At 39.1% G+C, this 72,089-nt stretch overlaps 1 protein-coding gene and 1 long non-coding RNA gene across 3 annotated transcripts; one reads left to right on the forward strand and one right to left on the reverse strand.

Moving 5' to 3' along the window:
• Window positions 1–19,059: 19,059 nt before the first annotated feature.
• On the forward strand, window positions 19,060–56,464 carry baiap3 (BAI1 associated protein 3). Its single transcript, XM_047150582.2, has 33 exons — window positions 19,060–19,205; window positions 26,328–26,415; window positions 28,575–28,652; window positions 28,961–29,068; window positions 32,209–32,268; window positions 34,519–34,585; window positions 35,733–35,946; window positions 36,154–36,198; window positions 36,353–36,430; window positions 36,525–36,630; window positions 36,837–36,944; window positions 38,546–38,638; window positions 38,737–38,840; window positions 39,034–39,151; window positions 39,333–39,457; window positions 40,058–40,148; window positions 40,241–40,297; window positions 41,807–41,904; window positions 42,205–42,256; window positions 42,346–42,497; window positions 42,814–42,937; window positions 43,245–43,388; window positions 43,491–43,586; window positions 43,856–44,071; window positions 45,522–45,590; window positions 45,688–45,767; window positions 45,969–46,077; window positions 50,569–50,640; window positions 50,721–50,804; window positions 51,089–51,209; window positions 51,439–51,562; window positions 51,652–51,857; window positions 52,751–56,464. The coding sequence occupies exons 1-33, from the start codon at window positions 19,066–19,068 to the stop codon at window positions 52,852–52,854; spliced, it is 3,531 nt and encodes a 1,176-aa protein (XP_047006538.1). The 5' UTR covers window positions 19,060–19,065; the 3' UTR covers window positions 52,855–56,464.
• Window positions 56,465–62,469: 6,005 nt separating this feature from the next.
• Window positions 62,470–68,287, reverse strand: LOC128629096 (uncharacterized). Of its 2 annotated transcripts, XR_008393406.1 has the most exons (3): window positions 68,014–68,196; window positions 66,211–67,863; window positions 62,470–64,009 (listed from the first exon to the last, which is right to left on the reverse strand). It is a non-coding gene; the product is annotated as an uncharacterized LOC128629096 (long non-coding RNA). The 2 variants fall into 2 exon arrangements; XR_008393405.1 differs by lacking the exon at window positions 62,470–64,009 and having other exon boundaries at window positions 66,162–67,863; window positions 68,014–68,287.
• Between the last annotated feature and the right edge of the window lie 3,802 nt (window positions 68,288–72,089).

Here is a 72,089-nt window from a genome sequence, read left to right on the forward strand (position 1 = left end):
GAAGGGTTACAAAGCTATTTTAAAGGCTCTGGGATGCCAAAGAACCACAGTGAGAGCCATTATCTCCAAATAGAAAACCTTGACACAGTAGTGTTTCTTCACAGAAGTGTCTGACCTTCCAAAATTCCTCCAAGAGCACAGCAACGACTCATCCAGGAAGTCACAAAAGACAAGGACAACATCAAAGGACCTACAGGCCTCTCTTGCATTAATAAAGGTCACTGTTCATGACTCCACTATCAGAAAGACACTGGGCAAAAATGGCATCCATGGAAGAGTGGCGAGGTGAAAACCATTGATAACCCAGAATAACACACCTTGATTAGATTTGATTCAATTCGATTTTATTTGTATAGCAATTTTTGCAATAGTCATTGTCTCAAAGCAGCTTTACAGAAACATATAAACACGGTATACCGATATAAAACGTGCGAATTCATCCCAGTTGAGCAAGCCGGTGCCAAGGAAAAACTCCCTAAAATGTTAAGAGGAAGAAACCTTAGAGGAACCAGACTCGGAAGGGAACCCATCCTCATCTGGGTAACAACAGATAGTGTGGAAAAAGTTCATTATGGTTTTATATGAAGTCTGTTTGGCCTTAGAAGCAGCCGTAGTCCCAGAAATCTGGAATTGGAGTACATGTTCCTCACACCTTTTGGGAATGTTCTGTGGACTGATGAGTGGAAAGTGGAAGTGTTTGGAAGACAAGGGTCATGTTACATCTGGCGTAATCCAAACAAAATTCCACAAAAAGATCATCATACCTATGGTCAAGCATGGTGGTGGTAGTGTGATGGTGTGGGGATGCTCTGCTGCTTCAGGGCCTGGGCAACATTGAGGGAAACATTAATTCTGCTCTCTACCAGAAAATCCTAAAGGAGAATGTCCGGTCTTCGTTCTGTAAATTGAAACTCAAACGCAACTGGACTCTGCCATAAGAAAATGATCCAAAGCATAGGAGTACGTCCTAGTCCTAGAAGTAAGTGAAAGACTGATCTCCAGTTATCAGAAGTGTTTGGTTGCAGTTATTGCTGCTAAAGGTGGCACAGATTTTAAGTTTAAGGGGGTAAGTAGTTTTTCACCCAGGTGATAGGTGTTTGATCACTCTTTTTGCTTCAATAAATAAATAACCATATTATGTTTTTCAGGTTCCCTTTGTTTTATTTTGTGTTTCCTTTGAAGATAAAATTATTTAGTAAGGGAAAGAAAAGACAAGATGGAATTACTAAATCGAACACTACCAGTTTACCATTTTCACCATTTGCTAGTTTGCGTAATAAATGAAGATGATCATAAGACACACAGCAATTTATACACTTATCCATGGTTATGCAAGGAAATATTTATATTTAAATAAAGAGCTTGTAAATGTCTGATGCAGTGTCCTATTTAAAAGAATTCACAGAGCCTTAAGCTCGAGGGGCTAGCTGATTGCTGTCTTTAAACAGCAGGTTAAACAAAATTAAGGCACAATGCAAATTACAGGTCTGCAATGCAAATTAAATCATTAGTGCTGCCACAATTGCCCTGCACGCTGGAGTGATACAGCTTATTTTAATCCTCTGGGCCTGAGAAGAAAAAAGAAAAGAAAAGAAAGTTGATGTGATTCTGCCTTTCTAAATGTCTCTTTCCTTAGGGGCTTCCATTACATTTAGCCTCCCATTTAGCACATGAATGGAAATTGCATTTCGGTTTTATTATGCTGCTCATGATAAAGCAAATTAGCCAAGTTTCATCAAAGAACAATCATACAGTCTTGAACGTCATGGATATTGCTGACAGGACCCCAGCATGCTGTGGGAAAAGGTGGTGCCATGGTTTTGTGTTTTCCATGAAGTTTTATAGCAATAAAATGTAAACAATGAACATAAATGAAGAAATCCAAATGTTCTGCTCATTGTTCCCTTTCCTTACAATCTGGATGGTAACTAGAACAACATTTATTTTAAAGATGCCATGAGGCAGCCAGTTCATGCATCTCACACCAGCTGGGTGGGTAAATGATGTGCCCATGGAAACGAAGCAGAGAGCCATTACAAGCCTTTTTTCCTGATCAAAATAACAGCCAGAGTCCTTCTGTAGTCGCTCCCCAAACTGCAAAAGCATCGCCAATGCTGACCAAATGATGTGTGCCAATTATGAGATGTTTCGACCATGTATTCCATATGCAAGAGCATCATTACAACCCAAACAAGGCTCACAGCTTACATAACAACTCATGAATCCATAAGACACAACATTCTCTCGCAATATGTGCTAAAAATTAAAAAGAAAGCAGACCTGATGCTCCAATCCAATCCTCAAATATGGGCATAATTAATAAAAATATCATCAAAGTCAATTTCGTCAGACGAATACTTAACGGTTCGCTTCTTTTTGACGCCATCCTTACATATGAATGCTGCAGGGGTTGTCAGTAAAGAGATCTTAAAACAGATATTGCCATTTGATCTTTTCAACCAAGCTCTGCAGATTTGAATATGAAAACAGCAGAAAGGCTCACTTGTGGGATGTGAAGTTTAGAGAGCCTCTTATGAGCCACCCGATGCATGACAACATCATCTATTTACAAAGGGATTTCAGAGAAAACGAATACATTTACCATGGCAAAGGATGGATGAAAGCCGGCGTTACCAGTCTAATAACTTTCCTTTATTCGTAATGTTAGCATTTTGCTATTGTATTAACGTGTTCCAAAAGCTTTGTGCTGTATGTCCAAGGCTGTAAGGAATAAAATATGTGCGCTGTTACAGGAAAATAATCAACATTTAGGTGGTGTGAAGCATGTCCGGAAATGTTTTATTCCACTTACACCACAGAAAATTGCCAACGATGACAATTTTGTAGCGACACATCATGCTTTTTAACCGTTCAGTTACATTTAATGTTGTGGAACATTAGTTCCTGTTATCACTTACGCTATAGCACCTATAAACCTTCATTCCCTGACCAGCCTTTCTTTTTTTTCTCCCTCTTGAATTTAACAAGACAAGAAATATGCAAGTTTTTATGTTAACAAACTGGAAACTTCTCTGTCTGGAAGACTCTGCTGATGTTGATGACACAGGTAGATGTTGATCTGCTATGGCATTACTGCCTGCCGCACCTTCTCTTACTAACTGTTACAATGCAGTGACAACAGCGATTCCTCCCATAAGTGTTAAACGCACGTCTCCAAAAATCTTTGTTAAACAGCAACACTAACACCTCAAAATCTATTTATTTGTAGGCTACCGCTGTGTTCGACTAGATGTTGTAACTCATAATTTCCAACCTCCTACTAGGAAAAAACTAAGAAAATGCTCCAACGGCTCCCAAGAATTCCTACTCAGGAACTTGGGACGGTCTCCTAAACTCTGAGTTCATTGCTCTAACATTGGTCTCCTAAACTCTGAGTTCAGCAAGTGATGTCAAATGAACATGGCTGCTCACATCACTAACAGTAAACAGAGCAGCATTTCTCAAATGACTGTACATACAACTATTTCCTTTAGATCAATCAACATTCAGACATATCCTTCCATCCATCCATTTTCTGTACCCCTTATCCTACACAGGGTCATGCGGAGCCTGGAACCAATCCCAGGGAACTTGGGGCACAAGTCGGGGTGCCAACCCATCGCAGGGCACAATCACACACACCTTCACACACTACAGACCATTTGGAAACCAATCAGCCTACAGCGAATGTCTTTGGACTGGGGGAGGAAATCGGAGTACCCGAAGGAAACCCCAGAAGTATGGGGGGAACATGCAAGCTCAATGTATACAGGGCGGAGGCAGGATTCGAACCCCCAAACCCGGAGATGTGAGGGAAGAATACTAACCACTAAGCAACCATTTTGAGGAGGTAAACATACATTACTCATCACAGTTAGCTGGCTAGTTTGTTTCTAACATAAGTTGAACACGAATGCGTCCATCTTTTTTTTTTTCCCTCTCTTTAGATTAAATGCTCTGTCAAAGCCAGATCTTCTGACAAATCAGATTCAAGAATTCAGCATCACTTTGGTATAATTTTCATTAACTGATGAAAATGTGATATAACCCTGTGAGATGGCCAGTGGCATTAGACATATTCACAATAAAAGTTTGGTCCCCTGTGCCTGTGGATTCCCTAGCAGTTTTGACTGGCAATTTGGCAACTGCTTGTCTTTGGTTTAACGCCTGTGTATTGGCTAATTTCAGAGATGTGAGGAACCTCACTCTAGCAACCATGTAATTAATGTGTCTGAGTCTATTTATAGCAGCAAGATAGCGAGAGAGGTACTGCAGATGGGTGGGTGGTTACACATGGTGGTCATAATGGTCTGAGGATTGATACGCTTATGGATGTGATGCCATTTTATTTTTATTTTCCCAGGAAGCAGGTGGATGATACATCTAAATAGGCATCTTGAAACATTATGTGAAAAAAACAACATTCATCTTATTTCCAATTTCACCTACCTGACAACTCACGAGTGAATTGCTCCCTTCCGCTACCAATCTCCACATATATCTCACAATATGGTTTCACTTAGGTGCTATATCTAGATGGATGTGTGGAGATATTTTGAGTGATGTCTTCATGATGTCTTTCGCTTTCACTCATGACATGTATGGTGAAGATTCTGTGCCAGATAGAAAAGCAATCACACCGGAGAGGGGGAGGGGTTATGGAGGGGGGCACACATGGTGTTGCTATTCATTTGTGACATAAGAGCAATGTGCCACACTGAAAAGAATCAAAACCTTCACTGCATTGCTTTTTCCATCACTTGATATAATCAGTGAAAAACAATCACAGGGGGTTGATTTTTTTTAAAGAATTAAATGCTGACTTCGTGTGAGAAGGGAATATAATACACTGAGTGGATACACTGTAATACACTGAGAGTAATACACTGAATTGCATTTCATCAGTGTGTTGTAGTCATGCCACACTGAAATGCAATCACTGCCCAATCACAGCCCTACGCATAAGAGCACAGAGGGGGAGGGGCACAGCAGCAGTAACAAACTAATGAGATTAAAAAGAAAAAAACAAACAAACAGAAAGGACCTATTATTCAGACCCACGATTAAAGCACTCCAAATTGAGTTCAGCCTCACCCTGTTTGCTTTGATTATGTCTCTAGAACTTGACTGGAGTCCACTTTCAATTCAATTGATTGTACATTATTTAGAAAGGCACACACTTGTGTGTATAATGTCTCACAATTCACAGCGTATTTCAGACCAAAAACCAAGCCATGAAGTCCAAGGAACGCCAGTAATTCCAAATGAGGATATAAAATTCTATTCTCCATATCTAAAGCATTGAGGAGCATAGTGGGCTCCATCACTGACAAATAGAATAAGTGTGAAACCACCAGGACTCTTCCTAGGGCTGGCTAAACTCAGTAACCAGGCTGGAAGGGTCTTGGACAGGGAAGTGACCAAGAACCCACCTGGCCACTCTAACAAAGCTTCAGAAGTAACCATCTCAGAAATACTCCATAAATCAGGCTTTTTTGGAAGGCTAGATGGAAGCAATTCCTCATAAAATGATTATAGCAGGCACTTAAAGGACTCTGAGAGCTTGAGGAAATGATTCCCAATCGGATGAGACAAAAAATAACTTTTTGATTTGAACTCCAACTGTTACATCTGGTGAAAACGAGGTAATACCACCCCAACGGTGAAGCATTGTTGTGGCAGCATCATGCTGTGGAAGTGTTTCTCAATGGCTGGGAAAGGGAGACTGGTTAAAATTGAGGGAAAGATGAATGCAAACATATACAGACAGGTCCTTGAAGAAAACCTGCTTCAGAATGCACACAATCACAGACTGGGGTGACGGTTTAACTTTCAGCACAATAACAACCTGAAGCATACAGCCGAGACAGTCTCCGAATGTCCTTGAGTGGCTTGGTTCATTTTCCCTGCCTGTACTCGTGGCCTTATTCTTTGATCACTACCCACTACCCACAGCTCGTGAGTGTAGGTGAGAATAAAGCTGAAGTGAAGAGGTGAAGCTCCTGCTCCGCCACCACAGATTCATACAAAAACATCGCTTCTGCTATCATTTGGCAATTTTACACTCTAGGCTGTAGGGATGGCTATGGTGACCATGACTAAATATGCATTTACACCGTAGCCATTGAAACCAAAGTCGCTAAGCACAAAGTATGTAAAAAAAATCCATTGGAGGACCCAAAACAATCCACCTCGCACCTCTGTCCAAGAGAGAATTAACTTCTTGAGACAGACCAGCAATTGATTATCCACAAGACCCGAAACTCCAAAAAAAAGAGGAGGCTGGAGGTCAAAACAGCAGTTTGTATCCCTTAACATTAAGATCCATCTTGTAGAACCCACTTTTCTATGACTATACCTATTTAGTAGAAACTTTAATTAATGCATAAACTCCTGTTATAAAGTTTGTTTGTTAGAACTGAAAGGAATTTGTCACGCATGTACTAAATTAGCTGGCATTAAATGAGCACTGTTAAACATTGTTTTGCTTCTGTGTTTGTGCTCTGGATCAGTTTACACTGAATTTATGCAAACACTTTAATGCTTTCTTAATATAATACAAAAAAAAAATGGAACAAGATAGTACAAGAGGTTATATTTATGTGTTGGTTCATACACCACAGGCCATATTAGACTGTTTCCTCATCTTGAAGAATTTGAAAATCATCCAATGAACAAAACAGAATCCAGGTTACCACTGTGGGAAAACACGTGTTAAGCGCACATATACTAAACAGTATATACTGTAGCTACACCAATGAAGGTGAAGTGAAAAAACATCTTGTTACAATGGCTCCTGTCAAGGGATGGGATATATTACTTATTATAAATATTATATATTAAGTTGATGTGTTGGAAGGAGGAAAAATCGGCAAGCGTAAGGATCTGAGCGACTTTGGCAAGGGCCAAATTGTGATGACAAGATGACTGGGTCAGAATATCTCTAAAACGGCAGGTCTTGTGGGGTGTTCCTGGTATGCAGTGGTTCTTACCTACCAAAAGTGGCCAGGGAAGGACAACCGGTGAACTGGTGACAGACTCATGGGTGCTCAAGGTTCATTTGATGCACGTTGGGAGAGAAGGCTAGCCCATCTGGTCCGGTCCCACAGAAGAGCTACTGTAGCACAAATTCCTGAAAACGTTAATGTTGGTTATGATAAAAATGTGTCAAAACACACAGTGCATCACAGCTTGCTGCGTATGGGGCTACATAGCCACTGACTGGTCAGAGTTCCAATGCTGACCCCTGTCCACCTCCTACAATGGGCATGTGAGCATCAGAACTGGACCATGGAGCAATAGAAGAAGGTGGCCTGGTCTGATGAATCATGTTTTCTTTTACATCATGTGCATGGCCAGGTGTATGTTCGTCGCTTACCTGGGGAAGAGATGGCACCAAGATGCACTATGAGAAGAAGGCAAACCGGCGGAGGCTTTTGCTTGAGGACCACAGGAAGAGCACTACGTTGGGTAAGCTACACTATATGGCCAAAAGTATGTGGTTCTTCCACAAACTTGAAAGCACACAGTTATCTAGAATGTCTTTGTATGCTGTAATTTCCTTCATTAGAGCTAAGAGGTCTGAACCTCTCCAGCGTGACAATGCTCCTGTGCACAAAGCATTCTCCATGAAGACATAGTGGAGCGGAAGAACTCGAGTGTCCTGCGGGATGAATTTGAGTGTTGACTGGGAACTCTGACATCGGTGCATTGGGTACTGACTAATCAGCACAACATCCACGCACTTTCTAAAATAGAGAAGAAAGCCTTCCTAGAAGATCGGAGGTTTATTATAACAGCAAAGGGAAAACTAAATCTGTAGTTTTTGGACAGGGCACATGTTGGTGTAATGGTCAGGTGTCCACATACTTTTGCTTAGCCATATCGTGTAGTTATGGCCAGTCAGATGAGCACAATAAAGCACAGCGTTGAGAAAATGTGTGTGCAGAACGTGTCAGTACGCACGCACGCACGCACGCACACATTTAATCTGGCCTGAGCGCAGAACCGACGTCCCCACAGCAACAGACCAAATCATACCAAGTCTGGCTGCACTTCCCTTGACCATATATGGATCCGCGGCGACTTGGTGAGACTGGGAAGAGACAAAGCTGCCTCGGGGAATGAAGCGTTTTTCGTCGAATAAAGGCAAATTAACCCTTTGGCTTCGGTGAGCGTCTCGTCTCGTACCCCCCAAACCACCACCCCATTTCCTTCCCCCAAACCACCACCCCAATTCCCCATCATCATCATCATCATCATCATCTTAAAGCAGCGTCGCCAGCTAGTGGCGCACATTTCCCCTGCGCGTAGAAAAGTGCGCGCACACCAGCACCGCACAGCACTGCGTGAGCCGCGCACAGGTGAGCGCCTTTTCCATCTTTACGCATCTACTGCCAGCTCTCAGCCGCTCATTCCGACTCACATCAGCTCTAAACCCAAGTTTAACCGTGAGTTAAGATGACTCGTGACGGATTAATCTGTATAGTGCGCTGTTTTTCAATTCAAACTGATCTTTCTCCTCACACTGTTTACAGATGCTGTGCGCTGCGTCTTACTGTGAATCGCGTCCTGTTCCTCTCGCGCGCTTTTAACTATGGATAGATCTTTTCTCTACTGTTTTTGGTGTTGTTGTTCTCGCTGTGGTTTGAAATGGGTTTTCCTTCCCATTTCCATTGCATCACCTGTAGCTGTGTTCCAGCAGATATTTAGTGCAGGAGGAGAGCTGACCAAGGGCGAGGTTTACTTCTTGTATTAGTGGGATTCAGCAAATGATGCAGACTTTTGTCTTTTCAGTAGTCTAGTAATGGATTACACTAAGAACTAGTTTTTCTTTTTCTTTTCAAGTTTGTCTCATTGTTGGGTTTTTATCTTGTGTATAAATAACATGAGTGCTGAGCTGTACGCAGCAGTGGTGATGACCAACAGAAGAGAAAAGAAGTCTTGCTCTATTTCTGGCTGTTAAAAGTAAATAAACATCCATTCGTAAATGAAAGCACTGAATGTCAGAACATGAAGTGAGTGACATAAAAATGTTTTTTTTTTAAAGAAAAAAAAAGAAAAAAGATACATGCACCTTTGTTCATTTTTAGTTCATAATATGGGTACAAAATATTCTGTTTCTGTTCTATACAAGAAAGGGAGTGGAACAAAACTACAGAACAGATATGGGGGAAAAACAAAAAAATCTTAAATGAAGGTAAAAAAAACAACACTTTTCTGGGATTTTTTAAAATTTTCTTTCTTTGCTCTTGAATGAAGTAAGATGGTGTTCTGCCAATATTTCCCTTGTATTTACTTATGTGTTTATTTATTTATTTATTTTTATTTAATTTTATAATCAAGCTGTCAAAGGCTGCTTCTAGATAAATGACAAGTGGCTAAAAAATCATTGATATCCTTGCATGAATAACAGTTCCCAAAACGACACGGCCGTTTTTGCTCTAAAGGTTTGCTTCTAACATTAAGCCGACAGTCAGTTCCAGAATAATTGGCACCTTTCAAGACACGACTGTGAAATGAACATATAAAATGAACGTTACGCACAATTAAAACAATCAATTAACTTCTACATCTTAAAAAAAACTTCTGAAATTCTAGTAACTTGACCGCTCTATAGTTACCTTCAACTTTTTCCCTAGGGTATAATATAAGGTTGCATAGAGATTATTACATGAAATAATCCTTTGCCATCAATCAATTCATCCAATGATCAAACAAAAGAGCTTTCAGAATATAAAGAGACAGACCTGCATAAAGCAATGGATATGAAAGACACACAAGTACATCGATCATGTCAATCATAACCATGCTAAAAGTCTTACAGCTGTGGGTCTGTTGAAAACGTTCCAGGAGCCGGATGCAATGAGGAGGAGGCTGAGTGAACAGCACAAAGATCGAGTTTGATTCTAAGGCTTGTAAGTTCAAAATGAGATGTTAGGCAGGAAGCTGCTTGAATGAAACTTTTCCTGAGAGCATCTCGCAAAAAGCAGCATCCGAACATCAAGCGCCATTATAATTTCAACTGGAATCATGTGCTGTGGTCAGGTGAGACCACTGTTATTTTTAGTGGAAATTTTTGCTGGAAATGTCTACATACAGTACAAACAAGCACCTCTTACAATGTTACTGTAAACTACAGGCTAATGGTGGATCGTTCATGTTTTGGAGCTGGTGATCCACAAGCTTTTTTTAATGGAACGTTGATGGTGTCATATATGCTGCTAAGTACCAAGATATTTTTGGCCAAGACTTGGCTGCCTCTGCCGGAAGGTTAACACTCGACAAACCCCAAACTGTAATCCCAACCATACATCCAAAGCAACCCGTTTGGACTCACACATGCTTGTGGAAAAATAATGAGCGTTTTGTAGTGTGTTCTAAACTGAAGAAGGCAATCAGCATCAATGCACCAATGCTCAATTTTATTTTATTTTTCAAAGTAGTAATACTTGACAGACAGAAGATCAGTACTATTGTTCTATCTAAATGGAACGTCAACAAATATTAATTGTAGGGGTGCAATTCATTTTAAAAAAGCACTGCTCAAAAAACATGTGTGATTGAAAAAAAAATATTATGGTGTAATAAAATTATACAGCATGAAAGAAACATGAGGCTTTTTTTTACTGTATATGAGAGCATGTGAATAATTCTGGATGTGTGTTTTTTTTCTTTTATCCATAGTTTACTAGAAAACCCAACTACAGCACAAAATACCTTTGGAGTACAGACAGGTCTTTAAAACAAACCTCATAAAATATAGTTTGTAGACTACTAATGCTGTGAAAAAAAATTCTGTGACATAAACGATCATGTAGACATGTAACATTTCACTTTTTTTTTTTTCATTAGCAATATTTTTCCAAAGTTTGGGGCTTATGCACATGCATTTTAGTAACTGACTGTTAGAAAAGGGGCGTTAGAGAATGTGCAGGAGGGTTTGTTGCGAAGCCATCCGTATTTCTACATGCGATTATCCAGTCTACATAAGACTATGGGTGTGTCTCAACCAGCTCCCTAGTTCAGTATGTGGTGAAACACGAGTTTGGGCACTGGTAAGGACCCTGGCTCACTACACATTGGGACACTGATAACAGTATATCCGGCGACACGACTATGTGGTCGCATTGTAAAACATAACCAAAAAATTAAAAACGTAAAAATATGTACGTTTTACATGTCATATAAATTTGTTAGCTTAATCACACGTATTCCTGTCATAATATGTCAAGCAGGATCGTAGGGAGCTAGTGGATTAAAAAAAAAATCATTAAACACTTAAAAGTCGTTCGACTCAAACAAATCGTATATAGAACGTCGATTAAAGTTCAGAATCGCTAACGTGAGTAATCATTTGAGAGCCACAACGACGATAACAAGTTGTACACAAAGTTGCCTGAGAGTTCGCCCACCATTTTTTTCAAGCTGAGAGGCTTCAGAAAACATGATGTCGTTTCTAGTAAGGATACATAGTGAGCATGGATGCTCCCTGGGTTTTGTGGTGCATCGTGGGATTTTTTTTGAGAGACAGCACCTAAAATGGCCGACTCCCTGATCAGTATCCTGAACTACTGCACTCGGGAGCTGGTTGAGACGTACTCTATGTCTGAATCTATAACCCACTGAACTAACTAGTTCAACAAGCATACTGTAGGTTACGAGAGGTGTGATAGGATGAGTTGCATATTCTCTTTTGTAGCCTAATACAATGTTTAGGTTTATCATTTTAGCACATTTTCTGCTACATTCATGTAGTTTTGTGCTAAACACATAACTGTACATAATAAATATACGTTTAATTTAATTAAATTTCTATATTTGTTGTTTGTTTATTGTTTTGTGATTCCACATTAAAAAGTGAACACAGTACAGGAATCTTTGAACCTCTGAAACTAAATACTCAGCTCTAGAATGTTCTCTTGTTTTCCGAGGTCTCAAGATTCCAATTTTACGCCAAGACTGACAGGTTTAACGGAAAAATCATAGAAAATGCTGTCAAGCATCGGTGAGATTCGTGATGTGTGTCAGGATATTTAATTTTTTTTTTTTAAGTCTGTGTGGATGGATGTTCAGGAGCCAGTTTCCCACAAGACACTGATTGAGTGGAGAATTACAGCAAACCACATGGGGAATATGTGGGAGAATATTTAGTGGAGAGGTGAACTGGTTCTACACGGCTGAAGAAAAGTGAGTGGGTGATAGTCTGAAACGCTTCAGACTGTGTCTGACTGTACTGGAAAGTGAATGCTGGGCAGACTCCCTCAAACCCAGCTCTGACATGTTAAATGTATTACTGAGAAATATGTCACAGAAACTAAACAGAGCTGTGCTAATGTGCTTCAAGTCTCTGTTTGATTCACTCAACGTTCACTCTGTGGCTTCTAGAGTACAGCATATAGTGAAAGAAATCAAAACAGAACAAATCAGTGACAATCTGTCTATACATGCTGACATCAAAAGTTGTGATTATATTGTTTAGGAATCACATGTTTAATTTGTTTTACATACGTTTCTCCAAACAGACACGATGGCTTAGTTTGCATGTTCTCCCCGTGCTTTGGGGGTTTTCTCCAAAGTATTCTGGTTTCCTCCCCCAGTCCAAAGACATGGATTATAGGCTGATTGGCATTTCCAAATTGTCTGCATTGTGTATGTGTGTGCAGTTGTGCCCTGTGATAGGTTAGCACCCTGTCCAGGTGCCAGGTCCAAATGCCCCAAGTTCAATGGGGTAGGCTCCAGGCTCCCCCACCACCCTGTGTAGAATAAGTGGCATGGAAGATGGATAGATGGATAAATTACTCCAGTGTGTGTCTTTCAAAAAAAAGGTACTTCGAGGTACTTCTGGTGTAAGTCCATTTGATGTTGTTCCAGAACTGTACAGACTTTTATAGATGTTTTTGGTAAAATATAATCTAATTCCTGTTTCCAGGAAGTAAACCCTCTTTACTTACTCTGGTGAAGTTTTCTCTTGATTGTTGACTTTGACACAGATACGCCTCCCTCCTGGTGGGTGTTCTTGATCTGGCCAACGGTTGTGAAAGGGTTTTTTTTTCAACAGGGAAACAATTTTTCTATCATCCACCACGGTCTTTTTTCCATGGTCTTCCAGGCCTTTTGGTGGTCCTGAGCTCACCGGTGTTGTTCTTTCTTTTTAAGAATGTACCAAATAGTTGATTTGGCCACAATTCATGTTTGTGACCAAAACTCTGATTGGTTTGTTTTGATTTTTCAGCCTAATGATGGCTTGCTTCACTGGCAGTGAAAGCTCTTTGGAATTCATATTGAGAGTTAACAAACTCATTTTAAATGCAAATGCCACACTTGAAATCCACTCTATACGTTTTATCTGCTTACTTACACACATCTGGGCATGGAACAGCTGAGGAGTAATGATGCTACAAACTTAGCTACATATTTTAGTAGTGTGGAAGTAGCTGAGCTATATACATAATAATGTAGCTTATAATGTAGCAAATAGTGCAATGTAATAAGCTACTTGTTCACGGATAACATTACACTACATATATAGAAGATGCATTCTACTAGCGGTAAAAACAAGACCATCAAACATCCATGACCATATTTATCAACCTTTATGAGTATAATAAATTTATGCAGTATAGGATGCATGCTTACTTGTAACCTATGCAAACCAGAAATGAAAATATTGTCGACATACAAAACTTTAAGCACCAATTTAAGGACAAATAAAGTTGTAGAGCTTGTTATCTGTATTGTATTTGGTGTTGATTACCTACCTGGTTAAGTTTAGCCAGTGATTATGAGTGATAGTGTTAGGTGTGGAATATTTTCTGTTGAATTAATGCGATGAAGCAGTAAATGTCCAAAATGGGTAACTGTTTGCTGATGACAAGTAGCTGTTTAATTCATTATTAGAGCGTGTCCATTAACCAGCCTGTACAGGATTTCTTTTTCAGGAGTTTTTTTGTGATTGTTCTGGCCAAAAATGCGCATGGTGATGATGTCACATGACGCATCTTAACCCAAATCTGCGGAAAATCTGAGGTCATTTTGAAAAATTGCTAGATCCTCCTAATATTGCAGAGTTTGCTTAGTTTTGTGTTCATTTCGGCGATTGCAGAAAGTCCTGGAGGGAATGACTAACATTAGCTAGATATTTCCAGAAATGAAGTGAACCAAGTGTCACACTTCCCCCAGCTCTGCATTTCACTGTCATACTTCAAAATAGTCCTTTAATCAGAGAATGATGCTCACTAATTTTGACATGAGTCTGATCACTTCTGTTCGGAATTTGTCAATGACATATTTCAGAAAAGCCATTGCAGTAAGCAACTTTAAAGCCATAATCCCGCCAGTAACATAGTTCATTGCATAATTTGTTATCTTGTTGGCACTATGGATGAGTAAAATTCTACTCAGCAGAGGTAGACAATAGCAGTTGACAGTCGTTCTGGGCTTAAGTCACTTACAAAAGCTGTACTGCTTCCATCTCACCACAGCTGCAGGCATGAACCACTGAAAATGCAAGTTCCACTAGCTGTCTATTTCTATCCAAATCAATTACACTGCACTCTCAAATGCCATTCTAATTTGTTACACTACAAATGTGTGTCAAGCTACCCTTCAGCATTTTCTTCCTCACGACTGTAATGGAAGTAAATTTTAACACCTACTACCAGTATTCTTACTTTCTGTTCTCTCATGCTTAGACTGACAGGTCTCGCTTTGTAGATCGATCTCCATTGCAAAGTGTGAGTGGTATCATGGCTGACATTAGGCTTGATCGTGGTCGGAGATAGTCTCTTAGGAAATGGCCAGCAAGGATTTAACAGCAGACCAAATCCAAAACGCTCTTTCGGAACGTTTATCAAAGCCCGGGGGATTATAGTCCTTATCTGCTTATTGATCTTAATGCTTAGTGCTGTGTTTCCTATTGCCTGCACTACATGCCTGACAGAGACAAAAGTATAACAAACTTGCATTAATATTTGCAAAAATATTTTTCCAGGTCCTGATTCCAGATCAATGTACAATGTGTTGAATAGCATAGGAGCCAAAACTGGAGGGACATGGTGGGAGGTTGACACATTTGCTTCGCACCTCTGTTGTTGGGGGCTCGAATCCCACCTCCAGCCTGTGTGCACAGAGTTTGCATGTTCTCCCCGTACTTCAGGGGTTTCCTCCGGGTACTCCGGTATCCTCCATGTTTTGTAGGCTGATTGTCATTTCAGAATTGTCCATAGTGTGTAAATGTGTGTGTGATTGTGCCCTGCGATGGGTTTGCACCCCGTCCAGGGTGTCTCCCGCCTTGTGCCGTGAGTTCCCTGGTATAAGCTCCAGGCTCCCCCGTGACCCTGTGTAGGATAAGCAATATGGAAAATGGATGGATGGAGGAACCAAAACTAGATAAGTTAAATATGGCTTGATCTTTACCATATATTTATATAAGTGTAAGAGACATACTATCCATCATCCAACCTTTCTCTTGTAATCTGACAATTGCATGCTAATGGGTATGTTTATTAAGCGCCACTCGGGTTTCAAAACAGATGGTGGCACTGACTCATTCTTGCACACAATGGTGTCATCAGGGGGAGCAACAATACAGACTGGCCCCTCACCCTTAGCAAAGTGTGTCAGGCCTTCGCGCACTTCTAAGAGCTTTTGTGTGGTCTGATTAAGGTGTTGTGCTTTCAAGACTCGATTTGATTAGGTTATCTGGTGAGTGGCTTGAAGGTTAAAATGTTTGCACGTACCATTTGGTTATGGCTTGGGCTAAATCACCACCCCACTGCTGACCTTTTTGTGCCACTGTTTAGTGGCTCAGAATTAAAAAGGCGTGTGACATTTGGGCTGTTTTCCAAATTTTGGAAGCACTGGCTTGACTTCACCCTTGCTGTTTATCCTGACAGCCTTAAGATAGAGAGAGGAGAATTTTCATTCAAAGCAATCAGGGCTAAATGGAGAGAAGGCACACATCTTCACCCTAAATACAACTCCATCCACATACAATATTTATGCTTAGGTCTGCATGACTTTATTAATGCACAATATCTGTGATCATGCCAGGATTAGACAGTGCACTGGTTTTCATGAACAGCACGTCGATCAGCACTTTTGCATCTTCAAAGACAAATGGCAAATCAAAGAGACTTGTGGTGTGAAAGGTTTCCTTCTTTAGATGTCATATCATGTCAGGAAGAATTCGCTTCAGACTATAAACACACAAGACTGAAGAAATATATGCTGCTGACTCCAGCTTGTCAGCCCAATGAGGGGATTATGCAGCAGCCTTGGCTGATTTTATTTGACAGAGACCAGTAGGTTAATCCGTATGAATGATCAACATGGCAGGAGGTGGTGGGTTTTTCCGATGAGAATGACTGCGTCTGTCTTGCCAATCCATGCCACATATCAATTTGAGTACTTTGAAGGAAGATTTAGAAGTATAGTGCTAAACCAAAAAATAGCAGCCTTGCTGACGTGGTTGATAAGGAGGACTTTTCAGAAATTCTGTCAAGCTTCAAAAAGACAAACAGTCCCGAATACCAGTCAAGAGGCAATGTTTCTCCTTTTCAGGCATAACTAGCTTGGAAATATTGATATAATAGCACAAAGTCTGTTCTTTGTGGATTCCTGTGTACCTGTGTCTGGCTCAGCCGTTACCATAGAGACCCCTCCATCCCTAGCAGATGAAGCTGGGGCTGTCTGGCTGCCTCCCATAGAAGATACTCTGTTAAGCAACACTGTCATCCACATGGACCAGGAGTGTATGTGTGTGCATGGGCAAAGGCTGTTGACGCCAATGTTTGTGCTTTTGGTTTGTGCCAGCACTCCCCTGGCAGTTGGTGCCATGTGTTGGGTGGCACGGCAGCTTTTACGGGGGCTGACGGCTGAGACAGAATGACACCCGGTCTGGACTGGGCAATGCCTAATTGAAACCGGTTTGCCTTGGAGGCAGCTGCTTACAGTTCCTTTGCTAATTGCCACCGGTGACAACTATGGTCTCAAAACTATAGGCTCCACCTAGATATAAGATTCCCATGCATTGCATGCCTTTCTCGTTATCTCTCACTCTCTCTCTCTCTCTGCCTTTTTTGAGAGAGAGAGAGAGAAGAGAGAAAATAGCTATTAGGTGAGAGAAATCTGTGCAGCTCACTCCGGGAACCTGACCTTTCTTAATGCACGTCCAGTTCTATTAGGGTGATGGGGAGTGTTGTTGCCTTTGGTCTTTGTCTTGCTGGGTTAATGGCATTGAGGCTTGGAGCTTCACATTTGCTTAAACGCTCCACTCCTGTTCCTGCTCTGGAACTAAAACGTGGGGCAGGCAGACTTTCAGGGCTTAAAAAAAATAATGTATTAAGTTAACCTGCTCAAGATTTATACATATCAATACAGCAGGCAAATTGTGTGGAAACTGAAGGTCAGAATGAACTCCCGGATAAATAGTGGCATTTCTGAGGTCTGTCTAGAATGAACAAATTAAAGTTGACATCACTTCCGGTCAGCCATGAGGAACACGGGGAAAATGTCAGGCTTGTACAGCTGTACAAAGTTGAATTGATTACTAAAAACCTCCTGATCTTGAGTAGATCTTAAATAGACATTCAGGGGTAATATACACCTCAGAAAAATACACCGCCTTAAATTTGATAAGGAAAATCAAATTAATACTGGGCCAGATTCTGGTTGGTGTTGAAATGACTGAATTGAATGACATAAATGCTGCATATTTGTCAGGTGCAGATTCATTCCTCAGATCTCCTGAATCTCCTTCCAGCGACAATCCTGCCATGGTCAAAGTCATGAGATCACATTTTCCTCCCTGATGTATGATGTGAACGTTACACGAAGCTCTTGACCTACACCTACGTCATATATGAGTCCATGCAAAAATTTACAAGTTGTACATATCTAGTAGACTGCTTTTATTTTCCGTATAGTGGCCTAAAAACCTTGACTCGGTTCCATTTGTTCCCCCCCGATTTAACAGACGTGTCAATCTGCCTATGAAGCTGCAGAATGGAATCTAAATGCTCTTTTGTGCTATCACTTTTGTGCGTTTTCTGTTTCCTCTTACGCAGTCTTCATGTAGATGATGGAGCATGAGTAGGCTTCAGCGCTCCTCCCCGTAACCTTTAGAGGTTTAACAGAAGAGAACATTTGCTGTCAATTCTCTGAAAGGGGTGTTTGTGTGTCTATTAGAGATGTCTCAGTTCATCAAAACCCTTCGCATTGTAATTGTCATCTTCCTCTTTTCTCGATTTCTTTGAAGCATTTGTTTCACTGCTCTTTTTTTTGTATGTGTGTTCTTTCTTGTCTCTGTTGCCTTGCCCTGTCACAGACTGGAGGAGGCATTGCTCTTCACAGCGATCACACACTGTAGGTGAAGGAAAAATGACTACATGCAGAAAAAAAAGATCTTTGTTTATCACTCAGGTAGTACCCTAGTACCCAGCATCTTGATATCATTGATATCATTTGTACTCTAAAGTGTGTTTCAAGTGTACATTCTCAAAAGCTAATTGAAAGTGCAACGGTGGTCCTTATATACTTAAAATTTTTAAATGTACACTACATTCACACACTACAGGCACAAATGGTGTACTTTATTAGGGTTGATACGGAAAGGTGCACGTATACATATACACAGGAACTGCGATACACACAGTGTGGCGAAGTCGTACTCCATCTTTCTGCATTTGGAAACGGTTGGTCAGAATTCTGCAAGCATAATGGAGGTGGTGCGTAATTGCTGCCTTTTGATCTTACACCACTGATCACTCGCTGTGGCACAGACAAATGTGCCTGGCACACACATGTCAATTAACACTACACAGGATCTTTTCGAGTTGTGCACAGAATGCATGCAGAACTGGATGCCGGCTGTGATTACAGTAATTATTCATTATGCTCTCTGCATGCGCAGGCAAAGGTTGGTCAGCGAGGTGGACACTGGGTTAATTGCTTTTGTTTCCCTCCAATTTGGAGAAAGAAATGCAAACGCAATGCAGCAGAAAGAGATACTGCTCATACTGTACTGACTCAAACTCCGTCTCTGTCGCAGGTGGTGAACGAGCAATGTCGACGCTGCTGGAGCTAAAGAGCAGTGTGCTGAGGCAGGTGCAGAGGAGCCAGTCCCTGAGGAGCAGGAGGGAGCCTCCGCCTGCCGCAGCGAGCCCGCCGACACACCCACGTAAACCTGACAAGGTCGCCTTCGGGTGAGCGTACACCATACACATGCGTACAGACCGGCCAGTCTCCCAGTTCCCCCAAACCCTACTGTTGTTGATAGCCACGGTTTGTGTTGATGTATTTACTTTCTCCCACCTATCAAAACAGATGGCAGGATGACTGTCAGCGAGCCGGCCAGTGACTCACAGACCTCACAGACGCCTACTGGGCCTCTACTGTATTCATGCTCTGGAAGTGACTCAATTTCAGCACCTCGCTATTGCACGTTTCAAATTAACTGGTTTTTCGAATGTCACGCAGAGACCGGCTTTTGTGAGGATTAAGTATCAATTACGTTTGCAGCTCATTAAGGGAGAAGTTCAGAGAGAGTGAGCAACATTTATTCTTCATCTTCAGATAATTTCTAGACAGCACAGATGGAGGAGAAAAGGAAACGTGCTGCGGGAGGCTCGGGGAGACAGTCGTAAGACGACTGAATTCTGTGTGCAAAAGCGAAGACGTCGGGACCGTTTCAAGCTTGTCAGACTTTTAATTTATTTATTTATTTATTTATTTTCATCTTCGCGATGACAGACATCTTACTTAATTAGCCTAAATCAGGATCTGGGTGAGATTAAATGAGAACTGGTTATGTTTGTCCAAGAGTAATTTCAGCAAATGAGAACAATTTGTTGAGCAAACACAGGTGGAGTTAAGTAACATCGTTGTTTTTTCTCCTTAAACCAGCCACTCAGTATGAGTGTTCCTTGATTTATTTCATTTTCTACATGGCTCATGTCAGTACTGAAAGTAAAAGGAAATTAACCTTGAGGTTTCTATAGCAACCAAGAATGGGTGTTTTTTCTGTTTATTGCAGGTGCTCCTGCAATACGGTGTGTGTGTTCTTTTTATTTTTTTATTTGAGTGCCTGTAATCTTAAGGCGGAATTACGCTCTACAAATAGTTAAAAAAGTGATTGATTAGTGCTCGATTTGGTATATATTCATTCACCTTGGCTCTAAATGCTCGGCAGATATGTGCAGTAAATGTCTTTTCCTGTCTGTGAGATTGACATGACTGCTTTCTGCGTTTGTAGATGCGTGCACTCTTTTTCAATTCATTTTTGTCTCTTTCAAAATATGTTAGATAGAGTATCAGAAGTGGTCCTCTTAAACAAATATTCAGTGATTAGCTTAACCGGATTTAACCATCTACAAGGACTTTTTCTTTTACATTCAAGAGTTCATCATTATTTTCTCCTGCAGAGCATGCTGAACTCAGTTATTCTTACTTTGATCGAGTTGTAACCTATACTAAAGGGGCATTAGGATGCAGGTGACGTAGCCGCCTTCATTACACCGTCAGGAAGCTGCTTGTATCCGTCATTAGTGCCAGTGCAAACTAATGTCCTGACCCAGATGCTTGCATATTAACATTGTGCAATTAAGAGAATGCGCAGCCTGGAAGACCCGGAGCAGAGCGTAGGGAAGGTCCAGAGCGGTGGCAGCTATGTTTGGAATAATTATATGTAAATGTTTCCCACTGGCAGGTAGAAGAGCGCCTGTAGTATGTAAACACTGTGGGAGATTCATTATCTTGTTTTTTTTTCTTCTCTCCTGTCTAAGTTTTGCTTTGATCATAAGGAGCTGGCTTTATTTATTTCGAGAGAGTAAATTGCTCATCTAGAGAACCCAGTTCAACTGGTGGTGGTGTGAGTGGGTGTGTGTATGAGTGTGTAGTGAGTGGGGTATGTGTTTGGGGGTTGGGTGGGGGTGGTTGGTGGACTATTGTTGCACCTTTTGAAGTTTCTAGTGCTCTAACACGGGATTAATCAACAGGTTGTGACATCAGAGTGGAACAGGTTTCCTACATTATATAGCAGTTATTAAGATGCATAAAGAGCAGTCATAAATGATGCTGATGACGACGACGACGACGGCGATGATACTTCCGTGAATTGTATTACACATCCCTTTAATAATAAGACACAGGAAACTCTATGCTAGTGACAGTTTGTTTTCAATCTCTTTACTCTGCTTTAAGCTCCTTATTTAATTCATCTCTGGTTCATAATTAATGCGTTTACATTAAGGGTAAAACTAAATGAAAGTCCCAGGATTGGTTGGTTCCTTGTTTTTTTTTTTTTTTTTGTTTTTTTTTTTTCGGCTCAGTTCCCATGTCCCTAATTACAGTATAACTAAATATCCCTTAACAGGGTCTGGCGTTTTTATTGGTCCCTAAAATAGCAAGCCATCTTTCTTAGGTACTGCATGCTTGATGAATTGGGATGGCCATTTCAGTGACTCTCGAGAACAAAACACATTTAGACGTGGTATTCGTGTTTCTTCTTTCGAATAAGCACATCACTGACCTCTATGTGCTGCATGGGCTTCCTATATCGTGTACACCATACAACAATCGTATAACAGGAATAGTCTCAGGAAAGTAAATGCTTAGATCTGTGATAAAAGACAAGCTAAAATCCCAGTGAACGGAAAGGACTGCATTTTTAGGATTTTAAGTAGTCCTGTGTGATTAAAGTATAGAGGGAAGATGATGTGAGAAGCAGATTGAACCCAGCCTTAGAACAAATATAAATCACAGAGAGTGTGCAGTAAAGCCATACAGGATCCAGAGGAAATGAATTCTATCTAAATTTTATTTCCTGTCGTGCGGGCAAGCATTACTTTAATTTTCTGTAATAACCTACAGAAATAATTTTTTCCAAATGCTGGCCAGCTCAAAGAATGGTTATTGCACACTTAACATTTCATATCAGAAGGTGCACGCATAAGTGCAAATCTCAATTTGCGCACTCTGACTGAATCTCAGCCCTGCTTTTACACACACTTTTGTATGTATGTATGTGTGTGTGTGTGTGTGTGTGTGTGTGTGTGTGAGCGAGAGAGATTTCATGCATATACGTGCTATCTTATATTAATTTACGCTCTATACACTCACACTCTCATATATCTACTGAAAAATCTAAATAAATAAATCAAAACACATAATGAGAATGAATTGGCTTTATGGGGAGAGTCTGTTTCCTAGCAACATGAAAGGGGCTGCTCTCTAAAGTGTGTACGTGTGTGCATGTGTTGGTCACTTGTGTGACTTGGTGTGTACAGAAAAGCAGCAAGCAACAATCCATACATTAAAAATGCAATCATTTATGAAGAAATTCTCTTGAACATACCATGAATTGCACGTCCAGTGCATAATGTCTTTTTTTTAAGTTTGTAATTATAATTATGAACAAAAAAACCCATGTATTCATAAGCATAAACAAAGATATGTTTGTAAATGAGATTGACAGGGATCAAAGTATACGGGTAAATATATTTTTAAAATATCTGTAAAGGTTTCACGTGCAAATCGCACCTGGTGTCATGATAAAAGACGCTGCCATTGGTTGGAAAGATTTCACGCAAGAAGTAGCAATCACAGTGCAGGTAATGAAGCTGAAATGGAAAAAAGCTACAGAGCCATAGCAAAGACCTTAAACATCCCGGTCTGTACACTCGGTTCAATAATATGCAGCTGGAGGGTTCAAACAATAGTCCTTGGACAGGTGCACCACACAAACATCACTCTTAGATTAATGAAAAGGATAGTAAGAAAAGAAACCAGCACCCACTTATAAAGAGTTACAGGACGACCAGAAAGCAGCAGGAACAACCCAATGAACTCCTGTGCTAAAAAAAAAGAAGCACAAAAATGCCAATGTAAAAGCATGCAGACAAATCAGAACTCTTTTGTGAGAATATACTTTGTCAGATGAAATTACCAAATAGAACTCTTTGGCAATAATACATCTGTTCATGTTTAGAGAAACAAGGGTTGCACATATGATCCCAAGAACACTATACCCACGGTGAAGCATGGTGGTGGGAGCATCATGATATGGGGCTGCTTCTGTGCAAACAGTACAGGGGCATTACACACCATAGACGGAAACATGAGTGATGTAGCGGGACGGACATATTAGAGGAGAATTTAATCTCATCGGCCAATAAACTGAATCTGGGAAGAAGATGGACGTTTCAACAAGACAATGACCCCAAACATACACCCACAATAACTCACGCCTTGGATCCCAATGAATCCCACGGAAAATTTATGGAGGATTTTGAAATTGCGAGGCCATCTTAAGGACCCTCGTAACCTCAGGGAACTGAAGACAATTTGCCAAGAGGCCCAAGCCAAAATTGAACCACTATGCTGCCAAAAGCTAATTACTTCCTACTGTAGACATCTCGAAGCTGTAGTTGCCAACAGCAGCTTTGCGACAAAGTACTAATGTTAGCAATTTGTGGTGTTCGAATCCTTTTTTCCCTGTCAATTTCATTTTTTAATCATGAGTGCTATAAGATGTGGATATATGTATGCACTGGAAGTATATCAAATAACAAAGACACAAGTGTCAGAACAGTTTTTTCCTTTATTACTTATTCGTCGTTTCTTATGTTTTATTTCAGTTTAACAAATAGTACTGAAAGAGAAGCAGAATGACAGTTAAATAAGGAAAGAGGAAACCTTCATGGAACTTATTAACTGCTCGCGCTGAGATTTCTGAGATGTAACTATAAGTTATTGCTTTATTAAAGGCATGTGCACTGTTAAGCCTGTAGATTAAAAACAAATAAAAAAAACCCAATACAAAACTCATACACAGAGCTAGTATTAACTGATTTAGTAAAACACAAATATACAGTGTGCCTAACATGCTTCATTTTGAGATTGGATTAGAGCTAGCTTGTTCCGATCAAACAGTCATTTCTAATCTTTCCCGAATTCACCACGCTTTTAATAATAAACATTTCGCAATACAGTTAAACATGTTGCATGGTTCATTTGTTATTTTATTTTAGAGTGAATTCATTTCAACCAAAATATACGTTGTTCAAAAACATTTGCCTGCCTGTGTAGACGGAAGGCTTGGATTCGAATAAAAACTTATACTTCTGCTCTTACATGGAACACAAAAGTCTCCCGTACATCAAAAAGGCTTATTACGTTAATGTAGGGATTTAATGGGTAGCTATCTATAGTTCCCTGAAAGGAAAAAAACAGTATAATTATACATTATTCTGATTTTGAAAATAACATAATAGGGGGTCAAATACAATATACTTTGAAAAAAAAAAATTAACGTCTTTATGCACTGCACACACGTATATATAATTTCTTCATGTTTAGTTCTTTGCTTGCGAATGTGCTCAGGTCCAATTTCTTAACTTTCTTTCAAAGATAGGACTTGGTGATTGTCTTATATTTGCTCCTAAATACTGTAGATGTGCATGAAATCCAAAATCATTAATCGCTTAAAGCAGGGCACTGCTGCTCAGCTGCTCTTGGAGAGATATGAAATACACAGAGAAGGCCTTGTTGGTTGTTTTCATTTTTCTCCTTGTTCTGTTGGTTAACCTTGTATATTTTTAAATTATGAAGCTAAAGTGATTGGCAGAGCCTTGCACATGTGACCCCATGGGATTCATGAGGATCAGCAGAAGAACAAACAGTCATCATCAAGACCTTTTCTTGTGATTGCTTATGATTTTTCCAAAAATTCCCCTGGGAATCTAGAGCACCGACTCAAAGATATTGACCGTTTAACTAATGACGTGTGAGTGCAGCAAGTATAAAGGATGTGTATAATAAAGCTGAAGAAGGCCAGATTTAAAAGCAAGCCTGCTGATGGCTGATCAATTTAACAGTTTAGACTGCTGTGAATAGACAGAGACGATCAGGGCAAAATTGAATCCATGCTCAGTATCGTCATAACATATCGTCTAAGTAAATATTTATAAATCACATGCTTTTAGTTTAAAATGTAATGGCCAGTTATTTTTTTGCTTTATCTCCTAATGTTTCCTAATGTTTTCCAATGGTAAGATGAAAAAGTAGATGCAAAAAATGGCCAATAACCCAACCCTGCCATAATAAACGAAACTGCTTTAAATGGGGTTCCTAGCAAGGTTTAAATTTCAGAAAATTAAAGTGCTTTGGAAGTATCTTTATAACTGACACTGGAAGTGCCATGTTTTAACTAAAAACTTTCCAGTGTGCTTGAAGTTTTTTTAAGGGTTCTTTCTGCACAACCTTCCCCCTCTCCTGGAGACAGCCAGAATGAACTGGGAACTAAGTCAAACATCTGCTGTGATGACATTAATAAAGCATCATAGACCTCTGTGGACAGTCTATGCAAATAATGAGAAAGAAGGATACAGTAAGAGTTAGAGAAATATTAATTCCTGCACTTACTCTTGGAATGAAAAGGGCAAAGTCGATTGGATTGCGGGGGATGGTGGTGGTGGTGGTGGTGGTGGTGGGGGGGGGGGGTTAGACGGTTGGGGTAGGGTTGGGGGTGGGGGGGTGTTTAGGCAAGATGTGGGAGATGGTCTGTGGGGTGGGGGTATTCCCAAGGTTCTCCACCATGCCAACCGATCCTGCCATGAACGTGTTATCATCACCATGACGACGGAGGCTGGGAAATTAGCAAGTGGCAGGGGTCCAGGAGTTCATCCCGCTTCACAGGAGAAATAAATCAGCCCCCTCTCTTGTGGATCGGTGTCTAATAAAATGAACTGAGCCGGATAGCACAGGGTTCTTGCCAGTTCTTGTAAGACGAAAAACTACCTGCACTCCTTTTTAGAGAGGCAGTGACAGGAATTACAATATGTCCATCTTCTTGTCTCATCTCATGGAAGCAGTATTGCATGATTAGCCTCTGTCTGTTTTTTTTTTTTTTTCAGGTTTAGAAGAGAGATGAGGAACCCTTTTGGCTCCACAGTAAAAGAGAATGAGAAGACTAGATAAATTAGATAAAACAGCCTGACTGAGAAAGTTCTCGTGATAGGGAGGATTTGTACTCTTGTTTGCTTTATGTCTGAACTCTGTCTGATCCTTCTGGTCAATGCTGAAATACCAAAGGGATTGCAGTTACCAAAAAACAAAGTTATACAAATCCCCTGGTTCTAGCTTGCCTTATTGCTGTATATGATTGACAACTTGGCAGACCCAAATCAGCTGCAGGAAACATTATGCTAAAAATTGCCGAGTGATACCTCTTAGTGCTGTCCTGCCCTCTTATTGTCTTCTGAAGAGAAGATGTTTTTAAACAAGTGTGAGATGCTTTTTCACTGAACAGAACCATTTACGTGTTGCAGGGTTGCCAAGGGAAATGGGGAGTTCTTTGAGCGAATGAATAAAATTGTCCAGAAGCAAGACAGCCTCTTGGCTTCTACTCAAGCCGAGGTGAGTATAAGATTCACAGGACAGCGCATACACAGACTCTCGAGACCCAGCAAGACCTTTTCACTTCCACCCCCTCCGAGTCTCACTAGAGCCAGGCAAATCAAGGGAAGAGATAGCTCATAGAGCTGGAAATAGCACGTTGTGTGGAAAGAATCAGAAAGTTGGTTATAGAGGCAGGTTCCACTATGACAGGCTGCTCTTGGTGGCCTTTTGCCCTACGTACACACAAAGCAAGCGCCTGGTTTAATCTGTTTGATTGAGAGGTTCAAGGCTCGGTACTCTCCTCTCACTATTCCAGCTCTCAAGTGTTGAAACGAAGATAATGTATGCACACTAACAAAAGTCCACATTCAGAAGTAAGTTACACATGCATAGTGAGGACAATAATTGCAAATACAATATTAACTATACAGATATGAAATTGCGAATTAATTAATAGTATGAAGTTGATTAGTATGATTACCCTAAAGTATGTGGACACCTGACCATCACACCCATATGTGGTTCTTTCCTAAACTCTTACCACAAAGTTGGAAGCATAAAGTTGTATAGAACGTCTTTATTTGCTCTGAATGATCACAAATCCCCACAGCCATGCTCCAAAATCTAGTGGAAAGCCTTCCTAGAAGAGTGGAGCTTATTATATACAGCAAAGGGGGAATAAATCCAGAATGGGATGTTCAATGAGCACGTATGAGTGTGATGATCATATGTCCACATGTCATTGGACATATAATGAATTCTCAGGAGGTTGATTATAACAGTAAAATCAGGACCTTCACCTCGGCCTACTTCAAATGAGCTGTAAGTATATGAATGCTTGGTCAGACAGCAAATTAACCAAAGAACAGGCACAATTAAATCCAAAGCTTGAAATTGCGTCCACAATTTATGAATTCTTGACCTAATTGTGACATTAAGCCATGCGTTCAATTGACTTAATCAGTATAATATATAATTATTATTATTTTTTTTAAAGGACAATTGTTTTTGTGAAAGGTTCGGTCACTTCTGCTTTTCATTCCCTCCTAAGCTTCATGCGTTATGTGTTTGTACACTGTCAGTACAAAGTATTAGTGAAGATAGGATGAACTGTATCAAGTGTGATTTTATATATTTTATATATTGAGAAACTGAGAAATTTGCAGTGGTCATAGGATTAATCTAACAATCATGACAAGGTTCCTTTCCACATATTAGACAACTATTATTAGAGGTTTATTCGAATCTTTAGCTAATTCTCATTCATATATTATCATGTACAGCATGTCATACTAATTTGTATTTTATGCCATCTCTTGCTTTATACATATTGGAATTGACACTAAAGGAGAATTATAGAATCTGTTTCATGAGTGTACATTTCCATGCAGATGAAAGAAAAGCGCTTGTCTTTAATGTTTGTAGTCTAGACCAGTGGTTTTCAAAGTGGGGGCCTGGGGGGCCTCAACAATTTGGTGTGCCCATCCCTCCAACTAGTATGTTTTCTCTTTCTCACTCTCAGACAACCACTCACACACACAATCAATTCCTAATGTAATGTAATGTAAAGATATAAGATGTAATTATTAATAAAAAAGGGGGATATATTCAGAAGTCTATATTTTTGAAGTGTTTTAAAGACATCTTCCAAAAGGGGGGCCTCAGTCAAATGTTAATGCCATTTGGCGGGCCTTGCCCTGGAAAAGTTTGGGAACCCCTGGTCTAGACACAGCTGATGTACTCCTGTCCCGAGAGCTCTACACAAGAAATCCAGGCAACGTCATAGGCATGCACTGCACCTGGATTCGTTTTATTAATATGAATGTGCAGCTCAAAAATTCGAGTTAAGCATCTGCAGCTTGTCTACGAAGAATACGAAGAATGTTCTCCATATAAACATTGGCGTACATATTGAACTTCGAATATGACCCTCGGTGGATTTTTTTCAGTTTAGAGGGTTCAGAAAGGGATCTGTCGAAACAGAATAATGGATAACGTTTTATTTTGCACAGGTGAAAGGCCGAGTCCTCTGCAGACCTTGGCAAAGGGAATCAGCGTGCATGTTTTATGCGAGTGCTGTCAAGTTTGCAGGGTTTTACACATGCAACCATTAATAAATCACAGCCTCCTTTTTTTTAATTTTTTTTTTTTTACTTTTCTTTGTGACACTTTACAAGGAGGAGATTAGTGCAGGTCCACCACCACCAGAGTGTACAGAACAGCTGCTTGTTCCTGTGAAAACCAGTAGGAATGAAGTGAGTTGTTTTTTCCTACCTTTGAAAAATACTGTAATACACAAAGTACTCATCCTTGTACAGTGTGTTTTTCGATGTACATCTTAACAAAATGTTTGCACGGTTTGTTCAAACCATGTTGTTTCAAAATGCTCACAAGTGATATTGGACCAAAACAGAAATAACCTTTGACATTACCAGGGACTATTGTTATAATCGCACACTTAATAAATGATTTCCTTTTGATTATAATTTTGATTTTTTTTGCATTGTAGTGTTGATCTTAAAGCCTAGACATTTTATATGAAATAGAAATTGTTTTTCTTCAGCTTGATTTACTGTATGAGGAGACGGTCTACACTGTGGTTAATCGGGTCGGGGTGCCATCACCTGAATATGTGACCAATGAAGAGGACTTGTTCAGCTATCTACAGAAGGTAGAGGCCTCCTTTCCTCTCTCTCTCACAAAGGGATAGATTATAACATGCATCATATGATGGAAAACATTAGTTGTTTATATAATAATAATAATAATAATAATAATAATAATAATAATTATTATTATTATTATTATTATTATTAGTAGTAGTAGTAGTAGTAGTAGTAGTATTTACAACAAAATTGCCAAAATTCTACCAAAATCACCTAAGGGTGGACCAAGTACAGACACATTATACGTAATTGAAAGTATAGTTTTACTTAAGTATAATTTCTAGCATATATTAAAAGTATATATTAAAAAATATCCAGCCAAAAATATGTACTCAAATGAAAGTAAAAAAAAATCCAAAAAACTCAAGTATTAAAAGTAAAAAGCAATTTTTTTTAACTGATGAAATTAGTTGTCATGTTTTCTTGTGTAAACTTTTTCACATTACTTATCTAAAACTTTTTTTTTTTTTATTTGCAGTAACTCTGTCTGAAAACATCATTCAAAGTGTGTAATATTTAACATTAGTTAGAATTCGACTTGCTGCCTAGACAATTATGTTAGCTACTGCAATCAATGCTAGCCATTAACAAAGGAAAACAGAGTACCTTGGTTAAATTTAGCCAGTTAATAATTGCAATTAGCTAAACCGGTTGTGTTATGATTTATGTGATGCAGTGCCTGCTTCTTCTTGAGCCCAAGACAAATTTCCCTTTGGGGCAACAAAGTATACCTTACCTTACCTTACCTTATCTTACCTTACCTATGTCGACATTCTTTTTCAAAATTAGATTAGAGTTCATGCCTTCTACAGAGGTAGAAGAGACCCTCATTTTATATGAGTCTTTGCTTACTCCAGCAAACTGAAACATTTTACAGAGGCCAACGACACGAATCCTTAAGATCCATACTGCAGTCTCATGGATTATCCATCTACTGTATAAACACACACAGATACTGTAGCTATAGTTCTAAATACACTGTATAGCATGAGAAAGTCATGGCTGGTGACAAATTCTTAATAGTTTTTTTTCTAAATAATGAACTTCTACACTTCTAAGCTGAGCTTAGATTAATGGATTAATGGCCCATAATAAGCTCAGATGATTAACTTTTTATACTTTGTTTTGTATTTTAATGCAATATTTACACACACGTCTACAGTGCTGTGAAAGTAGGCACATGTAAATAAATCAATGTAAAGCAATGATGCTTTCAAAAAACAATGAAATGTTTCTAAATATGAAAAACTATATAAAGAGTATTAAACTGTAGTAATCTGTGCATTTGGTGTGGCCACCAAATGGAAATTTGGCTGGTAGAATTTGACACAGTTCTGCAGACTGTTTCACTTGCTTCTGTGTCTTCATGTAAAATCCAAGGTCGCCTGCATGGTGTTTTTATCTTTAGCTTCACATGTTATGGAAGCCCTCAAATGCAAGGTTATTTTGATTTCAAAAGTCATAATTAGTTTGACTTACTAAATCTAAATAATGAGATACTAATTCAAATTAATGATACAAAGTCAAAATAATGACTGTCAAATATCGAGATACTGTCTAAATAATGAGATACTGAGTGTAAATAGTGAGATACTGAGTCTAAATAGTGAGATACTGAGTCTAAATAGTGAGATACTGAGTCTAAATAGTGAGATACTGAGTCTAAATAGTGAGATACTAAGTCAAACATAATAAGATACTAAGTCAAAATAATTGAGATACTAATTAAAAAAATGAGCTACTAAGTGAAGGAGATTCTCTTATATCATGTATTCTCTTATATTATGAACTGCTATCAAATACCTATGATGAATGTATTCACTTAATTACCACTTTGAATAAGCTGATCAACTGCCATCCTTTATTATAGCTGACACATGTATTTTTTATTCCTTGAAAAGACTTATTTTGTAGTATGACTATGTGCTGTGTGCTTTGTCTGAATCTGCCTAGCACTTGCACAAGTAGAAACACGCCCATGCATGGCTGCTTATCTATGTGTATAAATACTTCTGTTCTGCACGAATAAATCGGACGCCTCTGTGAACAGCATGTGTGTCAGTTTGTGTTAATTTATACTCTCCAGGCCTGAAACGCTCTGCGGTCAACCACACATAGCACAGAACTAAGAGTTGAGAAATAAAAAAGCTGAAAGGCTGATGGAAGACTGAAAGACATAATCTGAGATTCCTTAACTCTAACACTGAGTCAGAACAATAAAATACTAAATAAAAAGAAAAATAATGAGATACTAAGTCAAAAATAATAAGATACTTAATCGACAAATTGCGATACTACGTCAAAATGATGAGATATTAAGTCAAAGTAATGAGATACTAAGTATAAATAATAAGATACTGAGTCAAAATAATGATATACTCAGTCAAAATAATGTGATACTAAATAGAAAAAATAAGATACTAAGTCTAAATAATGATATACTAAGTCAAAATTATGAGATACTAACTCAAAATAATGAGATACTAAATAGAAATAATGAGATACTAAACAGAAATAATGAGATACTAAGTTATAAAAAAGAAATGTGTGGAAAAAAACTTTTCTACTTATGCACAAATGCAGAAGATTTGAAATAAGCATCAAACACTATATTTCTTTCTTTTTTAAACATACTGTGTATGTATTTATTCAATACCACTTTTAACACTAGCTCATTTTGTTGCTAAAGAGTCCAAATGTAAAATTAAAACACACAAACAAACATGCAATGTAGGGGAATGATTCATGGTCTTTTGAATCGGCGTGGGGTTTATGAGTTGGATCAGATGTTCTAAGACATGATTAAATAACAAAGCCTTCTCCTGCTGGTCACTGATGTTCAGCACTGCTATTATATCCACTCAGGTGCTGTCACATCAAATCTCCATCTTCTTTTTCACAGGGGTGACATAAACACTTCAAACACTGACCTATGATCTGACATTTCCTGGTCATAACAGACAAAAAAGGCTAAAACATGCAGAAATACGTTAGTGTAGCAGCTGAAATAAACAATTATGTTTTTGGTGAATCTCAGATGGATCTTTATTCCACATTTGGTCAAAAGCAGCATCTCAGATGTCCATTTTATGAGAATCATTTATGTCTATTCTCTAGATAATAGTATCTTTCCTGTTTACCCCAGGTGTTTGATATGAGCCAAGAGGAGCATGAAATCATTCTCCAGAGAGTGAGAGAGTCTAAGGTGAGGTGCTTGGTGAATTATTCTTCAACAGATATCTATGCAGTTTTTTTTTCAGCTTCAGCTGTGCTGTATCCACCTGCTTCTTTTCCATTGGCACAATGTAGACATTCTTCCATTTTTTTCATCTGGATTTAGGTTATTCTGTCATTTATAAGTGTTTATAACATTATATATGTACCAACCATCTTTGTCATTATCTCTTCAGCTTACATCAGAATTAAAATTATTTTTATTAGGCATATACATTTATGTGTTAGGAACACACACATCACAGTCAACGCAACACACAACACAATGACCATGCTAATATCCAAATATTGCACCTTAACCCCATACTGAATGAATTATTACATTTACATAAACAATTTTTTATGTATTTTTATTACTTAAATTAGTTCAAGTAATAATAAATAAATAAATAAATAAATAAATGAATAAATAAATAAATATTGAAAAAATGGGGGAGGGGTTGGTAAATTGTTGCACAACAATGTGCAATGGTAGAAAGTATCATATAGTCAAAAAATAACATAAAATGTATGCGATTTCACTTCAAATTACTGCATTTTCCAGGTTAAACATTGCCACCTATTTGTGCCACCTAGTAAGCATGTAAAAGTTATATCTTCTAGAAAGGAATTACAGTTGTTAAAAGTATGTGGTTAGATTTACTCACTGAAAATACATACAAAAATTACATCCAAACATGTTTTGCGTGAAGTATCCTTTTAATTCTTTCTCTTGAATTCTTAATTCATTCACTTGAAAGATAAAATTTAAAAGAGAAAAAAAGTGCAATAGCAAAATGTCTGAAATTACAACCGTTTTTCTTACTTTGAATGTGAAAAAATGTAAACATACTGTTTACCTAGTGTCTTCTTTGTTATGTAGGCCTGTTTCAGTTTGAATGGAGGCCTGTTTGAATGCACATACCACAATTCCACAGTTGCACTATGGTAACAATAACATTTTACCATTTAACAGAATACTCAAAATATATAAACTTGTATAAATGACAAGAAATTATATCAGACAGTGTTTCATTCCCCCCCCCTTTAAGTAGTTTTGCATATATGTTGAAAAATACCATGTGGTTGCAGAAAAGGACAGCACTTCCTGGTCTTGTGACATGACATTTTTTGTTATGTCAAAGTTATACTCCCCTTTTTCCAATTACATAGGAAAATAGTACTATTGTATTATTGCCTATCAAAAAACTTGAAATAAAGTAATTGCTGCCGTATGGCAGCACCGTGCAGTAAAGTGTTAAACAGAAATTGGTAGACTCAGTTGTTATTTATATTACAGTGGAAGCGGAAATAGCAACTGAATACCTGTTCGTAGAAATCTACCTAATTCATTCTTTGTTTGTCTGTGTCATGCAACTGTCAGGGAGATTTCAAATGTCACTATGAAACAGTCCTAGACTCCTTGGGCCGACAAACTGAGTGAAAGGAACAAGGAAATATTGTGCGATCATGCTTCTCACAATCATCCAAGCCTTCGTTCTGAATTTCAACAAGAAGCAACTGGCATCTCTGGATCTGACAGAGAGAGCACCTATTGATTCCTCATCTCCTGAAAGGTTGTGGTGTTGCAGGACTGCAAATGTTTTTGACACTCGTTAGATTTGATTTATTTTATTTTTTTTTTTTTTTAAAGAAACAACACTTCTGGAGAAAGTGAAAAGATCTATCTCTACTACTTGGCCAATACACAGAGCAGAGAAATCTAGACATGTAGTCCCCCCGTGTTCATGGGATGCTTAGATTCACACTGGTGTGCACTTACAATAGCCACGTGTCTATGGCTTCATTGTACAACCCACTGAATGCTATAAGTGGACTGTGACACATGGCTAAAGGTGTTAAAAAACAAAACAAATTTCAGACTACCATGAGGATGGACAATTGCCATAAACAAATACTAAGTGTGAAGGTTGTGTGTGGCTCTAAAAAAAAAAAAAGTGTGTTTATGTTAATTCTCCTCATATTCATTTTCCCCCCAAAGTCATTTTATTTCTCATATGAAATACTTGTGGTGTTTTGCTTTTTGTTCACAGTACACATTGAATGAAATTTAAAGTAAGTGGTGAAACAGCTTTTTTTTTTTGTTGGAGTTTTTGGTCCCAGTAAATTATTTAACTATAGCCTAGACCCTGAAAGCACCAAGCACAAAAGCTACTAATGAGAGCTTTGGTTTCCATTCCAACTCTTTTATAACTCACATGTCTGACCCTTTCTTTTACAGAGACCAGGCTTCTCTCTAAGGGTCTCTGTCATGAAAGGCAAGAATCTCATGGCGAAAGATGCAAATGGTGAGAGACTTTTGTTGGACTTTGTAGTCTCTAATTACAGTAGCACTTTTAGGAGGGTAACATACTAGAACATGCCATCAAAATTCTCCAGAATATAAACATACATGCAGGGGAGGACAATACTTGAGTACTTCATTATTATACTTAAGTATTAGTTTTGCACATTTATACTTTGCTTGAGTATTATTGAATCAGAATACTTGTATGTAGTTACACTTACAAGGAAAACAAAACAAAAAAATGTACTTTTTACTCCTTACATTTTTATTTAGACCTTCAAAGTATTTGTTACAAATCACAAACACCTCTTCTTCTTTCATACAGCTAATGACTGCATGCTATACGTTATTACATCGGCTTAGTTTATCACCGGGTCATTTCAGTTCAGCATCCAATTAGGTCAAGCTTTGTCAACAGTCTGTCACCAGCCATGTCTTTCTCATGATGCACCATTTAGCTAGCGTTATAGCTGTCAGTGTGTGATTAAAGACAGATAATCCACCAGACTGCAATGTAGAACTTGAGAATTAGCGTCCCAGACTCTACCTCAGTAAAATGTTTTTAGTATGCTGGACTAAGCAAAGACTCGTATATAAAATGAGGCATCTCCTTTACCCCTCTAGAAAGTATGGACTCCATCTAATATAATCTATCGAAGCATGTCGAGGTAAATTTAGCTCATTTGCTAGTATTAACTCGATATTTTGAACTACGTTAGCCTGTTTTCTTTGCTAATGTCGGACTAGCATTGATTCCAGTTGGCTATAGGCAGCAAGTCGAATTCTAGCTAAGGGTAAATAATGCAGACTTACAAAGACTGAATGATGTTTTCAGACAAAATGACGTAGTTGCTATAGAAAAGAAATACTTGAGTACATGTAAAAGTAGCAATGTTTTTACTTTCACTTGAGATCATTTTTGGATGATACTTCCAGCTTTATGTAAGATTTTGACACATTGTCTATACTTTTACTTAAGTATAATTTCTCACTTTGTCCATCTTTGCATAGGTGCCTTCCTTTAGGCAAAACCTTGGTTAGATAAATATGCAATACTAAGATACACACAAATATTTCTTAATATTGGTGTTTTGGACAGTGGTGTTTCGTGTGTTATTTCTGGAACATTTGTTTTGGTGGCGTGGTAGGTTACAGTGACCCCTATTGCATGCTGGGTATTCTTGTGGGACAAAGCCCACGCGAGACTGAGGAGAGAAAAGAGCGGAAGTTCAGCTTCCGTAAAAGGAAGGATAAGTTAGAGAAGCGTTCGAGCGTCAAGGAAGTGCTTGCTGCAAGGGACATCCAAGTGACTGAAGTCAAGCCTGAGACTCTCAACCCTGTGTGGAACGAACATTTTGTTTTGTGAGTAGAAAATTAGATTTAAGCGCTTTTTTTTTTTCATCTGCTTAACAAAGCATGAGATTCATAATGATGAACATGCTGCTGAGGATAATTGTTTAATTACTGCCTCTACATGATGATTGGACGTTTTGATTGGATGAATGAATTATGGGTTTTGAAAGCTGTAATCGGGTACATCGATGAAGTTTAACGTTGATCTTCACACAGTGATATTGATGACGTCCAGAATGATCTTCTGCATTTGGATATATGGTAAGATATTTGTTAAAATACAGCAGTTTATGGCTGCTCTTTTCAAACCATTGCTTAAGAAGGTTAAAGTACAAGTAAATAACCGATCTCACCCCAGCATGCCAAAGATGTTAGCTGGGAGTGTGAGATAAGCCAGAAAACCCATTTTCCCTAGGGATCATGACGATGACGTTTCTGTGGCCGAAGCGTGCCGTAAGCTGAATGAGATCAGTGGGTTCAGAGGAATGGGCAGGTACTGCATGCCAGCGTTACATGGTCAATTAAAAAACATCATAACGAACTTCAATTTTCTGATATTCACATGGTTTATGTCATTATTATATTAGGTACTTCAAGCAAATTGCCAAATCTGTGAGAGCCAATGGAACGTCAGCGTCAGGGAGCGAAGAGAACGCCGATGACTTTCTCGGTTGCCTGAACATCCCATTAAGTGTAAGTTGAAACGAATACAACAGATCAATCTGTTTTAGGGGCCATAAAACTATAGATGTCTACCTTTTAAGAAACTTTTTGCAAAATATCATGTTTCATAAAGGAAGTATTCTGCATGTTGCAGGAACCTGCATAGAACCCACTACAATAACAAAACACAGTAAATACTTTTTTAACAAAACAGATTGCTGTGTATCTCTCAACAGGAGATCCCGGTTATTGGCTATGATAAGTGGTTCAAGCTAGAGCCACGGTCTAGTGCATCTAAAGTGCAGGGAGAATGCCACCTCATTTTAAGACTCTTCACCAACCAGGTAGAGATCATTTCTGAAAAACATGCATGGATCTCACTTTGATTCGAAAGTTTGGTAACAAACTATTTCTAAGCAAGTAATACACAGTGATTGTAAATCATAGTTCATAAATTAGTAAACATTATTAAAATATTAAGTATGCAATTTTTAAAACAAATATTTGTCTGCAGCACTTCTTAACTCCAACCTTGCAGAGATTTTCCACCTGATGTGATGCAGCTCATGATGGGCTTCTTAGCTCATTATGAAGAATTTGGTAGCAGAAGAAAAATGAAACTGTGTAGTAGGTCCCTAGGGCTCGGGTTGAGATCTCTTGGTTTATTAAACCTTTATTATATAATAATTAATAATTATTAATAATGAATAAATTAGTAGTGGACTATGTCTTACTTAATCATAAATAGTTGCTTACCGAACCTTTAATTAAAATGTTACCAATGTGTACCTCTCTCACTTCTCCCACCTTCTTCACTGTTGAATTTACACAAGTTAAAGATTATTCTAATTCAATTCATGTAATGCATTTCAAAGAATGATGTGCAAACCTTTTCCGAGATCACTGAACAGTCCAGTAATTATTTTTATACTGGGATATTACACGGTAGTAATATACAAAGTGACATTGAAATTGATATCAATAAATAGACTTTTTCAATTTCATTGTTGCATTCGACTTAACTTGGAAGTGGGTCGGAAACTGCAGCTTGGAATCTTTTGTTAGTAAAAAGTTAGCCAGCTAACTGTAATGAGTGATGTACTGTATATTTACCTCCAGTTTTGTAGATTTAACATATAGATTGTTGATTGAACTAAAGTAATTAAGTAATACAGTGTAACTCATTTAAAGGGAAGAGGTGCTACGTTCTTTACTTCTAATGTGCTGAGCGGCCATTTTGATTTGGACGTCACTCCCTGACCTTGGAAGAGTTGAGAAGACTGCCCTGTGTTCCTGAGTAGGAATTTCCAGTTGACTGAGTGTTTTCTTTGGGTTTCCTGGTAGGAGATCGTGAATTACATCTCTACGACCTCAAAAGCAAAATATTTATGCATACTGTACGTTGACTGACAATTGCTAGTCATTGTCTATAAACTGGCGATGTACAGAGTACTACAAATCCGAGGCAGATTAAGGCAGACTATTTTAAGACAATATCTCTTTTTTTATTTGAATGAACACAAACTCGTTAACTCTCTACTGCATGAATTATTACATTTACATTAAGAAAATGTTTTTATGGATTTAAAAAAAAACAAAAAAACTTGAATTAGTTCAAGTAATAAAAATATATACAAAATTTAAAACTGTATATTAATTTAGGGGGGTAGTTGGTAAATTATTGCCATATGGCTACAATGTACAGTGGTGGAAAGTATCATATAGTCAAAAATAACAAAATGTATGAGATGGCATTTTTTTGTTACATCAAAGTTAAAGTTTTTCCCAGTTACATAGGAAACTAGTAGTTTTGTATTATTGCCTCTCAAAAAACTGGCAACACCATGCAGTAAAGGGTTAAAACACTATAGCACTCGAAAACAAACTTCAGTAATCAGTAGATTTAAATGTATGCTTTCTTCCTGAAATCTGCTTTGTCGTACAGAGGGACACTGCTTTGAGCAAAGTGGTCTCAAATGTGATCATTCATCAGAAGATGTTAAGTCAGATTCTGGAGTATGAGCACAAGCAAGTTCAGGTTTGGATTCTGTATTTACACAGTGTTTGGCATTCACACATAAACATACTGGTAGTTAAAAAATGTCACTGCATGCTATTTTCTCGAAACATTTTCAGAAAGAACCCTATAACTGGAATGGACAGGTGTGCCCAGCAGCATGGACTGTACTCTCCCATCATGCTGTGCAGGCCGATCTTACTCCACTTCAACAGGCAGTCATGTGTGTATTAATTGTTGATTCTACACTGATAACCATAGCCATTCTACAAAAATCACCATAATCCATTTATTGAGGTTTATCGACAACAAATAGTTTTTTGAAGCTAATAAGTAGAAAAGTCGTCCTGATAATAATCACATGATGGCCGTGTGGATAACTGCTCATCGGTGCTTTATTCGGTGTGTTTTTACAGTCGCTGGCACTGTTACAGTAGCCATCATCGCTCTCAGAGGATGTGTTATGCACTACTGCTCAGGCTTCTGAGGGCCGTGGAGGCCGAGTGGGAGGCTGGAGATGTGAATAAGGAGCTGGTAGGTCCTCTTTTCACAAAATGTCATTGATCGGTAGGGAATGTTCTTTCGAAGAAAGAGGAGAAAAAGACTTGGGTGCTCTTGCTATCGAACCTTTAGTGCTTTGAGCTAACTATGACCAAAATGCAACATTTCTAACACATTGTATGAGCATTAATATGGGATATGATTGACTTTACAGGAGAACCTCCTCGCTGAGAGCTTTAAACTCTACTGTGATTACTGCCTGTCTCTTATGAAGAGCATGAGGCACGTGTTTCCATGCACCAACCCTGCTGCCATCACGCGATGTGAGATAATGCTGAGGTAAACACACACACACACACACACACACACACACACACACACACACACACACACACACACACACACACACACACACACACACACACAGAGTGAGAGAGAGAGAGAGAGAGTTATGAAAGGTATGATCTGGGGAGTCTATTCAAATTCAAATATTTTTTTTCCATCTGTCAATAAGGTAGCTGTCTGTGTGGAAGTTTGTGTTGCTGTGCCCTTTCTGCTTCTGTATTCTCTAGGGGGGTCCGTGTCGGCTAGAGGGGCTAGGAAGAATTGATATCCTGCGGAGCTTTTTCTAGAGTTGCTCTTAAATGTAGTATAGTGCACTAGTTTCAGTTAACAAGTCAATACTATGAGCACGCACAAACTCATACACGTACAGATGCCAGTATTCTACAGTCTGATTAAACAGGCTAATAGAAATGGCAGATGGGTCCTTCTGGTCTGTGTGATCTGTGAAAGAGTGCGCATGCGAGTAGTACTGCATGCTCAATGTAACTCCGATGTATGTGTTAGGAAAATGTGGTTAGATTATCTGCATCAAAAATGTCTTTTGAAAAAAGGCTTAATGCTGCTTTATACTCATCATGCCCATGTGTGACTCAGGACTGTCGGACAGATGCAGCTGATGGAAGCATTTAAGGCAGTTTGTCCTAACCGCAGTGAGCTACACCTCGAAATAGCAACTGTCATAAAGGTATAATTAACCCTCACTAACAACAATAAGTAATTCTTGTCAAGCATTGGGTAGTTTTTCAGAGATATTTACAATCATCTCTCTCTCTACAGAAAGGCACCGTGGAATGGTACGAGGCCACAATTTCACACTTTAAACCAGATGAAGGGGTAAGTATCAAATTATAAAAAGTACTGTGTAGTAGTCCTGTAGATTCAGATTTTAAAATAAATTTGGCAATTCGTTTGAGGTTAAGTTCTTGTAAGTATTACAAGCCCTAGCTCTTATTGCAAATTACTGTAAATTTCACAGATCAAGAAAAATACAGCTGTGCACTGCAAAAACAAACATGACAATTAATAAGTGAAAATAGCTTGAATACCTTGAATATACCCAAATATATCAAGTATAAACCAAATATATCATTTTTAAAACCTATTTCTAGACATTTTACTTGTTTCAAGCTTGAAACAGTCTTGTTCTATTGGCATTTATTTCTAGAAAGGAGATAAATTATCTGCCAATACCTTGTCGAAAGCTTGAAATTAGTAAATGAATGCCTAGAAATAAGTTTAATAATCTTTTACTAAGAAAGGCTAGATGTGTTTGACTATATTCAAGATATTTTCACTACAATGACATATTGTTTCAGTACTATACAGTAGTATCCCTTCAGTTATTGTTGTGTCTTACTGCAGTACTCATTACAGTAATAACTCATAATCGCATTTTATCACATCATGCTAGCAAGTCAAGTTGCAAGTAAATTATTGTATATAAATAATAAAATAATACAGGATTGTATTGCATATAAAATAATAAAATCCAGGAAACCAAAACCAAGGTATATACATATATATATATATACTTTAAGTGTGAAGTGTGAAATTTGAAATGTGGTAGCGCCGCAGCATGAGTTGGTAGCCTTGCCGCTTCACGGCTTCAGGGTCCCTGGTTTGATCCTGAGCTCTGAATGTTCCTCCTTTGTCCACGTGGGTTTTCTCTGGGTTCTCCAGTTTCCTCTGGTGCCCTGCAATAGATTGGCGTTCCATCCAGTGTGTATTCCTGCCTCGTGCGTAGTGTTCACGGGACAGGCTCCGGATACACCATAACCCTGACCAGGACAAAACGGTTACTAAAAGTGAATGAGTGAGTGAGTGAAAAATGTATGAAAATTCACTAAACATAGCAGATTTCCATTCAATAACAAAATAGAAAACAGAATAATATAAAAGAATAGGAAATAAGGGATAGGAAATAGGAAATAGGGGGGCATGGTGGATTACTGGTTAGCACATTTGCCTCCAGGGTTGGTTTATACTCTACCTCCAGGGTTGGGGATTCAAATCCTGCCTCCAATAAACCTCAAGTCAAGACAGTAATCTCACCTCACCAGTAATTATTATATTTTACTGTCGCTCATACCATTACTTGTTAGTCAATCCCACATTTCTTCAGGGAAAGCCTTGAAGTGTTTCACTAGAAATGACTAAAACATCCCAGTAACACATTACAGTATTATTTCAGTTTATTTTAAATTCAGAAAACTTAATGTTTTGCTGTAAAAATGTCATTGTAGTATGTGAAGTCATTTTTCCTGTTCAGGTCAGGAGAGTGGTGGTAGGGAGTGGTGGGACATTTTTGCTGGCTGATTACTCTGTTATACTGTTTTGATGCAGACTGTGGAAGAGCAGCTGAAGAGACTGGTTCTGGTGGTGGATGCGGTGTGTGTTGATGTACAGCGAGGGCAGAATGTCTACAACAAGCTCTTTCACAAGTAACACTTCACCATTCTGATGCTCTAGAGACTAGCTATACTCTGCTTTGTTTTCTGGAGCTCAATCCTTCTACAGAGTTTAATTACCACCTTAATTAACACCCTTATTTGAGAATTAATCCACTCCTAAAGGTCTTGCCTCACTGGATGCATATCATGCATGTTTGATTAGGCTTGGAAGTAAACCGTTCAGTGAGTAGATTTAGAGAAACAGGGTACAATAGTACTGTTTAAGAGCTAAGGTTAAATACTTCAGCATCCTCTCAAGCCTCCTGTCAGAGAGTTTATTGTTTCTTTCAGCTCAGTGAAGGTGGACTTCTTCAGCATCTCCTATCGACAGTTAGAGAAGCTGGTGCGTGCACAAACGAATAAAAGCAATTGTCTTCCAGTTGATGAACATGATTTGAAGGACTTAACAGAGAGATTGTGCTCTGTATCCAGGTGGCTGATGACGTGAGCGTTGCGATGGAGCGTGTTTGCGGGACTTTGGAACAGGAGAATTATCGGCTCTCCCAAACCATGGGGGAAACCTTGTTCGAGGTCTTCATATCTCTTAAGACCCTCAAACGATTCAGGGAGTTTCTGCCTCTCAAGTAAGTCACTGCAGCACTTCAAATCCATTTCTGAGGATCAGATGATTGCTTCCTTGTAAACTAGACTACACGAAAGAACATGAGTCATCATGACCATATGTAACTGATAAATAGATAGTCCTTGTAGATTATCTTCTGAATTGATGCTGAATGTTCTGTCACGATTCATAAGATCTATTTATAAGTGGTGATTCAGACACTGGCATCTCTTTTGTGTGCATATGTGTGTGTGTGTGTGTGTGTGTGTGTGTGTGTGTGTGTGTGTGTGTGTGTGTGTGTGTGTGTGTGTGTGTGTGTGTGTGTGTGTGCTTTATAGAGATACTAAGATGCTGGCACTAACAGGTTTTCACAACTGGTTCAAATCCTCCATTCATAAATGGCTGCAGATTGTGCATGAGAAATCTATTGACAGGATTCGCAAGGCTGTGGAGATGGACCAGGCAAGTTGGAGAAAATATACAAAATACTTGGATTGATTGCACAAGCTTTGAGATGCGTAAATATAGTCCATATTTACACAACGACGTCGGAACGCTGTAATCACTCTGATTTCCACGTCCTCTGGCATGAAAAATTGAGTAGTTTTATTCTCACTAGGCCATAAATATCTCACATTCAAGTGGACTGAACCTTAAGTGTTTACTTACAATATTATGTAAGTGTACGTGTAGTTTCAGAGTCTGTGGGGGAGCGTGAAAGAGCCAGAGCTCCATTATAAGTCTATATATGTTTGTGTGAATGGCACAGTTCGAGCCAGTCCAGCAGCATGCCAAACACAGTGTGTCGGCAGTGGATGTCACCACATGCTTCAGCGAGGTGCAAGAGTTCTGGACCCAGCTAGCTTGGCCTGACTCAGCAGGGGCATTCATATTCATCACTCGCTTGACTGATGTAAGTTCATGTCTTTGGAAAATTTCAGTTAATTCACAGCTAAAATGATATGTCGATATTAGGAGTGCAGAAACGATCTGCGGATACTGTTGTTCAATGCAGAACTTGTGCAGTGAGGCGGTGTGCTATGCAGAGCTCCTGAAGCGCAAAATTGAGAGGAACCAGCTGGGTCAAGACCACCGGACCTTCACCATGCAGGTATTGCTCCTTAATATTGGAGAGGGAAATGGGCTTTCATTTCACAAGGAGTGAATTTCACTAGAGATTCTTTCTCCTTGGCAACATTGCTTTTTCAATGGAATTCTTGTGCATGCTCATGTTTTTTTTTTTTTTTTGTCTCTGATCCCATTGCCATTCTCTCAATTCTTTCTAACTCTGCTTATTGTCTTTTTAAATTTTTACTCTTCTTACTTTCACTTTTTTCCCACCTCTTCCTCTTCTTTCTCCCCCTACCTGCTTTTGGGCAGCTCTCTGTGGCACTTAACAACACAGAACATGTGCGAGCATATCTGTCCAGCTTGCCACGCGAGCTGGACTGGCGGGCTGTGGAGCAGGCTATGGAGGAGTCATGCGGTGCTGAAGGCAAGGAGCAAGTGAACAAGGCCCTAAATGGGCAGCTATATAATGCTGACCTGGATCTGCAGAGGGAGGCTAAAAGGCTAATCACACACCTCACTGATAAGGTACTTTAACTGCACCATCACACAGTAACATCTGAGCTAAATATTTCATTATTTCTTCTAGTTTTTGATGCTTGATATGACTATTAAACAATGTTGGGTTACCAGGTGTTTTAACTTACCAAACCACACCTAAAATACTCCTTCATGTGATTGAGATGATTAGGAACCTTAGACTGTTAATGAATTAATGAACAAACTTGACCTCGATGGGTTAAATTGGACGGAGAGCTCGGGGAGAGTGAATCTTCCCCACCTTCAATTTATATGTAAATGGAAATTGGAGCTGAGACCTCGTACTATAATTGGCTGGAAATGTAAATCTTGACATAATGATAATTTTTTAATTAGTTATGAATACATATTTAATAAAATTCACATTATATTGATGTTGAGAACTCAAAATATTAAACCATTGAAATTTATTTTGGCAACCATGAAAGAAGTAGGACTACCCCACTTCCTGAACCCCAGTTTAACCCCTGCATCTATTCATGACACTTTGCAGACTCTCTGGACAAGTTTAAGAAAGCAAACAGGATGAAAAACACTCATGCATGTCTACAGATCCCATCCTTCCTCTTGGCCCATGTAATGTGTTTCTGACTGTAAGAAAGGTCTGTCAATCACCTTTTCCGTCTTTTAACCCATCTGTCTGCTATTGTCTTCAGTCTCATGATGTTTCTTTCTCTCTGCTCCATCTATTGTTGTTTCATTTAGCTTAATAGCTACTTGGACAAAAGATTATGCATCTATCAAAAATAATGCTTAATTCAATGTTGTGACAGTAGGCAAAGCAATAACTGGCTACATGAATAAGTAAGAATGAAAAAGCAAATCGACTAGCAATTAACTAACGAGGGACGGCGGTGCCAAGGACCTGAAGTGTTCCTAAAATACAACAACATGGTGCTTTTGCTGCAAACAGACACCCACAGCCACAAGAGCAAACATTTCCATTTAATTTTGACACTAGTAGACAATAATCCACTGATGCAATTTATACACAAGCACCTCCATCCAGCACTTTTTTTGCAGGAAGACAGCTGATTTGTGGGGGAACACACACACACACACAAAAATTGTGGTTTTGAATACTTTCTGTAAGTAACTGTGTAGTTTATGTCCTCATATTGCTCTAGCAGACCCTAAACAAGATGCCATGGCAACAGGCAAAAACTCAAGACAGGAACACCCACCCTAATGTGACTAGAGTGACATGAGGCAAAATAAATAAATAAATAATAAATCACTGCCAGTGTGAACACACAACAACTGAACTCGCTGTGTTCCAGTGAGTAGCAGATCTGTAATTGCATGCATTAAATCCTATAATGAAGCAAGGGGGTGGGGGGAGTTTCAGCCCACTAAGCCCACCCTTGGCGTCACCCATGGTGTAGAGATTTGTTATTTGTCAGCTCTTGACATTCTCCATTTTGGGTTACTATGGCAGATGCTTCCTGAGCTTAGGAGATACATTCAGCACATTAGCCTCTCTCCAGACACCATAAATAATGATGATGTGAGTAGAATTTTTCTTTTCTCTGATTGATTTGTATGCCATTATAAGTTGCAGGAACATACACATCAGTGACCTCTTGTACTGTAAACTCTTCCAGGCCGTGTCTCCATTGATGAAATTCCTAGATTCCACTGTAGTCATTCTCAGTGATTCATTGGTGAAGGAGAACCTGGCAAGGTAATTACATATTTGATTCTAAATAGTAAGGAAAAAGCTTGTAATAATATATTGGCGTGTAGCAATTGTAAATAACAGCAAGACTGAGGAGTTGTGTTTTATATGATAGTGGCTGTTGTAAGTGAATGCAATTTAGGTATTTGAGTACTGCTTGCATGCTTGTTTATTGTGATGAATGTAGGTTTTCTGCTGCCCTCACAGGGTTCTCTGGAGTCTCTGGGAGCTACTGCTGAGGATGATTCTGGACTCAGTGGCAGAAAACAGAGGTGTTCAGGTCGAGTTCTACACACGGTTCCAATATACTATAGAGGTTAGTGATCATTTGAAAGAGTTGAAATGGAGATGATTCAGTGCATGCAGCCTACACAGTGCAGAAATTAGTGATGTCAAGTAACGGTACACAGTGCTGATGCATCAGTGTGCAAGTTTGCTTTCCTTTTCAGGAAGTGGCCCATTTCTGCTGGTTTGAGAGGCAAACCAAATTGGCACATTGATATTGGTGTTGCTGGTTTGTTTCAATTTCCATCTGAATATGCTCTTGTGCTCATGTGCACCATGGTGAGATCTTCTAAAAGCCATACTGACAATAATGCAGTATTAGCTATAAACACCTTATACCCTGTCACTTCTGCTCCTTTTTTCTACTCAACGAAGCCCATTGCTGGACCACATATAGAGTTTAAAGCTATTCTGTGCAGCTTGTGATTTCAGTCAGAGTTACAGTTATTTTCTGTCCTCTAATGCTGTGATACTTTCGTCCTCCATCTCAGTGAGTGTATCCATTTCATTCTCTGTCAGAGCATTTGACTGTAACTTGCTAGCAAGAGTGCTCTAGTTGCTAGTTTAACTTGTTAGGTTATACTCCACAGTGTCTGAAATAGGTAGCTAGACTGTTGTTATCCTTGTTTAGTGGCTCATTCTGGTTCACAGGATTGGAGTGTTTATGTCCCTCCATAATGACTTGCTAAGTCATTCTCTTTGCTGAGCCGTTCTCTAAAAGCTAGAGCTTGGCTTCAGATGATGGGATAGGAGTATGAATGTCCAACTGTTTCTCTCACATACTGCAGTTAACAGCACTAACAAAACCTACAAACAATTCGCTTCCTCTTCGAGTGTATGGATGGCATCACTAACTTTGAAATCACTAATTGTAGGGCTGAAGCCACAAACTATGGCTTACATCCTTCAGTGCAGCCCTTCTGATAGCTCACGGTTTGGACCCTCCTCAAGCATTAAGACAGGATGTTTGTGACCACATCCAGGAAACTTTTTAATACAGAGCTTTAACAGGCAACTGAGCTGCTTTGCTCTGCTCCACAGCATTCAACAAGGGCTCTCACTTAGCATCCGGCAGCTCACCGACACAACTGGTGGGATTCAGACAAGCCATCATTAAATGGCAGTAGCCAGAGTAGACTCTGTGCTTCAAGCAGTGATACTGAACATGCTCTTCTGCTTGTCGGTTACCATCAATTTTGATATATGTCAATGCAAGGACTAAATAAACAACCATGTAGCAAATTTTTAAAGGACACCAGGAACACACTGAGACCCCATGATATGACACTTGTCAAGTGCTGACAGGACTGGCCTGAACTACAGATGTATTGATGGCTTAACAGCTTATATAACCACACATCTGATGTGCATGGGTAATTTTTTATGGTGACCGTCCAGCTAGCGTTGAAGCAGCTGCCCCAATTGGTAGAGGCTGGTCCCATTTTTATGGAGCTGATCAAACCTTTGTTTTGGACAGCAGGGTAGATTTCCTGTGAGCCCCCTCCCTCAAATCCTCTCTATATGAACCCATACAGGATATTAATCTGAAATGGGTATGATTGGTATCACATATGCAGAAATGGTGGGATCAAGCCTTGGTGATAAGCTTGCCCTGCATACTTTGTTGGCAAGATGATTTTTGTTGGAGTAACCTGTGACTGAATTCTAGGTTCCTGCCTATGGTTATGTCACCCAAGTTTTTGAACCAGGCAGTTTGGATTCTATGAAGGTCATTCTCCAGAGCAGTCTATTCTGTGTCCAGAGCTATTTGATCTGCACAGCAGCTAAACTTTGATTGGCCCACTGGAGGACAGCCTATGAACACCACACCACACCACAGCCTATGAACAGACCATTCACAGCCATTCCACATTTCATCTTCATGGGCATTAATAAGAGGTGTACCATTCTAGGGGCTCTGTTCTTACCTACCAGGGCCTCACTGTGTACCAACTGCAAATTCTTTAAGATCAACTTTGCCCCTCCTGATGGTGTGAGTGGGGAAATCGTCTCAGTTGGTCATAGATGAGTCGGTTCATCGTTAACTTGTTGCGGGGGGTGAAGCACCACCCCTGGCAGTTAAGAGGGATAAAATAGAAGGCTGGTTATGAATGTAACCTTCAGGTTTCCCTGTAATGCAGAAATGCTGCTGACGCAATAAGCACGTAAAAAAAGGATTACGTTCTGGGAGCATAAAATATTTACAACATATCCACATGTTAAACACTACATCTGGCAGATATCCAATGTTCATAGAACCACAGGGTTGCCAGATCAAAATTCCTACCCCAACTACACATCAAACACCACACATAAAGACTTGACACATTTATGATTTGCAGTATCTGTAATATGAGGATTGTGTTGTATGTCATAGATACACTGTATGTACTTACAATTACCCTTTGTTTGCCATAGCCTATGTTTACAGAAATTGGGCTTGCTTTTTTCACCAGCAACTTTGTTCCGAAACAAGCCTAATGTGGTGACCCTAGCAACCTTGCTCTCAGGACAAAGTTCATGTTCATTAACATGATGTGGATAGGAGGCACACCATTCAGGGTTTTTTTTGTCAGTGGTTTTCTCCAGTAACCTGACCTAAGTCAGATCACGCCCACTTCCAGTTTAACTCTGAATACAAATACAGACACAAATATTTGGAGCACTGAACAAATACAGATATTGGCAATGCTTTACACCCATATGGTGTAGAGACTCCTTACTGCACAGCAATACTATACGATTAGCACTGGTTTCCTCCCCAAGTTCCAAGACATTTGTTGTAGGCTGATTGGAATTTCCTAAATTTTCCATAGTGTGTGAATGTGTGTGCGATTGTGCCCTGCAGTGGATTGGCACCCCATCCAGGGTGTCCCCCGTCTCGAGCCCCGAGTCCCCTGGGATAGGCTCCAGGCTCCCCAGTACCCTGTGTAGGATAAGTGGTATAAAAAATGGATGAATGGATGGATTTCCAAACATTACTTTACCAAAAAATATTAAATGTTACAGACAAATGTTTGTATGTCAGGAAAGAGGGTAACATATTATGTAATATACCATTTTCAGCCAAAAACATAATGAAGGCTGTCAGGTTCTACCTGCAAAGTCTTCAGATGAACTGTGGCAGATTTTCCAAGATGAAAAATTTACCAGCCAATTTCCTTATAAAACTGCACAACATGTACCTAAGACTACTGATGCATTTTTAAATTTGACAATTTGAGTTTAGTGCTCTCTATATATTTTGTATAGAATTTTATTTATTTATTTATTTTTAATCATCTTTGCTTTTCAGCATTTAGGGCAGTACTGGATGTACTGAAATAAAATCACCAACATTGTTTAATTTTATAGTGGTATTTGTGACTGAACATAACTCAAGCTGTCAATGTTGGCGTTCTCTCCTTTCCCTAATACTATAAGCAACTAGGAAGCTGTTATCAGTGCAGAAAGATCACATCTCCAAATGGCACAAATCATAACCATAATTTTGTAGTCAATACCTAACTAAGCTCGTTTTAATAAACCTAAAATTTAATATAACTATAATTATAAAAACACCATATCTCATGTCTAACATTAAATACCTACCAGACACTATGTTAACAGTTTTTAACATTATACTGATAATAGCAGTAAATCGAGCTATCAAAAAAAGAATTAACACTGATATAAACTAAAACTATATCAATAATTGAAAAAAAACTGTAAGTAATAAAACTGTGAGAGTATCTTCTCATTTGTGAAGTCCAAATGAACCAGCTAAACAGGGGGATCCATTCTAGTAATCAGTGCACAGAGCTGTGCATCTGATTCCATGCTTTGGGGCATTGACCATTGAAAGGTTTCAGTCCATTTATTAGATAATAAAATCCCCCCTATTGAATTATGGGTTGATACGGGGCAAGAGATACAGCTAAAGAAACTTGTACATTGACTTTAAACAAAGATTTGGCTTGTAAAAACATGATTAATAACATGTATTGCTGCACAACTCATATGTATAACAGATTGCCCCAGCAGTCTTGAGTGCAGCAGATTTGAGTACAGGTAAAATTGTCCTTGTTGTATTTGGCTAAACTATTCTGTTAATACTTACTGCAATACTCTCAGCATTATGGCATCCCATCAGTTAATAATCAGTCATCCTGGCAGCCACTTGTCCATTTATTAAAGGGAGACCCCACATGAATGACAATGTGCTAGTAGTACTATTCCAAGTGACAGGAATTGGCAGGAATGCAGGACAGATTTGTATGAAAAGTCATGAGTTGCTAGGTTGTGTGGGTGAACATGCTGCACACCATATAGTTGGTCTATTAGCATAACAGGAATCCCATGCTGTTATAAGTGTTTGTGCAGGTCTGATAGAAAGCACTGACAGAATGGTTTCCAATTAAATCTAATGAGTGCTGGTGCAGCATTTAGTAGCAGCTTGGACGAGGTTGAAAAGAACCTTGCCTAAAACCTCTGGCCCTATAGGGAGAAAACCCACTATCTCTTCTCTGGTGTCTTCCTTTAGACCTTGGTGCGGTTCTTCCATGCCAGTGGAGATGGGCTACTCTTGGAGGACCTCAAATCTGGGGACTACAAGGTAAAAACTAGTTTCTCTGTTTAAACTTTGGTGATAAGGGATGTTAATTTGCTATTGACTAAACCCATTTTCCATTACAGGTCCTGGAAGAAGAGCTGCGACTGAACAAGTGTACATCCTTCGAGCTGATCGAGCAGTACTTCCTAGAAAAGATATCACAGCAGGTAGGTTCTAGCCCTGCTGGGCTTTGACACCCGTCCTGCAAGGTGTTAATTAGAAAGAGTCATCACAAAGAGTTTCCTTCCTCTCATGATTATTTCCTCTTTGCCAATATGCGTTTTGAACCAGGCTTAACACATTAAATCAGTTGTTTATTTTTTGAACACATTTAGTTTGCATGGCATTTAGATGTAACCTAGTTAGTACTAATCATAAATCAGTCAATATTTATACATCCAAGGTCGGTAGTTCTTCTGTAGTTCATTACTACAATATGTCTACATTTCAGAGAATCTTGAAGCACAGTCGATTTGGGCGCATAAGTATTAAATGTTACTATGATGCTCCTGAACAAAGACTCACCGTGGAGATACTGCATGCGGCTGATCTCATTGCCCTGGATGCTAATGGTGAGTCTGATCCTGGACTGACCTTCACACATACACGCTTTGACTTACACAACTAAATCCAATCTCAGACATTTATTTGTAAACTGCGACGTAAATGGCACATGTTATAGTCCTTGGGATTACAAAATCATATGGTTTGCACCAGACAAAAGTGTAGTTTTGATTGGTAAATGAGTTATCTTGTTTGTGGTTGTATCATCGTGGGTCCCCTATTTTTTTGCTCTTTCAGGTCTAAGTGATCCATTTGTCATAGTAGAGCTCTGCCCTCACCACCTCTTCCCTAACTCCAGGAGTCAGCGCACACAAGTGAAGCTCAAAACTCTGCACCCAGTTTTTGATGAGCTCTTCTATTTGTAAGTAGGACTGGTAGTATACAAGGTAGTATATAGAAAACTATCTTCTTCCAAAGGAACATTCTCTCATGTTGATGATATCTCCACAGTCATGTAAGCCCTGACCAGTACAGACACAGGTGCGCTTGCCTCACCTTCACTGTGATGGATTATGACTGGCTATCAACCAATGATTTTGCTGGGGAAGCAGTGGCCCCCCTGAGTGACTTCTGTTGGCCAGGCCGACCCAATGCCACTGCTGCAGGAAAAACTCTGCAGCCTTTAATCCTACATCTGTCTCGTCAGAAACCAAGTGGTATGCTATCCCTCCCACTCTCTAAAGATGCATGACAATAAAACATCAACAACTAAAGTACTATCTGGATGATTTTATATTTACATGGGGTACTTGGGTAATTTCCTATTTTACAGTTGCTCCTCTGTGATTAAACACTGTCCAAGTTGCAAAACAAATAAAAGGATGCTTGTAGATACTGATTGTATTTTCAAATATTGAATTGATGCTGGGGGACACAGTGGCTAGCATGTTTACCTCACACCACCAGGGTTGGGGTTTGGATGTTCTCCCAGTGCTTTGGGGCTTTCCTCTGGGTACTCCGGTTTCCTCCACCAGTCCAAAGACATGCTTTGTAAGCTGATTAGCATTTCCAAATTGTTCGTAGTGTGTGAGTGGGCATGCGATTGTGCCCTGCGATGGGTTAGCACCCCGTCCAAGGTGTCCCTGCCTTGTGCCCCAAGTTCCCTGAGGTAGGCTCCAAGCTCCACCGCGACCTTGTGTAGGATAAGTGATATGGAGAACAGATGGAGGGATGAATTGTTGCTGGAACTTTAGTTTGCCCCAAATGAAAATAAGCGTCTCTTTGCTACTCCAGTGCCTCCCTGACCACTTGGACGCCATGTTGATCATATGACCACGTGACGCAAATACCCGGGCTCGTAGAAAATACAATCCACTAGAAACCCTCTCCTCCAGTGGTCGTCCGAATGTGCGATTTTTATCACTGAGTACATGTACATCCCCTTGTTAAACGAATCCAATCCGAATAGGGCTTAAGACAGAATTGGTTACATTCTATCTATTTATTTATGGCTAAATCTAAGAACATCTCATTTGATGTCTATGAATTATCGATTGCTATGTGTGTTCGACTAGATTCCTTCCTGACTCAATCTGTTTTACTGATCCAGAGAAACCAATCATGAAGATGCTAGAGGCAAGGACAGGAGACAGAGAAGCTCAAGAGTTTGTGCGAAGGCTGAAGGAGATCGAGAAGTCAATGGAGGAAGAGTAATTTTTCATCAGTGGTTTACAATATTGCCAACAATGTGCTTTTATACCTGTTGTACTATGTTTGCTATTTAAAAAGAAACTCTTTTAAATGTGTATTTTTAACTGTCGTCCAAGAATATATAAGTGAGCTATATGAAAACACGTTTAAAGATCAGTATTTTGTCGCTGTTCAGCACTTTGTGTTTTAATGTATTCAGCTCACCAAAGGAGCTTGTGAGAATTATTTTAATTTAACAATAGTATATTTTTGAGTATATTTAGATGGTACGCTGTTAAATTAGATTTGAAAAGTTATTTAAGGTATAGTTTTCTGTGACTTGAAGTTTAAGAGATATTACAATGTTTGGCTCAAAATGGTTTATGACTAACACTCAAACGACATAAAAAGGTTATTCACCGTAATGTGTTTATTGTACTTTTAAGATCACACAGAGAGGATCTCTGTTCTGAATGAAAAACTCTTTGTGAGGAAAATGCTTTCACAAATCTGTCTCAAAACTGTGAACTGTGAACATTTGTTCTGGACTCACACTGGACTATGTTGACAATTTTACTGTAGCATTTTCGTGAGATCTTGCCTTTCCTAAAGAATGTTTATTTATGTTAAGTGGTTCTTCAATGTACTAGTTTTAATGTTAAGATGGATTTCTCATTGTTTTGCATTAAGAAGAGAGAAGCTTGTCAGCTGAGTTTACAAAAAGGGCTTCAAATTTTACACAGTTCAAAGAGGTTTCCTTTTACTTTTTGAATTTTGGAAAGACAGATATGTAGTTAGGGGTGACTAAGCTTAGCTGTGACTTATTTCTGATTTTAACAATAGTCACTATTAATCCCCTATTCACTATTCCCACCTGGAAACGTTAAGCACATTCACCATTTGTTTGACTGATTTTGTGCGGTATTTTGATAGGGAAATGTTTTATGCTAGAATCATATTTCAAGGCACATCTGGAAATTTGTGTTCTACGTCCTTTTTTCAGATCGCCAGGGCATTTCCCTATGGAACCGGTGAATTATTCTCATTTGCTCCTTTCCATGCAGAGTACAAATAACAAAATTGTCTCCTTGTGACCACTATAAAAGGTCTCCACTAAGCTCCTTCTTCCCTATTGTTTGTGTCAGTGTATTGTAGCACAGGCACTGCAGATACAGATTCATTTGCGCTGAAGGCTCCGTATGATGCTAATGGTGAATGTGGGTTGAATCCAATTGCTCCTGACCCCTAATTAGATGCCCATAAATGCAAGGTACAAAATCCTAAAGGCAATCCTACCCAAGCAGCAGAAGACATCGCATTGAATTGTAGTAGATGCTCAGATTTTTCATGCAGGTGAGAAGACAAAGTGGCTGGTCAAAACACCATTCCCCGAAGCCTGATAAAAGCACACTGTGCCATCTACCACTGGTACGTGCAAGGTCTTTAGTACAGACACCCAGAGGCACCAAATCATTGTCTCTTTCTGTCAGAAATATGACCTGGAGGCCACAGGCTACCCTTAGTCATCTTCTCTGCCGTCACTAAAATTGAAAGTCTGTTTATTGATTCTAGTTAATTGAGTTTATTTATTTCAGTGATTTATTTAATGTCAAGCTTGACCATTCAGATTAATAAACTCATTGTATGGCAGTGACCAATTTGTTCAACTTAGTGACATTCTCGAGAAGACAGTCGAGAAGTAGATTTGCTACTACTGAAAAATCGGGTCACAGCAGATGGATTGAGCTATGCAGCATACACTGTAGGTCACATCTGTGGTATCTGTGTCAGAACTAAACATGACCACACTTCCAGGGCACTATTCATTGACAGTGCAGTGTATTTTACATCAACCACTAAAACTCCAAGCAATGTCAAGGTTGGGCAAGCAAGCTCTGGAAGTGGACAGATGCTCATATTCTGAAGAAAGACCTGCCTACCTATTGGCCCAAGGCTGTCAGGGAGTGCACGCGCTACACATCATAATTCCTTAGATTTATATAGCGCTTTTCTAGGCACTCAAAACGCTTTATATAGTATGGGGGAAATCTCCTCAACCTCCTCAATGTAGCATCCACCTGGATGATGTGATGGCAGCCGTAGTGCACCAGAACACACACCAGCTTTTACTGGAGAGGAGAGAGTGATGTAGCCAATTCAGAGATGGAGATTATTAGGGGGCCATGATAGAGAAGGGCCAATGGGGGAATTTCACCAGGACACCAGGGGTATACCACTACTCTTTACGAGGAGTGTCCTGGGATTTTTAATGACCACAGAAAGTCAGGTTTGACATCTCATCCAAAACACAGTGCTGTTTTTACAGTATTTTGTCACTATACTGGGGCATTAGAACCCACACAGACCACAGGGTGAGCACCCCTTGCTAGCCTCACTAATAGCACTTACATAACCTAAGTTTTCCTCAGGAAGTCTCCCATCAAGGTACTGACCAGACTCAGCCCTGTTTAGCTTCAGCAGGAAACCAGGCAAGAGCCGCGAGGTTATATGGCAGCTTTCAATTTTGTAGCAGGTAGATCAGCTAATGTAGAACATAATGGTGCAGGGAAAATACTTTGGGCCAGGATGCTTTGGTGCATGACTGATCAAATCTAGCATGATGCAATGCAGGTCAAGGGCATTGCTGAGGTTGCTCAGCAATTAAGATGTTAACCTTCTGATCAGAAGGTCATGAATTCAAATCCCAGCACTGCCAAACTGCCCTTAGCCCTCAACTGCTCAGGTGTATAAATAAGATAAATGAAAAGGTGCTCTGGACAAGTAAATGTAAATGAGTGTGACTTGATGTTTGTCAAGCAGCAATATGAATCTCCACTGATTCATTGTAATTGTTGCAGCTCATGTGCTCTGTAGTGAGTGAATGATTCTCATGCTTAAAACAGTGTGACCAGTAGTGACTGATATTTTTGGACTCCACTCTGAGGATGTCTTATCCTCAATGGAGAGCAGTATCAGCATTTTGAGCAATTTTTATTATCAGTTAAGACTGTGTCAGAAAGTTAGTAAAGTGGAAGGTTATAAACTTTGTTATATGACTGGGTGCATCACAGAGAATGGCCAGAGGTCGGACTTGACGTAGCAGGAGCCTTTTATAAGCTACCTGAGTGGGGTGATGGGGTGATGGTTTTGCTATTTGTACTCGCCAAGGAAACGAGCAAATGGGAATTCTTCATTAAACATTCTAGCCCTGATGGTATTCCACTCACTCACTGAACCATGAATTTATTATGTCCTTCTTGTTTGTTATTTTATTGTGATACCAGTAGCACAATATTGACAATGAAGCTATTTTAGATTTCCTTTCCAAGATATACCATTACACTATTAAAGCTATCTCCCAAACCCTTCACTCCAAATACCAAACCTCTTGTTTTGGAGGTTTTCTCTCTCAATCCCTGTTTTCCCGCTACATTCTCTTTTTCCCTGAGCATGCTTTCCCGTCAGACACAAACAAGCCTGGAAGTCCACCACTGCTGTCAATCAAGAGCAAAGATATGTTTTCACCACACGTGTCAGCACCACTGCTTAACATTTTCGGTAGTACTTGAAACTTTTGGCACTTCACTGTGTCCCTTGTGATTTGACTAATGCTGTATTAATGTGTGCGCATGTGTGCGTGTATTCAATAAATAGTAAACAAACAAACAAAAAAAACCTGACAAGGCTTCAAGCGAAATCTGTTGTAAATGAGGAACGGTATGGGGGCTCAGGTGGAGGTGGTGATCTGGCTGTTCTTGTGAGCTCCCAGTTCTGCTGTGTACAGTCTCCCTCCAGGTCAGACTCTGAGAAATGTGGTCTTCAGGAGAGCTGACAGTGACTGCACTGTACCAGCTGAGGCATCCTCAGCCTTTTGACTGAAGCTGCTCACATGTAATATCTTTTCTCAAAAATATTCAGGATGGTGTGAACACTAACACTGGCAAACAGCTCATGATGGTCTCAAAATCCAACATATATATATATATATATATATATATATATATATATATATATATATATATATATATATATATATATATATATATGTAAAAAGATGATCTAAAAGTACTGGATACGTAAGTAATAGATTGATTAGACTTCTGTCAATATTAACACCGATATGTTTGATAGAAATGTACAGTCCTTATTTCAGAGGTCATATTTTAATGCAGATCACACAAAAACACTCATGCTTATTTGTTATCGGTGCTGTTAATGTCATTTCTCTCTAACTACATGAAGTGGTCCAGGTGCACCAGCATGAGAATTATAACTGGAGTCACCACCAGGTGTCCCCAAAGAGCCAGAAGTGACTAGCACCTGTTTATTTTCCAGGAAACTAGGTGGTGTATTTAGAAGTGAAACAATGGTATTAGCAGATTCCAGTAACACAAGCCTCCTGGATTTACAGGAACTGTACATAACTATCGTTTATTGTTTTATACAGTACTACATTTAAAACCATTCTAGTCAGACCTTTTGCTCTTTTTCCCAGCAAACCGTTGCAGTACAACTGTAAAGTAAAGTGATATTCTGTGTGAGACGTGCATAGCAGCATTGCAATTATGAAAACACATTAAGACAGAGCACAGACACCCAGTGATTATCCTCAGTGTGGCCACCGATTTGGTGACTCTACATATCAACACAATAATGAGATGTGCATATTAACACGCACACCATTTAATCAGGCTTTGAAATTTTGTTCCAGTGTAGATTCGGGTTGTTGGTGTTTTCCACTGAATGGCAAATTAAAGCAGGAAAACAAAACAAAACACAACACAACAGCATCACATACTACATACTACAGGCTGCAGTTTGTTAGTTATTTCTTAGTTGCAAAAACTTTCACAGGAACACCTATACTGCTCATTTAAGCAGATATCTAATCCTTCAGTCACATTCTCGTTCTTGGCTGACAGGAGTGGAACCTGATGTGGTCTTCTGATGTTGTAGCCATCCACCTCAAGGTTTGATGTGTTGTGTGTTCTGCTATAAAGAGTGATTATTTTAGTTACTATAGACTTCCTGTCAAAGACCAGTCTGGTCATTCTCCTCTGATCTATCTTATCAACAGCCTGCAGACTCTCCACTCACAGGATGTTTTTTGTTTTTCACTCCATTCTGTATAAACTCTAGAGACTGTTTTGTGTGCCACGATCACAGAGATCACACTTTATTTTTGTAAACATTAACTGAACGTCTTGACCTGTATCCACATGATTTTATGCACTAGATGCTGCAGAAATGAGCAGATGTATAGGTAAACAGATGAACAGGTAAAACATTTAATTTATTCTCCAGTTAGCTACCTAGCGACCAACCTGTGAGCCAATCAACATGCCCTTGTTGTTGAAATTGTACCCACTGATACCAAGTTGTTTCAGCTAGCTAACTAATGTTAAGCAGTCAGTTATGTCATTGTCACTGTTAAACATTTATTATTTATTTTTTGTTAGGGAGCTATTTATTGTGACATTTGGGAATTGTACTTCTATGTTTTATTTTTCATTGCTACGTTTTGTGAATATGACTGCACTATGATCATGCTTTTTTCCTACTGATTTGACACTAGCTAACAATGGAAAGCAGTGGCTTATAGTTATTAGAAAGTAGCAGGATCAAAAATGCCAGACTGAGAGTTAGTGTTCTGTGCAAGTGCTTATATTATGGTGTTAGATTCAGTAGTATGGTTAGTCACATTATTTGAGGACATAGTGTTTATTGAAAAAAAAAAAAAAGAGTTTCACACATCACACACTTGCAATCCACTCTTTAATGTTAAATTTGCACAAAGTGCAGAAATCAGTGTAGCATGTACTGTAGTGATCAGCGGGGAAATGTGTAATTTGTTGAATTTTTAGGAACCTGATGCTGAAATGCCTTTGACATTTTATTATTATTATTTTTTTTTGCTGCTAATCTTCCAGCTCATCTCTTATCACTTGTTACACAGTAAACCCAGGGCTGGTGCAGTGTGGTACATTCTGAAGCAGGTATGTGTGAGGATTATGGTTTGTTGAGACTCTCTTAACATGTTTTCTGTGCTTTCTGGCAGCAGCTCATAAAGCGAGCTATGGGCTATTAAATTCTAAGTAGCTCCTGCTGGTGGTCAGGCCCTGTTAGGTACTACAAGTGGTGTGTGGGCTTTCCAGGACACCGCATAGCTCCTTGCCTTCTTACGCACTCTGTCACTATGACCAACAGTCTGCGGTACAGTTATGGATTGCCCACATTTCAGGTTCTCTGTTTTAGGATGTCATAGTCCTAACAGCTATATTCTGTTTGTCTGAGGGGGAGCTCTGACGAGCTATAATTGCGTTTTCATTCTGGATCATAGCAGTGAAGGATCGCTTTCAACATATGGTACACATCAAGACTTATGTAGGAGCAGGCCAGGGCCTATTATATAATAAAACATACAAGTGCAAAGGACTTTCTGAGTGGCTGTTTCTGGGATGAGGGAAAACAGGCATAATGCCTGCTGGGACTATATAGGCACTGTAAAGAAACTCCGGTATGCAGATCAGGACAAAGTGCAGAAAAACATTAATGAGGACCAGCATGCAGATATATGAAATAAGAGTGAACGGGAAAGAGATGTTTTGATATCAGAAAATGTTTCCTGTTTCTGGCATGAATGTACACTGGGGTCAAAAAGTCTGAGAGAACATTGAAAAGTTGGGATTCTTTTTTTAAGCAAATTTGTGATATTGCCCATGTTAACTCCTTTGTACAAAAAATCAGATTTTCTTTGAGTCTTATCCCTTCCATTGAAGCATGTGATCAGATGACACGGCAATGGATTTGATATAACGTGGATCGTCAGGTTTTACACCAGCTTGTGGAGTCTGTGTCAGAAAGGAGACAAACCAAATACTAAGAAACTCTGAAATTCATGTAAATATTTCTAAGATACTACTTTTCACTCAAGTTATTGCTATAAAGAATGCCAAACAGAAGCATTTTCACTAGTGCTCTCAGACATTTGGACCCCACTGTACTGTATATACCAAACCATAGCATCAGTACTAAGAATCGGCATCTCTAAAGACTGGGTGGGGTATAATCAGGCACATATTTCCCCTTTTTACAAGAAGTAAAACAGCCCAGTTTTCTCTAAAATTAATTTATCTTTGTCTGGAACTCAAACTTGCATACATTCTAAGCAATACTTGAAATATTTCCTTGTTCTAGGAGGTCTTTTTTCCCATTCATTACAAAGGCAACATGTGGGTGGGTATCACGTTGAGTGTGGAGAAATTGGTCTGTCTAATGTAAGAAGTGAGAGAGGGAGGGACATTGGCAGAGTACCGTGCTCGGGGTGGCTCCTGCTTTTAACGAGACTCTGATACTTTAGCACTTCTTTTGCTCTGAAGCAAATCTAATCCTCCCACAGACATCTATCACTGAAAGAGGCTGTTTGCAGCTTTGTCCGGGTTTTTTTACCCTCCATGGGATTATTTCTGCGGTGAATGAGGGCTGCTCTTTTCTTACCTTTATCAACCCTCAAGCACAGGATTATTGTCATGATATGGCAGCAGATGTGTTTACTCTAGAGATTTATGCTCACTGAGCTGTCATTAACTGCAAGGCTATTTTGCTTAGGCCATGTCGCAACTCGTTTGGTGGAAGGTGGACTTTTCTTACTGGAAACCCCCGGCTTCTTTACAGAGAGAAACTGAAAGCCACTGTCATCAAAAGTGACAGTGATAGAGGGTGAGGCTTTTATTAGGAAAAAAAAGTTAGCAACTCAATTATGCTACTGAGTGCAGGTGGTGGTTAGAAATAGCTGCAGTTTGGTAGAAAGACCATGAAACCCCACCTTCTCCTAGCTGACTTTGTATATACAGTACAATCTCTCCCCGGGGTATAAAAAAAAATACTGAGAAATTATACTTAAGTCAAAGTATAAATAATGTGTCAAAATCTTACTCAGTTAAAAGTGGAATTATCCAGCCAAAAATGTACTGAGTGGAAGTCAAACTTTGTTACTTTAAAAAAATTTGTATTTAAAAAAAAGATTTTAACAGATGAAATTAAGTTTATGTCATGTTTCATATAAAAAGTAACATCTATTACTTATCAAAAACGTTTGATTTATTTTATTTTAAAGCAACTGTGCCTTTTTTGCCTGAAAACAAATTTTAAGTTTGAAAAACATACCACAGATCTTCATTCAGCCTATCATACACTGTGAGGCCCACCTGAGAGAAGAGAGTTCTCCTCCAGGACCTCCTGCACCTCTTGTCTGCCACCTCTTAGACCATGGCCTTTGGCATTGCTGAGGTGGTGCATGTGCACATATACTCATTGACGTCATGGTGTATCTGAGGCCACGAGAACCAATAGAAGATTAACTTCATGGTCTTCTCTATCTCTCAATGTTTCACTGAAAGAACATAATGGTGCCAATGTAAGACCTGGGCACAGAAGGGGTCTGAGTCAGTTTGCTGAGTCTGAAAGACAGCCTCCTCCAATGCCAGGCTAAAGGCATATTGAAGTGAAGCATCATATTGATGTGAAAGTGCATCACTCTTTGTGTTCCTAGACCCAGTACAGTAAGTGATTGTAAAGACAAAATAGTTGGAAAAACAGGACTCATCTGTCTCATTCTTGGATTGAGAGGTTTTTCCTCCCTCAGATACTGGAGATTGATCTCTGAGCAATTGCAGTTCATGTGTCAGATGTAATGGGACCAAAGTCTTCCATAAATTTCCACTTTTGGCTTGCCAGTCCATAAAATATTATCCCAAAGGGCTTTGATGTGTTCCTCTTGGTTACCAGTATAGTTTTCTATTTGTAACTCCCATGGGTATAATTTTTGTGAAGTCTCTTGTGGTGGAATCATGACCTTATCTTGGATCTTTTGTAACTTCCTGGATGAGTCTTTGATGTGCTTTTGGAAGATATTTGGTAGACTAGCTGCTTCTGGGAAGATTTAACACTGTTTCAAGTTTTCTCCATTTGGAGATATTGGTTCTCACTCTCACTAGTTTGCTGGAGTCCTTCTTTCGCATCTCTTCTGGAATTTATTTTGATTATGGTAAAGTACGCTTCTCGTTGAGACATTTTAGCTTAAATCACATTGCTGGAAATTGATGATTAGATTCAACAGGGCTGGCAGTAATTAAACCTGGGTGTGTCTAGTCTATCCATCCATCCATTTTCCATGCCACTTATTTTACACAGGGTCACATGGAGCCTGGCACCTATCCCAGGGAACTCAGGGCACAAAGCAGGTTGATACTCTGACAGGGTAATCACAATCACAATTTAGAAATGCCAATCAAGCTACAGAGCATGTCTTTGAACTGGCAGAGGAATCCAGAGTAGCTGGATGAAACATGCAAACTCTGCAGACACAGGGATTTGAATCCCCAACTCTGGAGGTGCAAGGCAAACGTTCTAACCATTAAGCCAGTGTGCCCCCCATGTCTAGTCTAATTAAACCCAATTATCAATTACATTTGGTTAATTGTTTGATTGGATAATTACCCTTTTCACACAAGGCTAGTTGGTGTTGGATAACTTTTTTTTTTTCCTCTTCAATAAATAAATTGATCATTTAAAAACTATATTTTAGTGTTTAATAAATGGCTTTGTTTTGTAAAATTTTTTTTAAAGAGCTGAAACAATTAAGACTGACAAATATGCAAAAATAAAAGAAATCAGGAATACAGCACTGCATATTTAATGACTATTCATACCACAGACAGCATCATTAAGATATCATTCAGGCAACATAATAAAAGCTCTAATAAAATGACCTAACATGCACAAATTAAGAATAAATGTGTAAAGCAAGTATGGTATTAATGTCAGTCCTGGTAGAAATTGTTTTAATATAGGATAAATAGTCATTTTCAAACTCATTTCAAACCTCCCGTATGGGGGTTATGAGGCCTGGAGTAGGAGACTGAATTTGATCTGTAAACCATCTATAATGCTCATGGAGAATCACATACGTTCCATATGATTACTTTCACAGTTGGCCCTGAAATGGGATAAGCCAGGTGGTGTGACTGTTCCACTGGCGAAGGGGCTATCAGGCCGTGTAACTGTTTAGCTCTAACCAGCGAACTCTCTTTAGTCAGATCATATGAGTCACTTTTGTGGATAAAGATACATATAAGGAACATAAGCCTTCAAATGAGAAGCATAAGTACAGAAAAAAGCAAGAGTAACTACCCCTGTAAAGTCTGATCCGACTGCTCTAATATTCTGATAGGTGGAGTGAGAGGATGATCCAAATGTATTGTTGTGAGGATCAGGCTTACAGTGATACAGTCCAGTCCACTCTGCCTCCCTTATCATATGCTCGTGCTTGTTCTTCTGCTCCAGTAAACAGCCTTCAGGACTTTAACTACTGAACCGAAAAGTTCTGCTATAAATGGCTTAACCTCTTCAGGAACATGAGGCCTTGAAATTCTGCTAGATACCAGAACTGTGTGTTTTATCTCTAATTCACACTTCCACATAAGTTTGGTGTGTTATTTATGAAAATAAATACTGTATTTGTGGTAGTACCACAGTAATACTTACAATGGCATTTGGCAGATGCCCTTATCCAGAGCAACTTACATTTATCTCATTTATAGAACTGAGCAATTGAGGGATAAGGGCCTTGCTCAAGGACCCAACAGTGGAAGCTTGGCAGTGCTAGGGCTTCTGATCAGTAAGCCAGAGCCTTTAACCACTGAGTCACCACTGCCCTTACATTTAATTCACTGATGTTTATTAAAACTGTGGGCCCAAAATGTTATGATAAACAGGTGAAACATTTTGCCCATTTCTTAAACTTAACTCCAAAAAAAAAAAAAAAAAAAAAAAAAAAAAATACTCAGTGATCTTTAATCTGACACTCCAAGGTCCACTCAAGCCTTGTGTAAGAATGTGTAGGACTACCCCTCCATCCACCCCCATCCATCCACCACCTGTCCTCTGAATAGTTTGTACACAGAACCCTTTTTTGCAATGCTGTAATCTTGAATTAATTTCCTGTCCTGGTTATCCATAAGCAGGGCATTTGTGGGTCAAGTGTTCAGTCACAGAGCCCGTAAAGATCCACAGCTTCTTCCCTTTGATGTTTGGTGCGTCCAGAAGGTCTCCATGAACACCACCACAGAAAGAAGAAGAATGTAATTTGGTCACCATGGCTGCAGCTTCCTGGTTCACCCTGAGGTCAGCAGACATTCTCCAATAAGGCTTGACTAACCAAGCTAAAGCATTTACACAGCTCGTTTAAAAACCATTCTATTTAGGCCATAGAAATGTTTGCTCTAAATCTGAAAGAAAGTAAGTGCATTTCATTCCTTAGCAGAGTCAGGACGTACAAGTGAGAGGTTCTCGCACAGCAGCATGACGCAGAGGTAAACATTCAGCCCTGGTTTTTGAACTTTATAATAATATAGAAGTAAACAGGTGGCACTTATGAACCCTTATATAACCGAAGTCGTCAGCAGCCCACCCACACACTCAAGACACTTAAATAGAGGAAGCAATAAAAATGTTACAAGGTTTTTTTTTTCTTTGTTTGTTTGTTTGTTTTTTGTTTTTAATTTTTACAATGTGTACTAGCTAATGTATTCCTACTAACCCTAGTACAAATTCATTTGCATGATACATGATATTAGGTCACAGTTTTTCATAGTGTGCTTTATTGGTTAGATGTTAAATGCTGCCAAAGCCAAATAAAACCCCAACTGTGAAATTTTTCTAAATTAAATAGAACAACCAAACAAAAAAGGAATTACAATGAAATATAAATAATACACATTATAAAAGACGTAAGAGATTTGTTGTTTCATAACTTAACAAAAAAACAAATGCAAATTGTACTGAAAACTGTGAACGTAGTAAATGTCTTTGTCTATGTCTAAATAACATCATAGTCATTTTTTCAGTTATTGATTCATCTTTAGAAGGAACCACTTAATCACTTCATACTGGTCTGGATTGTGGTGGATCCAGAGCCCATACTGGGAACACTGGGTGTGACTCGGGAATACACACCGGGCACCATATAAATTTGAAACTTATACATTTATAAATTTGAATAGTTAATTAACATACTAATTTATTTTATTTATTTTTTTTTGGGGGGGGGGGGGGGGGGTTGGGAGTAAACTGCACAACTCGAACACTAGTGTGCTACAGTACAGTAATTATAGTTTTAATTTACATTACATTGTTTGCAGAGTCACAGTTCTTGGGTTTAAATGTGCACTAGTGTCTACTTACATTTACATTACATTACATTTATTCATTTAGCAGACACTTTTAAACAAAGCGACTTACATATGAGGAAATACAAGCAAAGCGATATATGAAGAGAACAATACAAGTAGTGCTACTATACACGATTTATAATTGAATTCCAGAGAAGCAACATATGCACAGGTGTGGTGTAAGAGTCAGTGTAATTTTTTATTTTATTTTATTTTATTTTATTAAAAAAAAATTTTTAATAATGTGGTATTGGCATTTCAGGGGTTAGTTATGTGCTCACGGTGGGTCTTTAGCTGTTTTTTGAAAATAGTGATAGATTCTGTGGTCCGGATTGAGGTTGGGACGGTTAGTTTGAAGGTTCTGGGAAGGGATCTTGAGCCACGCTGAGTAGTACTACTAAGCATCGGTTGTTAACCGATCACAGATAGTGTGAGGGAACGTAAACTTCAAGGAGACAGTTGAGGTAGCGGGGTCTTGTCTACTTTTTTCCTTAGTATTTGACTGCACACTCTGTGTTGACTTGACTTCTTGTTGTACTTTTTTTTGGTCATATAGTCGGCTAATTGAATTTGTGTGTTTGTTATTATATTTTATATATATATATATATATATATATATATATATATATATATATATATATATATATATATATATATATATATATATATAAAACAAAATAAAAGCTGGGCTTACAGTTAGAAATGTTGTGTAATGAATGTGTTTGTTTTGCAATAAAATTTAAGTGAATGGAGCAGGCACAATAGCCAAGCCGTGCCAGAGAGCATAAATGTATCTGAGCAATCATCTTCAACCTTCTTACAAACACTATAATCGATGCACTGTAAAATTTCCTGTTGTGTGAGGTATAGGCTCAGAAAAGCGTTCTTTCATTTCTTCCCCTGACCCTCGTGACTCGTGACTGGACCACTGCATGAAACTGTGGGAATGGTCTTGAGGAGAATGCTCAAGTAGGAAAACTTCAGGGGGGGAAAAAGTCACTGGTCACACTGACTTGTGATTATAATGCATGTGCAGAGGGGTCAGATTCAGATGTTAGATGCTATATGACCAATAAATAAATAAATAAACGACCCTAGATACACATTTAGAGATCTGCTTTTAATTTCAAAAGCCAGATGGCAGTGTCACCTCTAAACTGCCCCTTTTCCAGCTGGCCTCCAGGGGGCATTGATGCAACCAGCATTGCAGTGCTGGAGGGAGCAAGTGGAAGACTTCTGATGAAAGTAGAGCAGCTGTCCAAATGTTATTTCAGCATTCTCTCAAAACACACAGAAACACAATGCTTCAGTAATGATCCTGCTCAGCTTTCTCATCTCCCACTGAGAATGGAGAACTTTTTCCATGTTGAACCATGTCCATATCCAAGACATGCTCTAAGAAAGTACACACACGCATGTGCGTGCTCTCTTAGTCAAGTGTGTTTTCTTATTTTCTCTGTTCATTTTGTTGAAGTAAACCTTAAGTAGCATTCTTCAGGCCACAAAAGCCATACAGAACCAAAACCCGCTTGTCTAGAACCTCTGCTCATCATCTAATCATAATGTATTCACATCACCACAGGCCAAAAATAAGGGAAAAATCAGAAATCACTCAGCTGGAGCTCCCAGCCTTCCAGTATTCATCATCATTTTATGCTTAACAGGATCCTCTTACACTCCAGCAATGCAGTCTGACAGATATTTATGGAAAAGGGAGATTTATCACATGCTCTGTACACCAAAACATGCATGATGGGATGATGCTGCTTACCTCACAGGATCAAAGTCTGCTAGCACTGGGATAAGGCATAACCCTCTGGCTTTAATTCAGAGGGGGATATTCGTCTGGAAAGAAGAACAGCTGGGCGAGCATCTGGATCCTGATGCCTACAAGCAGACTATCTGGCTGGGCACCCTGCAGAGTCTCATCACACCCTTACAAAAGCTCTCTTTCCCCCTCTCTGTTCTGGTTAAATCTCTTTCTCTCCCCTTATTTCGCTCCATAGGAGCCTTCTTGTGACTGTATACTATATTTCTTTCATTAGCTTTAAGGTTTTGTCTCGAAATATGATACTCCTCATCACAAGAACACTGTACACCCAGTCATATGAATAGATGCTGATGCTGACAGTAATACGGCTATCCAAGATTATAAGGAGGGAATATACAGTGCCTTGCATAAATATTCACCCCCTTTGCCCTTGAACCTTTTCCACCTTTTGTTCTACGTGTTACAAATTGGAATTGAGATGGACTTAACTGAGATTTTAGCATTTGATTTACTCAATATTGTCTAAGATTTATCATTTTAAGGTGACAATATCTTTTGTGACACAGCAGTTCGCATTTTCGCATAACTATTCACCACCCTGTATCAATATTCGGAGGAAAATCTATTTTACATTATAACCTTTCCAGTTTAACAAATTCAGTGTGTTGGTCCTTTCTGTCCATCAAGAAGGTCTGTATTAATGAGTGAAATCTGTATATGGACTTTAATTGTATCACTACTAGATATATCACATTTGGCACAATATAATAAATTCTACAAATTGTATTACGGCACATGTGGTATGACCACATTTAATACATTCTTACATTAAGGAACTGAAACATATAAACATAGAATTTTACTGTATAAATAATATGAGAGGAAATCAATTACTCACTTTATTTTGTAATGTGTACATGTAGATTTGTATATGTAGGTCGCCAAGTCACAGGTACCAGGGAGACTGGCAGATTCTGACAATAGCGATTTTTTCCCCCCAGAGCGATTTCTGTAAGCCTTCAGAAGGATTTCCTAGGAAAAATAGACATTAAAGCAAAGCCTGTTTCCTCGACTATTTTGTTCCTTGCCTGTTTCTTTGAAGAGAGGGCATGAAGGGTAAAGCAGGTGCACATCTCATCAGTGTTCATTAAGCAGTTTTCTTATAGAAGAAGAAACATCTACCTCCCAGGCTACAGCTCTTCCTGCCAGCTGTACGATAAAAACACAGATGCAAATAGGCTGTCACGTTGGTTTGACTTTCATGTAAAGGGACAGCCTGAAACACTTAATAACAACCAAAGGGCTGAAAAAAAAGTGGTATTTTATACGCTCATTTGTACTCTTAGGGCTGCTAGATAAGTGAGCTCTGTACTTTGTACTTGTTGTGTCCAAACATGACAGCACTCATGACCATCACTTCACTTCCTTAGATGTAAACATTACCAAATGGCTTCCAGCAAAGAAGGGTGAGTAAAGTCTGACTGATACTATCTGTCACCACAACACACACACGCACACACACACACACACACACACACACACACACACACACACACACACACACACACGTAGAGATAATTTGGTTCTGATTGCTAAAGGAGTTAAGAGAATGGCGAGGCACAAGATCCACATTCAGTCATGTGGATGATGCTCCACCATGCTTGACTGATGAGCTTGTATGTTTTGGATCATGAGCAGATCCTTTCTTTCTCCACACTTTCCATCACTTTGATAGAAGTTCATATTGGTTCCAGAATGTTCGTGGCTCATCTCTGTATTTCTTTGTGTAGTCCAATCTGACTTTCTGATTCTTACTGCTGATGAGTGGTTTGCATCATGTGGTATAACCTCTATATTGAATATGGATTGTGGTACCTTCACCCTTGCCCTGTGAAGGTTGTTGGTGATGTCACTGACTGTTATTTTGGGATTTTTCTTCACAGATCTTACAATGTTTCTGTCATCAGCTGCTGTTGTTTCCCTTGGCTGACCAGTTCGATGTCTGGTTGTCAGTACACCAGAGGTTTCTTTCTTTTTCAGGACATTCCAAATTGTTGTATTGGCCATGCCTGTTGTTTGTGCAATGCCTCTGATATATTTTCCCTCTTTTCTCAGCTTCAAAATGGCTTGCTTTTCACAGCAATTAATTGTTTAAACAACCAATCTAAAAGGACATACCTGGACTACAAGAAACACCGGTCAGTGAGGTGTTCCAATATTTTTGATCACTTGGAAAATGTGCAGGTTCAAACAAAATGTGCCATGTTTTATGTTGTTTAATACATCTAGATGTAAATGTCAGGAAATGAATACTGAAATTCTGATCTGTCATTTCAAATTCATCTTTTCATCTCAAAGCCAAAGTCTGTGGTGTATATAGTATAGCGAAAACAAAAGAATTGGCCTTGCTGTTCCAATTACCTTCAGAGGGGACTGTATATATGTATATTCCTAACATCTGTCTGTGATGAGAGGAATGACAAGGCCTATTTGACTTGACTTAAATGCTGTTTTGTTAAATGCTGTTTTGCTGTAGTTATAGATCTGTTTGTGGCTAGATGATGGGATATGATAGTCAACACTTCAGGGCTGCATTTTTATAGCAAAGGACACTATCACAGATTGCCCCTGTATCCACATAAAAGCTTGTATAATTTAGACAATAAAACAATTATTATGGTATCAGCCGCACAAATATCCACTAATACATTCCCATATCAGTTTTTTATTACACCGTATCAAATTTTTTATTGCTCTTCATTGCACTTTGCTGGATTTTTATATTTTATCACAATGGGTGATTTTTTTCCAAACCATTATCTATTATGAATTGCCTTAAATGTTGTAGATGACATTTGCACCTTATGGGTAGAAATGCTGTAGTAATGCCTACAAAATCCATGCTGTAGTCTGCCACCTACCTCAATTATGTGTCTTTAATCGACTTCTGTGCCAGTGTGAACAAATTAGAGCCAGAAGGTTGGCTGAGGCCTTCTCCAATTTAACAAACAGCATGCAACCATTAGTACCAGCAGCACCACAGAACAAACTGTACAGGCAATTGACGTTTAAACCTTGCCCTATATACGACTGTGCTGGAATAGTCAGCTTACTGTTTGGTCTTATCTGATGCTCCATAAAGGATGGAGGCCAGCGTCTGGCCATTGTTCTCGCTCTGAAATAGGACTTCTGTGTCACCCACTCCTGTACAGTTGCAATACTGAAACCTCGAACTGCTCTCTATTATGTAGCTATTCTAATGACATGGCCACATTTCTGTTGAGCACTGCTGTCAGAGCTTGGCCCTGCCTAATTTCTTTAGGCACAAAGAAACCCATTGGCAGTGCGAGGCTGCAAATCAGTATATATTTTAATGAAAAGGAAACAGGAAGCCAAGGGATGGGTTACATCACATCTGTGATATGTCAACTGTCCAGATTGGTGCAATGCATGATTTTGTAGTCTGTGTCTTGATATTGCTGTCTGTATCAGCTGCCAAAAATGTTGTAGTGCTTCACTTGAGAACCACGTTCTTGGCATGTGGAGAGCTTGTTGTAGAAGAGACAGCCATTAGATAAATCTAATGATTCATTCCAGCCCTTCTCCATATGGGCCCCACCTCAGCAATGACCTTATGATATTAAAACCACCCTCCCCTTTTTTTTCTCCCAAATACACTCTCAATCGTTCACGCATACATACATGTACATAAAATTGATTCTTCACAGATAAATCTATGAAAACACTATTAAAGAATTGAAACATCCTGTTCTGGTCATTACCTGGAAATGCATGTCCCATTGGCCCCATTTTGTGGCAGTCCAGTTGTACGATATATTATAAAATACCCAATATACTCTATATGGCCAGAGGTTTGTGGACACAAAGTTGGAAGCACACAACTGTATACAATGTCTTTGTATGCTGTATCATTACAATTTCCCTTCACTGGAACTAATAGGCCCAAACCTGTTCCAGCATGACAATGTTCCTGTACACAAATTGAGCTCCATGAAGACACAGTCTGTTAAGGTTGGAGTTTAAGAACTCAAGTGTCCTGCACAGACCCGACTGCACCCCAGACCTCCTCACCCTTGCCTGATCTCACTAATGCTCTTGTAGCTGAATGAATACAAATCCCCACAGCCATGCTCCAAAATCTAGTGGAAAGCCTTCTCAGAAGAGTGGAGCTTATTATAACAGCAAAGGGGGATTAAATCTGGAATGAGATTTTCAACAAGCACATATGGGTGTGAAGGTCAGGTGAACACAGACTTTTGGTCATATAGTGTATCTTAATAGCTCAATTAGTTAGTAATATAAGCACCATTACAACAAACACACATGATGATGTGAAAAATGTAGAAATGTGAGACTAAAACATCTTAATTTCACCATGTTTCCCTCAGGTGACCTGAATGTAATCTTTGACTTTTAAACTGATTTTTGTGGTCAGTTAGAGAAATAAAGCTTTATGTTGGAAATATCATTTCGAGTGTTGTTATTGTGTAGTGAGGCATTTGCCCTAAACAGAACATGAGCATTAATGGAACAAAGTCCAATAGCAATCATGCTGTCCTTGGCAGCCTGCCAATGAAATGTAACTAATCTCTGACTAATCAACACAATGACGATCAATTCAACAGGTTTTTCATTCACACATGACTTGAGTGTCCCTGTAAAACTAGGCAATTAACTCTGCAGTGCAAAAAGCTTGCCTTGTGTCTTGTGAATGACTGAAGAAATAACTAATGTGCACTGTGCACTAGAGTGTATCTTTTTTTGGGAAGGAAGTATGTCTTTACAGTATATGTGTTGTTTATTGCCTTACGATAAACAAGGTGCTTGAATGGACGGCTCTGTTTGAGAGAAACCACTAGAGGAACAATGGAGATTAACAGGGCCTCAAGGCTGAAGAGGCCCACAAAGGGGTGTGAGCACAACTCAGCCCACACACACACACACAAACACACACCAGCAGTCCCATCAATCACTCTATTATGCACTGCTTACTAGATATCAATAACACCGTAACAGTTACGGTATGATGTAAGATCATTCTTCATGGTTCATCGTTCAGAACTCAACAGACTGAAAACACACCATTAGCACATACTTTAGCTCAGGGCCATTAAGGTTGACAGGGCCTGTTCCTGATAATGACAGTGCATTTAGAAAGGCTCCAGATTCTGTTGATACAGAAGCACTAAAACAAGGGACCCTTTAGCTGGTTTGAGTTAACTATTGTCCAAAAAGTT

This window comes from Ictalurus punctatus, chromosome 24 (assembly GCF_001660625.3).
Source record: "Ictalurus punctatus breed USDA103 chromosome 24, Coco_2.0, whole genome shotgun sequence".
NCBI lineage: Eukaryota > Metazoa > Chordata > Actinopteri > Siluriformes > Ictaluridae > Ictalurus > Ictalurus punctatus.

Excerpts from the sequence above, each read along its gene's own strand:
- baiap3 (XM_047150582.2), top strand. The coding sequence starts at position 19,066 with ATGTCGACGCTGCTGGAGCTAAAGAGCAGTGTGCTGAGGCAGGTGCAG. Across the intron at positions 36,631-36,836 it reads GCCTGAACATCCCATTAAGT|GAGATCCCGGTTATTGGCTA; the intron begins GTAAGTTGAAAC and ends ATCTCTCAACAG. Across the intron at positions 40,298-41,806 it reads ACTTTAAACCAGATGAAGGG|ACTGTGGAAGAGCAGCTGAA; the intron begins GTAAGTATCAAA and ends GTTTTGATGCAG.